The sequence below is a fragment of the Haematobia irritans genome, chromosome 4 (assembly GCF_050003625.1).
Source record: "Haematobia irritans isolate KBUSLIRL chromosome 4, ASM5000362v1, whole genome shotgun sequence".
Lineage (NCBI taxonomy): Eukaryota > Metazoa > Arthropoda > Insecta > Diptera > Muscidae > Haematobia > Haematobia irritans.
This window is the reverse complement of record NC_134400.1, coordinates 9,712,850-9,784,938: the sequence shown is the minus strand read 5'-3', so window position 1 is coordinate 9,784,938 and position 72,089 is coordinate 9,712,850. Positions and strand designations below refer to the sequence as shown.

At 28.1% G+C, this 72,089-nt stretch overlaps 3 protein-coding genes across 3 annotated transcripts; 1 reads left to right on the top strand and 2 right to left on the bottom strand.

The window, feature by feature from the left end:
* Nucleotides 1–12,893: 12,893 nt before the first annotated feature.
* On the top strand, nt 12,894–14,021 carry LOC142233923 (putative phosphatidate phosphatase). The gene has a single exon (XM_075304984.1). It carries the CDS (start codon nt 12,993–12,995, stop codon nt 13,917–13,919), a length of 927 nt encoding a protein of 308 aa, XP_075161099.1. The 5' UTR covers nt 12,894–12,992; the 3' UTR covers nt 13,920–14,021.
* A 9,208-nt stretch (nt 14,022–23,229) lies between these two features.
* On the bottom strand, nt 23,230–56,841 carry LOC142233406 (putative phosphatidate phosphatase). Its single transcript, XM_075304304.1, has 3 exons — nt 55,995–56,841; nt 26,348–27,130; nt 23,230–24,977 (listed from the first exon to the last, which is right to left on the bottom strand). Exon 3 carries the CDS (start codon nt 24,460–24,462, stop codon nt 23,461–23,463), a length of 1,002 nt encoding a protein of 333 aa, XP_075160419.1. The 5' UTR covers nt 24,463–24,977; nt 26,348–27,130; nt 55,995–56,841; the 3' UTR covers nt 23,230–23,460.
* Nucleotides 56,842–67,876: 11,035 nt separating this feature from the next.
* On the bottom strand, nt 67,877–69,067 carry LOC142233615 (putative phosphatidate phosphatase). Its single transcript, XM_075304604.1, has one exon. The coding sequence runs from the start codon at nt 68,828–68,830 to the stop codon at nt 67,877–67,879; it is 954 nt and encodes a 317-aa protein (XP_075160719.1). The 5' UTR covers nt 68,831–69,067.
* Nucleotides 69,068–72,089: the final 3,022 nt, after the last annotated feature.

The window sequence follows — 72,089 nt, the reverse complement described above, 5'->3', positions numbered from 1 at the left end:
AATTTTGACAAAATTTTCTATAGAAATAAAATTTTGACAAATTTTCGATAGAAATAAAATTTTGACAAAATTTTCTATAGAATTAAAATTTTGCCAAAATTTTCTCTAGTAATTAAATATTGACAAAAATTTCTATAGAAAATATATGTTTACAAAATTCTCTATAGAGATAAAATTTTAAAAAAATTTTCTATAGAAGCAGAATTTTGAAAAAAATTATATAGAAATAAATTTTTTATAAAATTTTCTATAGAAATAAAATTTTGACAAAATTTGTTTTACAAATACAATATTGACAAAATTTACTATAGAAATAAAATTTTGCCAAAATTTTCTATAGGAATTAAATATTGACAAAATTTTCTATTGAAATTAAATTTTAACAAAATTTTCTATAGAAATCAAATTTTGAAAAATCTTTCTATAGAAATTAAATTTTAACAAAATTTTCTACAGAAATAAAATTTCAACTAAATTTTCTTTTGAAATAAAATTTTGGCTAGATTTTCTATAGAAATAAAATTATTGCAAAGTTTTCTATAGAAATAAAATTATTCGTTTTTGTTTTTTGTACTTCAATCATATTTGTTGTTTTGATCTTAACTTTAAAACCATTGCGTTGACTAAACTACAAGAGTAGCTTAACCAACAGAGGAAAGGAATGTTTGTCAAATTTATTCGGGCAGTCTATAGGGCTATGACCGAATAAATTTGACAAACATGAAAAGAAAAGCTACTCTTGTAGTCAACGCTACTCTTTTGTCAACGTAATGGTTTTAAAACTGAGATCAAAACAACAAGTATGAAATAAAATTATTGTAAAATTTCTTATAGACAAAATTTTCTATCGAAATAAAATTTTGGATAAATTTTCTGTAGAAATAAAATTTTAACAAAATTTATTATAGAAATAAAAATTTGACAAAATTTTCTAAAGAAATAAAGTATTGGCTAAATTTTCTATAGAAATAAAATTTTGCCAAAATTTTCTATAGAAAAAAATTATAAAAAAAATTTCTTTAGGTTTAAAATTTGAAAAATTTTTTGTTGAAATAAAATTTTGAAAAAAAATGCTATAAAAATAAAATTTTGAAAAAATTTTTTATTGAAATAAAATCTTGAAAAAGATTTCAATACAAACAAAATTTCACAAAATTTTTTATAGAAATAAAATTCTGACAAAATTTTCTATAGAAATTAAATTTTAACAAAATTGTCTATAAAAAAAATGTTGACTAAATTTTCTATACAAATAAAAGTTTAACAAAATCCTCTATAGAAATAAAATCTTGGCAAAATGTTCTATAGAAATAAAATTTTGGCAAAAATTTGTATAGAAATAAAATTTTGGCAAAATTATCTATAGAAATAAAATTTTGGCAAAAATTTGTATAGAATTAAAATTTGGCAAAATTATCTATAGAAATAAAATTTTGGCTAAATTTTCTACAGAAATAAAATTTAGTCAAAATTTTTTATAGAAATAAAACGTTCAATAGAAATAAAATTTTGACTTAATTTTCTATACAAATAAAAGTTTAACAAAATCCTCTATAGAAATAAAATTTTGTCAAAATTTTCTACAAAAATAAAATTTTGGCAAAATTTTCTATAGAAATACAATTATTGCAAAATTTTCTAAAGAAATAAAGGTTTTGCCAAAATTTTCTATAGAAATAAAGTTTTGACTAAATTTTCTATTGAAATAAAATTTTGGTTAATTTTCTATAGAAATAAAATTTTAACAAAATTTTCTATAGAAATAAAATCTTGGCAAAATTTTCTATAGAAATAAAATTTTGCCAAAATTTTCTATAGTAATTGAATATTGACAAAATTTCAATAGAAATAAAATTTGGACAAAATTTTCTATAGATAATATATGATGACAAAATTCTCTATGGAGATAAAATTTTGACAATATTTTCTATAGAAATAAAATAATTACAAAATTTTCTAAAGAAATAAAGTTTTGGCAAAATTTTCTATAGAAATAAAATTTTGCCAAAATTTTCTATAGAAATAAAGTTTTGACTAAATTTTCTATTGAAATAAAAGTTTGGTTAATTTTCTATAGAAATAAAATTTTAACAAAATTTTCTATAGAAATAAAATTTTGCCAAAATTTTCTATGGAAATAAAATTTTGCCAAAATTTTCTATAGCAATTAAATATTGACAAAATTTCTATAGAAATAAAATTTGGACAAAATTTTCTATAGAAATAAAATAATTGCAAAATTTTCCAAAGAAATAAAGTTTTGGCAAAATTTTCTATAGAAATAAAATTTTGCCAAAATTTTCTATAGAAATAAAGTTTTGACTAAATTTTCTATTGAAATAAAATTTTGGTTAATTTTCTATAGAAATAAAATTTTAACAATATTTTCTATAGAAATAAAATTTTGCCAAAATTTTCTATGGAAATAAAATGTTGCCAAAATTTTCTATAGTAATTAAATATTGACAAAATTTTCAATAGAAATTAAATTTTAACAAAATTTTCTATAGAAATAATATGCTGACTAGAGTTTCTATAGAAATAAAATTTTGGCAAAATCCTCCATAGAAATAAAATTTTGGCAAAATCCTCTATAGAAATAAAATTTTGGCAAAATTTTTTATAGAAATAAAAATTTGGCAAAATTATCTATAGAAATAAAATGTTGGCAAAATTATCTATAGAAGTAAAATTTTGCCAAAATTTTCTATGGAAATAAAATTTTGCCAAAATTTTCTATAGTAATTAAATATTGACAAAATTTCTATAGAAATTAAATTTGGACAAAATTTTCTATAGAAATAAAATTTGGACAAAATTTTCTATAGATAATATATGTTGACAAAATTCTCTATGGAGATAAAATTTTGACAATATTTTCTATAGAAATAAAATTATTGCAAAATTTTCTAAAGAAATAAAGTTTTGGCAAAATTTTCTATAGAAATAAAATTTTAACAAAATTTTCTATAGAAATACAATTTTTCCAAAATTTTCTAAATAAAATGTTGCCATTATTTTCTATAGTAATTAAATATTGACAAAATTTTCAATAGAAATTAAATTTTAACAAAATTTTCTATAGAAATAATATGCTGACTAGAGTTTCTATAGAAATAAAATTTTGGCAAAATTTTTTATAGAAATAAAATTTTTGGCAAAATTATCTATAGAAATAAAATGTTGGCAAAATTATCTATAGAAGTAAAATTTTGGCTAAATTTTCTACAGAAATAAGATTTAGGCAAAATTTTCTATAGAAATAAAATTTTCAATAGAAATAAAATTTTGTCAAATTTTTGGCAAAAATAATATTTCTTTAAAAGTGGGCCAACGAAATGTTTTCATCGACAGAATTATAATAAAAATTTTTTTCTTAGGACAAATGCTAACGAAAATGCTCACTCTTTTTATGAAATGGTTTTATTGCCTTAATTTTTATCAAAGTTTCGTAAATATAATGAAATTTAAAGACTTCATAAAAGTGCTAACCGAAATGTTAATTACTTGCTTAACCCCCAGAAGCCCCATCTTCGCCAATGACCCAAGATTTGACTGTCCGTCATCACATTGGTATTTTGTGCTGGAATTGTAGTAATTATGATTCATTTAATGTTGAAAGTCCTTTGAACCTTTTTATGAATCATAGTTATAATCTGTAAAAAAAAAAATAATTTATTAATTATTATTTATTGTTAGAAAAGAGTCAAGAAATTGTTCACATAATCCTTTCCTTATACTTTAATCTCATCATAAAATTATTACTAATTTTGGGTTAATTTTTTGTCCGTCTCTTGTTTTCAGGTATGTCGAAATGAATCACAAAACAAAATCTTTGCATTTATTATGGTAAGAATAAGATTAAGAAATGGAAAAAAAAGACATTAAAAAAACTTCAACATAATTTACACATTATTCAAATGATAATTTTAAAACACTCCCCCCACTCAACAGAGTCAAAGTATTTCAACGTAAAATAAAATACCATGACCACCATTAACAGCAAATAAACGCATAATTAAAATCAATGCGTTTGAAATGCGTTTCATAATTGTTCATAATGTATGGATATAATTCACCCACAATACCTCTATCATTTCTTATAATGATTTTAACATTTTTCTTATTTTAAAATCAATATCTGACATTATTATAAGCAAATTGCCTTAAATACGTCTTAGAGTGATTGAAATAAATTTTCTTATTCACCAAAATGTTGTTTGCACATATGTTTGTTCTTTTAAACTGATTCAATTCATTTATCCAAGATAAATTCCTTCCAAGTGACATGACTGATGACTTTCAAAAGCCGCATGTATCCATTTAGTTTAGTTGGATATTACACTGGAAAACAGAATCTGAATTTTTATTTAAACAAAATTGTGGGGATTAATTTAGTTTTACTTTTATTATACCCTCCACCATAGGATGGGGGTATATTAACTTTGTCATTCCGTTTGTAACACATCGAAATATTGCTCTAAGACCCCATAAAGTATATATATTCTGGGTCGTGGTGAAATTCTGAGTCGATCTAAGCATGTCCGTCCGTCCGTCTGTCCGACTGTCCGTCTGTCCGGCTGTCCGTCCGTCTGTGGAAATCACGCTAACTTCCGAACGAAACAAGCTATCGACTTGAAACTTGGCACAAGTAGTTGTTATTGATGTGGGTCGGATGGTATTGAAAATCGGCCATATCGGACCACGTTTACGTATAGCCCCCATATAAACCGATCCCCAAATTTGGCTTGGGGAGCCTCCCGGAGCAGCAAAATTCATCCGATCCGGTTGAAATTTGGTACCTGATGTTAGTATACGGCCTCTAACAACCATGCAAAAATTGGTCCATATCGGTCCATAATTATATATAGCTCCCATATAAACCGATCCCCAGATTTGACCTCCGGAGCCTCTTGGAGGAGCAAAATTCATCCGATCCGGTTGAAATTTAGTACGAGGTCTTAGTATACGGTCTCTAACACCCATGCAAAAATTGGTCCATGTCGGTTCATAATTATATATAGCCCCCATATAAACCGATCCCCAGATTTGACCTCCGGAGCCTCTTGGAGGGGAAAAATTCATCCGATCCGGTTGAAATGTGGTACCTGATGTTAGTATACGGTCTCTAACAACCATGCAAAAATTGGTCCATATCGGTCCATAATTATATATAGCCCCCATATAAACCGATCCCCAGAGTTGACCTCCGGAGCCTCTTGGAGGGGCATAATTCATCCGATCCTGTTGAAATTTGGTACCTGATGTTAGTATACGGCCTCTAACAACCATGCAAAAATTGGTCCATATCGGTTCATAATTATATATAGCTCCCATATAAACCGATCCCCAGATTTGAACTCCGGAGCCTCTTGGAGGAGCAAAATTCATCCGATCCAATTGAAATTTAGTACGTGGTGTTAGTATATAGTCTCTAATAACCATGGAAAAATTGGTCCATATCGGTTCATAATTATATATAGCTCCCATATAAACCGATCCCCAGATTTGACCTCAGGAGCCTCTTGGAGGAGCGAAATTCATCCGATCCAGTTGAAATTTGGTACATGGTGTTTGGTATATGGTATCTAACAACCATGCAAAAATTGGTCCATATCGGTCCATAATTATATATAGCAAAAGTCATCCGATGCGGTTGAAATTTGGTACATTTTGTCAATATATGGCCTCTAACAGCCATGTAAAAATTGGTCAATATCGGTCTTTAGTTATATATAGCCGATGACTTATTACACAAAAATTGGTCCATATCGCCAAAAATAATCTACCAAAACTTTATTTCCATAGAAAATTTTGTCAAATTTTATTACTATAGAAAGTTGTGTCAAAATTTCATTTCTATAGAAAGTTTTGTCAAACGTTTATTTCTATAGAAAATTTTGTCAAGTTTTTATTTCTATAGAAAATTTTGTCAAAAAAAAATTTTTTTGTCAAACTATATTATATACGTATTTAATCGGCCTTTTTTTGTTTAATATATACCCCGTATGGGCTAACTTACAATTTAGAAGACAGTGTTAAAAAGTTTTACGATAACTTGCCATCGGCAAGTGTTATCGCAACCCAAGTAATTCGATTGTGGATGACAGCCTTTAGTAGAAGTTCCTACGCAATCCATGGTGGAGGGTACATAAGATTCGGCCTGGCCGAACTTACGGCCGTATATACTTGTTTCTATATAAAATTTTGTCAAAATTTTATTTCTATAGAAAATTTATTCAACATTATATTTCTATAGAAAATTTTGTCAATATTTTATTTCTATATAAAATTTTGTCAAAATTTTATTTCTATAGAAATTTTTGTCAAAATTTTATTTCTATAGAAAATTTAGTCAAAATTTTATTTCTACAGAAGTTTTTGTCAAAATTTTATTTCTATAGAAAATTTTGTCAAAATTTTATTTCTATACAAAAGTTAGTGAAAATTTTATTTCTACAGAAAATTTAGTCAACATTTTATTCCTATACAAAATTTTGTCAATATTTTATTTCTATAGAAAATTTCGTCAAAATTTTATTTCTAAAGAAAAATTTATTCAACATTTTATTTCTATAGAAAATTTTGTCAATATTTTATTTTATAGAAAATTTTGTCAAAATTTCATTTCTATAGAAAATTTTGTCAAAATTTTATTTCTAGATAAAATTTTGTTAAAATGTTGCTTCTATAGCAAATTTTCTCAAAATTTAATATCTAAAGAAAATTTTGTCAAAATTTTATTTCTGTAGAAAATTTTATCTAAATTTTATTTCTATAGAAAATGTTGCCAAAACTGTTACTTCTATAGAATACTTCGTCCAAATTTAAATTCTATGAAAATTTTTCTCAAATTTTATTTCTATAGAAATTTTTCTCAAAATGTCTACTTCTATAGAATATTTTGTCCAAATTTTACTTCAATAGAAAATTTTGAAATTTTACTTCTTTATGAAATTTTATCAAAATGTTTACTTCTATTTTGTCCAAGTTTTGCTTCTATAGAATATTTTCGCAAAATTTTATTTCTGTAGAAAATTTTCTCCAAATTTTATTTCTATAGAAAATGTTGTCAAAATTTCATTTCTGTAGAAAAATTTCTCACAATTTTATATCAATAGAAAATTTTGAAAAAATTTTATTTCTGTGGAAAATTCTGTCGAAATTTTATTTGTGTAGAAACTTTTTCTTAAAATTTTATTTCTATAGAAAATTTTTACATCTATAGAAAATTTTCTCAAAATGTCTACTTCTGTAGAATATTTTGTCAAAGTTGTACTTCTGTAGAAAATTTTGTCAAAATTTTACTTTTATATAAAATTTTCTCAAAATTTTATTTCTGTGGAAAATTTTTTCTCATAATTTTATTTCTGTAGAAAATTTTCTCCAACTTTTGTTTCTATAGAAAATTCTAGTACCTCTTAGTTGGAGAAGAATATTTTGCAAAATCTACCGACACTTCAAAATTCTACCAATTTACCAAACTGTAAAAAAATCTACCAATTTTGGTAGAGTTCTACCAAATATGGCAACCGTTGTGGTCACCCGTATGCAGGACTTCATCACAATCGACGATACTGGCCTATTCCCTCAGTATGACAGTCACTTCGGAAACGCTTTTGCATTACTTCCTCTACGTGGCCTGTGACCATCTCCTTTTAGTTCCCATCGAGACTAAACCTTACAATACTCATGACGTCGTGTCCCTATCAATCTTTCTCTTGCGGAGAACGTGTTCTACAAAACGCCACCCAATTCATCTAACTTTGTACCATTTTGTGTATTATATTTGTCGGAGAGCCATTTAAGCACTGCCCGCATCTCAAGAATGTATGCTGGGCATCATCCGTGACCTCTTCTTCTTCGTAAATACAGTTTTTTTGAGTTGTATTTCCTCATACGGTGCGTATACTTTCGAAATTATTCGTGAGAGAGCATTTGAGTCATGCAATACGTCACTTCCCCATATCTTCTCTCTCCATAATTGTATGTCGGTTAAAAGTCGGTGTATCCGTCTGTCCCGTTCTTTCATCGTTCCCTTCATTTATATCTGGTATCTTGTCGGATGTTCGGTAACAAGTCTTTCACGCCTTTTGCCGCTCAAACGTCCGAGTGTCTAATGGGATCGTTCTACTAATACTAACGCGGCTTTCCCTGTTACTGTGAGTTATGCTGGAGCTATTCTCTAAACTGCCGTTCTCTGTTCTGAAAGCAGCCTTTTCGCTGTTGTCTCTATAGGGTAGGGACGCCCACATTTCACATCCACAGAGGACTATACTGTTAGTAATCTCCATGAGTATCGTTCTTCACTCCTTGAAGGGGCCTTGTAAGTTTGCTATCACCCTGTTCAGTCGCGATGTTATCAAAGCAGCTTTTCCATTGCATACTCTCTCTCTCTCTGGTTAGAATACGTTAGTTTTGAGTGCAGTCATAGACCTAAGTAATGTAGTTCGATCAACATAAAAGATATTGATATTTTTCTTAGTGTATTTCTCATTGCTGCTCTTTGCATGTTCAACGATAATGAATTGGAAAATTGCATAGCAGCTCTGTTTACCACCCATGGGTATCACACATTTTCTTTATTAGTCTTTGGCGCACGCCAATCTCTCAAACAGGGCAGAGTTTTCCATTTCATTGAATTAGCATCATCGCTACACAATGAAGTTGTATTGAAAATGTTTACACGAAATGTAATGTAATTTGCTTGTTAAAGAAATATTTTCCATATTCATTGAAGTTGGTTAGCATATTAGCTCGTATGGTCATATTTAAGTGAGCACATGTTGTATACAAACAATGCCTTTAATAAGAAACAATTGTATGCTCTATTCAGTATTTCTTGAGGTCAACAAATAGGTAACCAAATGGAGAAATGTAGTGAGTAAGGTAATAAGAATATATCTATACTCATCATCTTTGAGACGGGGAAGCAAATTCAGTTTATTATTCTGATTGTAATGTATCGAAATACTGTTCTGATGCCTCATAAAAATTAGCTTGATTTGATTCTTCTTTCGGTTAGGCCCTGTCTATAGACATAAAATTTAGACAAAATTTTCTATAGTAATCAAATTTTGATAAAACTTTCAGGCGCAATAAAACTTTGACAAAATTTTCAATAAAAATATAATCTTGACAAAATTTTGTATAGAAATAAAATTTTAACAAAATTTTCTATAGAAAACAAAATTTTGATAAAATTATCTATAGAAATAAAATTTTGACAAAATCTTCTGCAAAAATAAAAATTTAACAAAATTTTCTATAGAAATTAAAATTTAACAAAGTTATCTATAGAAATAAAATTTTGGCAAAATTTTCTATAGAAATAAAATTTTGACAAAATAAGTAAAAGTAAAGTAAAAAGTAAGTAGAAGTAAAATTTTAACAAAATTTTCTATAGAAATTAAAATTTAACAAAGTTATCTATAGAAGTAAAATTTTAACAAAAATTTCTATAGAAATAAAATTTTGATAAAATTTTCTACAGAAATAAAATTTTAACAAAATTTTCCATAGAAATAAAATTTTGACCAAAAAATCTTTAGGAATAAATTTTTGAAAAAAAATCCTACCAAAATAAAATTTTGACAAAATTTTGTATAGAAATACAATTTTCATTTTGTCAAAATTATATTTCTATAGAAAATTATTTTGAAATTTTATTACTACAGAACATTTTTTTTATTACTATATTTTATATTTTTTTCTAAATTTTATTTTTGTAATAAAATTCATTTCTATATAAAATTTTGTCAAAATTTTATTTCTATATAAAATTTTGTCTAAATTTTATTTCTGAGAAAGTTTTGTCATAATGATATTTCTTTGGAAGATTTTGTCAAAATGGTATTTCTATAGAGATTTTTTTACAACCTCCACCATAGGATGGGGGGTATATTAACTTTGTCATTCCATTTGTAACACATCGAAATATTGCTCTAAGACCCCATAAAGTATATATATATATTCTGGGTAGTGGTGAAATTCTAAGTCGATCTGAGCATGTCCGGTCGTCCGTCCATCCGTCTTTTGAAATCACGCTAACTTCCCAACAAAACAAGCTATCGACTTGAAACTTGGCACAAGTAGTTGTTATTGATGTAGGTCGGATGGTATTGCAAATGCGCCATATCGGTCCACTTTTACGTATAGCCCCCATATAAAGGGACCCTCAGATTTGGCTTACGGAGCCCCTAACAGAAGCATATTTAATCCGATCCGGCTGAAATTTGGTACATGATGTTGGTATATGATCTCTAACAACCAAGCAAAAATTGGTCCACATCGGTCATTAATTATATATAGCACCCATATAATCCGACCCTATATTTGGCTTACGGAGCCTCAAAGGGAAGCAAATTTCATTCGATCTTGCTGAAATTTGGTACATGGTATTGGTATATGGTCTCTAACAACCAGGCAAAAATTGGTCCACATCGGTCCATAATTATATATAGCCCCCATATAAACCGATCCCCATATTTGGCTTACGGAGCCTCAAAGAGAAGCAAATATCATTCGATCCGGCTGAAATTTGGTACATGGTGTTGGTATATGGTCTCTAACAACCAAGCAAAAATTGGTCCACATCGGTCCATAATTATATATAGCCCTCATATAAACCGATCCCCAGATTTGGCTTCGCAAGCCAAATCTGGGGATCCAAGAGAAGCAAATTTCTTCCAATCCAGTTGTAATTTGGAACATGGTGTTAGTATATGAAGCAAATTTCTTCCGATCCGGTTGAAATATGGTACGTGGTGTTAGTATATGGCCGCTACCAAAATTGGTCCATATCGGTCTATAGTTATATATAGCCGATCTCCAATCACACAAAAATTGGTCCATATCGGTTCATAATCATGGTTGCCACTCGAGCCAAAAATAATCTACCAAAATTTTATTTCTATACAAAATGTTGTCAAAATTTTATTTCTATAGAAAAATCCTGTGAAAATTTTATTTCTATAGAAAGTTTTGTTAAAATTTTATTTCTATAGAAAATTTTGTTAAAATTTTATTTCTATAGAAAATCTTGTGAAAATTTTATTTCTATAGAAAATTTTGTTAAAATTTTATTTCTAAAGAAAATTTTGTCAAAATTTTATTTTTATAGAAAATTTTGTCAAAATTTTATTTCTATAGAAAATTATGTGAAAATTTTTTTCTATAGTAAATTTTGTTCAAATTTAATTTCTATAGAAAATTTTGTCAAAATTTTATGTCTATAGAACATTTTGTCAAAATTTTATGTCTATAGAACATTTTGTCAAAATTTTATGTCTATAGTAAATTTTGTAAAAATTTTATATCTATAGAAAATTTTGTAAAAATTTTATATCTATAGAAAATTTTATCAAAACTTTACCTCTATAGTAAATTTTGTCAATATTTTGTGTCTATAGAAAATTATGTTAAAATTTTATTTCTATAGAAAATTTTGTCAAGATTTTATTTCTATAGAAAATTGTATGAAAATGTTGTTTCTAAAATTTTATATCTATAGAAAATTTTGTCAAAATTTTACGTCTATAGTAAATTTTGTCAATATTTTATGTCTATAGAAAATTTTGTCAAAATTTTATGTCTATAGAAAATTTTGTCAAAATTTTATTTTTATAGAAAATTTTGTCAAAATTTTATTTTTATAGAAAATTTTGTCAAAATTTTATTTTTATGAAAATTTTGTCAAACTGAATTATATACGTATTTGATCGATCTTTTTTGATTAAATATATACCACGTATGGACTTACATACAATTTAGAAGACGGTGTTAGGAGGTTTTAATATACCTTGCCATCGGCAAGCGTTACCGCAACTTATGTAATTCGATTGTGGATGGCCGTGTTTAGAAGAAGTTTCTTTAGCAGGAGGAGGGTACATAAGCTTCGGCCTGGCCGAACTTACGCCAGTATATACTTGTTTTTATTTCTATAGAGGTTTTTTTTCACAATTTTATTTCTACAGAACATTTTTTTTAATTTTATTACTGTAGAAAATTTTGTCAAAATTATATTTCAATAGACAATTTTGCCAAAATGTTATTCCTATAAAAATTTTTCCAAAGTTTTATTTCTATAAATTTTTTTTTCAAACTTTTATTACTATAGAAAATTTTGACATAATTTTATTTCTATAGAAAATTTTGTCAAAATTATATTTCAATAGACAATTTTGCCAAAATGTTATTCCTATAAAAATTTTTCCAAAGTTTTATTTCTATAAATTTTTTTTCAAACTTTTATTACTATAGAAAATTTTGACATAATTTTATTTCTATAGAAAATTTTTTAAAAATTCTATTTCTATGGAAAATTTTGGCAAAATTTTATTTCTATTGATAATATTGTCATAATTTTATTTCTAGAGATAACTTTGTCATAATTTTATTTCTATAGAAAATTTTGTCAACATTTTATTTCTATAGATAATTTTCTCAAAATTTTATTTTATAGAAAATTTTGTCAAAATTTTGTATCTATAGAAAATTTTGTCAACATTTTATTTCTATAGAAAATGTTCTCAAAGTTTTATTCCTATAGCAAGTTTTGTCAAAAATTTTCCAAATTTTTTTATTGTACAAATTTTTTCTTTCTATAGAAAATTTTGTCAAAATTTTATTTCTATAGAAAATTTTGTCAAAATTTTATATCTATAGAAAATTTCGTCATTGTATATTGATATAGGGTATACAAATCAACCTACTTGTCTCTTATATCTATTAAGGCTGAGATAATTCAGTGTTACCAACGTTTTATAAAATTCGAATAAAAATAATTTTTTATGTGGTCTAGCTTATGACTAAGATTTTCAAAAGCATACTGGAATATCATCGAATGGAAATTTGTTTTATTTCAAGTCATAATAGATTTATAATAACGGTTGAAGTAGTAGCATTCGGAATAGTCTCGTGAACAAAAATCAAAACAAAAAAAAAAAATGTCGGCTTCTCGATTTCGTTATAGTCCTTAAAAATAAACAAAAATGGCACAAATCGCCGTGAGATATTTGCTACGTTTACTCTTGGACTTTGTTCTCATCTTCGTATTGCTAATGCTTACATTGAAGTCACGCCGTTTATTGGGTTTACCAACGAAACGTGGATTCTTTTGTGGCGATGAATCCCTTTCGTATCCCCTACACATGGATACCATTAGCACTCGTACACTTCTAATTTTCAGTTTTAACCTACCAGTGGCAATCATAATCGGGTGTGGTCTTCTGGAGACTTTGATGGTCTATAGACGACAACGCACATGGTCTAAACTAAGGATGATTTTAACTTTCCATGATTCGTTGCTACCATTTCTTTTTGGCTATGGAACTGTATGTTTAATAAAGGAATTGACCAAGGTAACTTTGGGACGCTTGAGGCCATATTTTTTTCAAGTCTGCAATCCCAGGCTCGATGATGGAACCACATGTGACCATTTCAAAAATCATGGAATTTATATAGAAAACTATGATTGCTATAATACCATGGGTGATAGCTTCACCGGGAACTACCAATCGCTTGTCCATGATACAATGCGAACATCTTTTCCCAGTGGTCATGCTACTTTGATGTTCTATGGCATGGGTTTCATGGTTTATTATTTGCATCGTTTCTCTAAAATCTTGCGATCTCATGGCTTGAATCTGGGCCTATTTGTACCACTGGCGCAGTGTATGGGCATTTTGGCAGCTTGGTTTGTTACCATTACCCGTATTCTGGACTACAAACACCATTGGTCCGATGTGGTGGCAGGCAGTCTGTTGGGTTCAAGTGTTGCCATGGCGGTTGCCTATTATGTACATGGGCATCTCAAAGGTAGCAAAACATTTCTGGAGGCTCTTAATTTTTCCAAATTTCCAGACACCAAATCGCCAGTTACCAACGTCAATCTTGGATTTTCCACTGAAACAGTTTAAGAAAATATTTAAACATGCTTTTTCGAGCACAAATGAAATAAACTATGAATTTAAATAAAGACAACCGAAAAATATAGACAATAAAAAAAAATAAAAACAAAACGTCCGTAAGTTCGGCTGGACCGAATCTTTTGTACAAATTGCTACTAATGCCTGTCATCCAAAATCGACCTGGCTTGTGGCAACAGTTAGCGATATAAACCAATTTTCGCATGGTAATTAGAGGGCCAAATTTCAACCGGATCAGATGAAATTTTTTCCACCTTTGAGGTTTCCGAAGTTAAATCATGTCGAGTCGGCTTATATGGGCGCAATACATATATAATTATAGACCGTTATGGATCAATTTTTGCATGGTAGTTAGAAGACACATACAAGCATCACGTATCGAATTTCAACCGGATCCATAGGTCAAATCTGGTGATCATTTATATGGGGGCCATATAAAATTATGAACCTATATGAACAAATGCAGGGTTGTTAGAGGGAATATACCAACGTCACGTAACCAATTTCAATCGGATTGGATGAAATTTGTTCCTTTGAGAGGCGATCGGCTGCTACGGGCCTTTACCTAAAAGTCCGATATGGCCCATGGGTAACAACTAAAGTCGATAGATTGCTTCGTTTAGAAGTTAACATGATTTGCACAGACAGATGTACTGACATCGCTGGATCGATTCAGAATTTCACCACTACCACAGAAAAATTATGAACGGCTCGCATGTTTCAGAACGATCCGTTCATGAAAGTGAATCAACACACATGTGGTGTTAAACGGAGAACAGACGATGTCAATCTGACAACGATTAAATGTCACCATACGTTGTCAAAACAACAACCAGCGTTTGTGATCTGAAAACGTATTAGTTACGAATTTATAAAAAATATCCGCTACCGTGACTCGAACCTGGATTGTCTGCTCCAAACACGTTAACAGCACATTGCACCAAAGACGGAGTTACCATAAGAACGTCTTACAAATATTTTAAGATTTGTCATGGCCAAAGCAAAACAAAACCGGTTCATGAAATCGTGAACGCCCGTGGACGAAACCGTGAACATTCCATTTAGATTTTTCGTGAATGCTTCCGTTTCATTTTGTTACCGTCCGTTCACGATTTTGGAAGGTAATTTTTTCTATTATGGAGTCTAAGACTAATATTTCGATTTGTAATAAATTACGAAATTACGAAGTTAGTAAATACCCCATTTTTTAGTAGAGGTTTTTAAGCCCTCGCTTCATTTCTACCGTAAATGGTCACAAAAATCTCCGGATCCATGTCACGGTTGCCAAAGTTGGTAGAATTCTACAAAAAAATGGTAGACTTTTTACTGTTCGGTATTGGTAGAGTCTTTGAAGTTTTGGTAGATTTTCAATTTTTTATAGATATACAAAAATTTCTATAAAAATAAAATTTTGCAAAATTTTCTATAAATCAAATTTTATATAAAATTTTATATAGCAATAAAATTTTGATAACATTTTCCATAGCAAAAATTTTTGACAAAATTTTCTATAGAAATAGAATTTTGTAAAATTTTCTATAAATAAAATTTTATATAAAATTTTATATAGCAATAAAATTTTGATAACATTTTCCATAGCAAAAATTTTTGATAAAATTTTCTATAGAAATAAAAGTTTGAGAAATGTTCTATAGAAATAAAATTTTGAGAAATTTACTATAGAAATAAAAAATTGAGAAAGTTTGCTACTGAAACAAAATTTTAACAAAATTTCCCTTAGAAATAAAATGTTGACAAAAGACTCTATAGAGCAAAAATTTTGGCAAAATTTTCTCTAGAAATAAAATTTTGACAAAACTTTCTACAGAAATAAAATTTTGACAAAATTTTCGTTAGAAATAAAATTTTAATAAAATTTTCGTTAGAAATAAAATTTTAATAAAATTTTCGTTAGAAATAAATTTGTAACAAAAATTTCGTTAGAAATAAAATTTTAATAAAATTTTCTTTAGAAATAAAATTTTCTACAGAAATTAAATTTTGACAAAATTTTCCATAGAAATCAAATTTTGACAAAATTTTCGTTAGAAATAAATTTTTCACAAAATTGTCTATAGAAATAAAATTTTGACAAAATTTTCGTTAGAAATAAATTTTTCACAAAATTGTCTATAGAAATCAAATTTTTGACAAAATTTTCTTTATAAATAAAATTTTCACAAAATATTCTATGGAAGGTTAGGTTAGGTTAGGTGGCAGCCCGATGTATCAGGCTCACTTAGACTATTCAGTCCATTGTGATACCACATTGGTGAACTTCTCTCTTATCACTGAGTGCTGCCCGATTCCATGTTAACCTCAATGACAAGGGACCTAATTTTTATAGCCGAGTCCGAAAAGTGTTCCACATTGCAGTTAAACCACCTAGAGAAGCTTTAAAACCCTCAGAAATGTCACCAGCATTACTGAGGTGGGATAATCCATCGCTGAAAAACTTTTTGGTGTTCGGTCGAAGCAGGAATCGAACCCACGCCCTTGTGTATGCAAGGCGGGCATGCTAACCATTGCACCACGGTGGCTCCCACATACTCTATGGAAATAAAAGTTTGACAAAATTTTCTATAGAAATAAAATTTTGACAATATTTTCTATAGAAATAAAATTTTGAGAAAATTTTCTATAAAAAAAATGTTGACAAATTTTTCTATGGAAAAAAAAAATTATGAAAAAATTTTCTATAGAAATAAAATTTTAAGAAAATTTTCTATAGAAAAAAATGTTGACAAAATTTTCTTTGGAAATAAAATGTTTACAAATTTTCTATGGAAAAAATTTGAACAAAATTTTCGATAGAAATAAAATGTTGAAAAAATTTTTTATAGAGAAAAAATTATGATAAAATTTTGAAAATTTTTCTGCAGAAATGAAATTTTGACAAAATTTTCTATAGAAATAAAATTTTGGCAAGATTTTCTATAGAAATAAAATTTTGACAAAATTTTCTATAGAAATAAAATTTTGACAAAATTTTCTATAGATATAAAATTGTGGCAAAAGTTTCTATAGAAATAAAATTTTGACAAAATTTTCTATAGAAATAAAATTTTGACAAAATTTTCTATAGAAGTAAAATTTTGACAAAATTTTCTATAGAAATAAAATTTTAACAAAATTTTCTATAGAAATAAAATTTTGACAAAATTTTCTATAGAAATAAAATTTTGACAAAATTTTCGATAGAAATAAAATTTTGACAAAATTTTCTGCAAAAATGAAATTTTGACAAAATTTTCTATATAAATAAAATTATGGCAAGATTTTCTATAGAAATAAAATTTTGACAAAATTTTCTATAGAAATAAAATTTTGACAAAATTTTCTATAGATATACAATTGTGGCAAAAGTTTCTATAGAAATAAAATTTTGACAAAATTTTCTATAGAAATAAAATTTTTACAAAATTTTCTATAGAAATAAAATTTTGACAAAATTTTCTATAGAAATAAAATTTTTACAAAATTTTCTATAGAAATAAACTTTTGACAAAATTTTCGATAGAAATAAAATTTTGACAAAATTTACTATAGAAATAAAATTTTGACAAAATCTTCTATAGAAATAAAATTTTGACAAAATTTTCGATAGAAATAAAATTTTAACAAGATTTTCCACGGAAATAAAATTGTAGCAAAAGTTTCTATAGAAATAAAATTTTGACAAAAATTTCTATAGAAATAACATTTTGACAAAATTTTCTATAGAAATAACATTTTGACAAAATTTTCGATAGAAATCAAAATTTGACAAGATTTTCTATAGGAAAAAAATTATGACAAAATTTTCTATAGAAATCCAATTTTAGTAAAATTTTCTATAGAAATAAAATTGTGACAAAATTTTCTATAGAAATAAGATTTTGACAAATTTTTGTTCTATACAAAAAAATTGTGACAAAATTTTCTATAGAAATAAAATTTTGACAAAATTTTCTACAGAAATACCACTTTGACAAAATTTTCTATAGAAATCCAATTTTAACAAAATTTTTCTATAGAAATAAAATTGTGACAAAATTTTCTATGGGAATAAAATTTTCCCAAAATTTTCTCTAGAAATAAGATTTTGACAAATTTTTGTTCTATACAAATAAAATTTTGACGAACTTTTCTACAGAAATAAAATTGTGGCAAAAGCTTCTATAGAAATAAAATTTTGACAAGATTTCCTATAGAAATAAAATTTTGACAAAAGTTTCAATAGAAATAAAATTTTGCTCAAATTTTCTATAGGAAAAAAATTTTGACAAAACTTTCTATATAAATAAAATTTTGACAAAATTTTCTATGGAAATAAAATATTGGAAAAAGTTTCTATATAAATAAAATTTTGACAAAATTTGCTATAGAAATAAAATTTTAACAAAATTTTCTATAGAAATAAAAATTTGACAAAATTTTCTATAAAAATAAAATTTTTGACAAGATTTTCTATAGAAATAAAATTTTGACAAAATTTTCAATAGAAATAAAATTTTGCTCAAATTTTCTATAGGAAAAAAATTTGACAAAATTTTCTATATAAATAAAATTTTGACAAAATTTTCTATGGAAATAAAATTTTCACAAAATTTTCTATAGAAATAAGATTTTGACACATTTTTGTTCTATAGAAATAAGATCTTGACAAATTTTTGTTCTATAGAAATAAAATTTTGACAAAATTTTTTATAGAAATAAAATTGTGACAAAAGTTTCTATAGAAATAAAATTTAGACAAAATTTTCTATAGAAGTAAAATTTTGACAAAATTTTCTATAGGTATAAAAGTTTGACAAAATTTTCTATAGAAATAAAATTTTTACAAAATTTTCTATAGGAATTAAAATTTGCTCAAATTTTCTATAGAAAAAAAATTATGACAAAACTTTCTATAGAAATACAATTTGGACAAAATTTTCCACAGAAATACAACTTTGACAAAATTTTCTATAGTAATAAAAGTTTGACAAAATTTTCTATAGGAATTAAAATTTGCTCAAATTTTCTATAGAAATAAAATTTTGACAAGATTTTCTATAGAAATAAACTTTTGGCAAAATTTTCTATAGAAATAAAAATTTAACAAAATTTGTATAACTTTTAGATAGACACAAACAATCACAAGTTTCTCTGGGACCAAATTCTACAAATAGAACCGAGATAACCAAACATATTATTGTCCCAATTAATTGTTATTCTTGAAGATCGTTCAACTTTGAAATTATCAACCCACTGATTTATGTAATTCTCAATACGCAAATATAAAATAAGAGTGTGCCAATATGATGAATGACATGGAAATTTAGCCTAGAAAATAAAGAATTAATTCCCAAAGTAATATCAATCCATATTATTCGTATACCAATTCACCCAAAGTAATCGAAATATTTTTCAAAGTCTGTTAAAATAAAAGAATGATGTTAATAATTTTGTTTTATTTTATTACTTCATTGTATAAAGTTTAATTTCATTTAGTAAAATACATTGTCCTCATATACGTAGGTAGACAAAAAAAGTTTTCCAATATCTTAAATTTTATGAGCATTTTTCAACGGTACGGTGTTTTTTAATTTTACTGTCTTCATTTAGATCCTCTTTCACTCTGCAGACTACCCATTTACTTATTATGAAGAATTGACTTAGTAGTTTTGATTAAATAAAATTCTAGCAATTAAAATTTTTCTCATTCTATTCTTCGTTTTGTTTTTAATTGTCATTTAAATTCTTTTTATTACCATGATTTTTTATCATAGTTTTACTCATTAAATTACACAGTCCATTTTATAGCCAGAGAATGTGCTTAGAATGTACATTGTGGCCATTGTAATGTAATAAGTGTGGGAGTGCTTAGTGAAAACAAAGTCGTAAAGCAAAAGAACTCCAGCCATTCTTAAGGAAATTCAAACGTTCTTGATCAAATCGTTTCATGAAATGAATTTCTATAAATTAACGTTTTGCCAAAAAGCCAAAAATACAATTGAATATTAATGTTCTCGACACAATTTTCTATAGAAATAAAATTTTGATAAAATTTTCTGTGGAAATAAAATTTCGATAAAATTACTATAGAAATAAAATTTTGAAAAAAAAATTCTGTAGATATAAAATGTTGACAAAGTTCTCTATAGAAATAAAATTTCGACAAAATTTTCTATGGCACTAAAATTTTGAAACAATTTTCTATAGAAATAAAATTTTGACAAAATTTTCAATAGAAATAAAATTTTGACAAAATTTTCTGTAGAAATAAAACTTTTCTATAGAAATAAAATTTTTACTAAATTTTCTATATGAATAAACTTTTGACAAAATTTTCTATAGAAAAAAAAATTTGACAAAATTTTCTATAGAAATAAAATTTTGATAAAATTTTCTGTGGAAATAAAATTTCGATAAAATGTACTATAGAAATAAAATTTTGAAAACAATTTCTTAGATATAAAATGTTGACAAAGTTTTCTATAGAAATAAAATTTCGACAAAATTTTCTATAGTACTAAAATTTCGACAAAATTTACTATAGTACTAAAATTTTGAAAAAATTTTTCTATAAAAATAAAATTTTTATAGAACTAAAATTTTTTATAGCAATAAAATTTTAACAAGAGTTTCTATAGAAATAAAATTTTGACAAAATTTTCAATAGAAATAAAATTTTGAGAAAATTTTCTATAGAAATAAAATTTTGACAAAATTTTAAGTAGAATTAAAATGTTGGGAAATTTTGTATAGAAATAAAATTTTGAAAAAATTTTCTATAGAAATAAAATTTTGAAAAAATTTTCTATAGAAATAAAATTTTGACAAAATTTTCTAAGAAAAAAATTTTGACAAAATAAGTTTGACAAAATTTTCTATAGAAATAAAATTTTGATAAAATTTTCTGTGGAAATAAAATTTCGATAAAATTTACTATAGAAATAAAATTTTGAAAACAATTTCTTAGATATAAAATGTTGACAAAGTTTTCTATAGAAATAAAATTTCGACAAAATTTTCTATGGTACTAAAATTTTGAAAAATTTTTTCTATAAAAATAAAATTTTTATAGAACTAAAATTTTCTATAGCAATAAAATTTTAACAAGAGTTTCTATAGAAACAAAAATTTGACAAAATTTTCAGTAGAATTAAAATGTTGGGAAATTTTGTATAGAAATAAAATTTTGAAAAAATTTTCTATAGAAATAAAATTTTGAAAAAATTTTCTATAGAAATAAAATTTTGACAAAATTTTCTAAGAAAAAAATTTTGACAATATTTTCTAAAGAAAAAAAAATTGACAAAATTTTCTATAGAAATAAAACTTTTCTATAGAAATAAAATTTTTACAAAATTTTCTATATGAATAAACTTTTGACAAAAGTTTCTATAGAAATAAAATTTTGAGACAATTTTCTATAGTAATAAAATTTTGACAAAATTTCCTATAGAAATAAAATTTTGATAAAACTTACCATGTAGTTAAAATTTTGACAAAATTTCCTCTAGAAATAAAATTTTGATAAAATTTCCTCTAGAAATAAAATGTTGACAAAATTTTCTATAGAAATAGAATTTTGACAAAATTTTCTATAGAAATAAAATTTTGACAAAATTTTCTATAGAAATAAAATTTTGACAAAATTTTTCCATAGAACTCAAATTTTGATAAAATTTTTATAGAAATAAAATTTTGGCAAAATTTTCTGTACAAATAAAATTGTGACAAAATTTTTAATAAAAATAAAATTTTGTCAAAATTTTCTATAGAACCAAAATTTTCTATAGAATTAAAATTTTGACAAAATTTTCTACAGAATTAAAATTTTGACAAAATTTTCTATAGAATTAAAATTTTGACAAAATTTTTTATAGAAATAAAATTGTGACAAATTTTTTAATAAAAATAAAATTTTGTTAAAATTTTCTATAGAACCAAAATTTTCTATAGAAATAAAATTTGGACAAAATTTTCTATAGAAATAAAATTTGGACAAAATTTTCTACAGAAATAAAATTTGGACAAAACTTTCTATAGAACTAAAATTTTGACAAAATTTTCTATAGAAATAAAATTTTGACAAAATTTTTCCATAGAACTAAAATTATGATAAAATTTTCTATAGAAATTAAATTTTGGCAAAATTTTCTATACAAATAAAATTGTGACAAAATTTTTAATAAAAATAAAATTTTGTCAAAATTTTCTATAGAAATAAAATTTTGACAAAATTTTCTATAGAAATAACATTTTGACAAAATTTTCTATAGAAATAAAATTTTGACAAAATTTTCTATAGAACTAAAAAAATTTTCTATAGAAATAAAATTTTGACAAAATTTTTCCATTGAACTAAAATTTTGATAAAATTTTCTATAGAAATAAAATTTTGGCAAAATTTTCTATACAAATAAAATTGTGACAAAATTTTAAATAAAAATAAAATTTTGTTAAAATTTTCTACAGGACCAAAATTTTCTGTAGAACGAAAATTTTCTATAGAATTAAAATTTTGACAAAATTTTCTATAGAAATAAAATTTTTCCATAGAACTAAAATTTTGATAAAATTTTCTATAGAAATAAAAATTTTAAATAAAAATAAAATTTTGTTAAAATTTAGAACCAAAATTTTCTATAGAATTAAAGTTTTGACAAAATTTTCTATAGAAATAAAATTTTGACAAAAATTTTCCATAGAACTAAAATTTTGATAAAATTTTCTATAGAAATAAAATTTTGACAAAATTTTCTATAGAAATAATTTTTAATAAAAATTTTTAATAAAAATAAAATTTTGTTAAAATTTTCTATAGAACCATAATTTTCTATAGAATTAAAATTTTGCCGAAATTTTCTATAGAACTAAAGTTTTGACAAAATTTTCTGTATAACTAAAATTTCGACAAAATTTTCTATAGAAGTAAAATTTTTACATTTTCTATAGAAATAAAATCTAAGGAAATTTTAATTTTTGTTAAGTTGTATATGGGCATGCTCATGCTGTAGATGATATTCATAAAAGTTAATTGGTACTAAACTTAGACCAGTTTCCATTTCTGCTCATATCTAGCGCCACTGCTTTCCAGTTAATTGTCTCTTCACAGGTAAACGAATTTATTTAGTGTGACGTTTATCATATTGGAATATTTTAGCCAAGTCATACTGAAATCTTATCAATATTAACTAAGGTAGCCCCAGGTATGACTCATTATTGCTAAATATCAAACGCAAAATCATTATGAAAAGCAATAAAAATTTCAAGATATAGATCCAAAAACTCACCTTGTACCTTATAACGTAAATAAAATGTAGTAAAATGGAATAATAATTTATACAAGTATATTTATTAACAGATATCTTAAAATTTAATAATACTATGAGACATTTGGTTGTGTGTTTTTTATTTTTATTTATTTATTTTTTTTTCACATCTAATCTTTAGTCTATAAGGTGGACCTTTATGGATACTTAAGTTAACAAAAAATTGTTTAACAATTATTTAATATTTACAAAACATTTATATATTGTTTTTTTTTAAGGACCTATAGTCAAACTTTGGTACAATATTGTTCATTTGTAAAATCTTGAGCTGCCGGACTTTCTATCGTATAGGGCGGTGGAGTATGGGCCAATACTTCATTTAAGGTGGCCGAGGTATCTTGACGTGGCAAACCATTAAGCCTCAATGAACTTAAATCTGTATATGATTTTTTAAAAAGCTTACTTATGTAATTGGCTGTAATTAAGGCCCCCATAATACCTATTAGGGATCCACACAAAACATCCGACCAGTGATGCCAATTATCCATTACTCGCGTTAAGGCTGTAAACCAAGCAATCATTACCAAAGTGAATTGTATGAAATGTCGCGTTAGATCAGATCGCCTCCAATGCATACGCTTTTGTAAATACATCGATACATAGAGCATTGCATAGAAAACTAAACTGGAATGACCACTGGGAAATGAAAGGCGGGCCTGACGAACATCGGCCGCTGTATAACCCGTTCCTAAACAGAAATAATTCTCCACATAACGATGTTGATTGAAAAAGTCTTTACATGTGGAACCATCGGCAAATTGTGGTTGACATACCGCCATAAAATGTGGTCTTAAACGTCCTATGGTATATTTACCCACTTCGGTGGCATCAAATGTCAACAAAAGGCCAAAACAAAAATAAACAAATTGGCGAAATAGATTGGTCCACCATAGGGGAATTTGATAACCCCAAAGGTAGCGTGTAGAGCTTATGGCTCCTTTCTTATAAAGCCGGGCATATTCACCAATGGCCAAAATGATGAAGGGTGGTAAACTCAGGACAATACCTAAGATGACTGGTGTTACAGTATTGTCTTTATAGGGATAACGTATGGTCTCATCATCACAAAAAAATCCACGACGAAAAGGTTCAATAACAAATTCACAAATAACTATGGGTATTAAGAGTACAATGACAATTAAAAGATCCAAAATTATACGATATAGAAGTTTACGATTTTCCACCAGTTGGGTGGTATTAGGTTGTGTGTTTGTGGGGCAGGAGGACATTTTGAGGAATTCAAAATTAATGCAAGATCTCTTTTTAGTTGGTAATAGGTGGTTCTTTAGTTATTTCGTCTCTGTGTGGGGGGATCTCAATCACACTCTCTCTCTCTCTTTCTTTATGCTCTTTTATGCAGTTAGGCTTTGACCATTAGGCTTTCTTTGTCTTTGGTTTTTAGTTATTTCTGCCGGTATCTTTTGATTACTTTTCATGAATTTATTTATCAATTTGTTTAAAATTTCTATATTTTTTAAATTCTCACTTCTCTAAATATTTATTCTCCAGTTTATGCCTTGAATATATCCGTTAATTTGTTAAAAGAAACTCTCTCTCTCACTATTTGCTGTGTTCTCACAGCTTTACTCCAAAGTCTCTCTTTAATAACTTTAGGCTGTTATGTTAATGTGGCTGTAGCATAAAGAGTTTTAAGAGTGATATTTTTTTCTCATTAATATGTAAGATTTGTTCTCCTGTATATTTAGCTTTGATAGCTGCTTTAGTGGTTTACTTCAATTAGAAGCTGGGATGTAAAAAGAAAATTTGAATATTTTAAGGAAATTTTTTCTTAAATTTAGACCTAATTTAATTGGTGTGAACATTCAGAAAAAAATATTTTTTTTATTTATTCACCATGTCTACTATGTCAAGTTTTTTTTAACAAATATTTATATAATATATTTCATTAAAGATTTTTAATTTTGAAAATATTTTTTTTTAAATAAAGTTACTATATTTTAATTATTTTTTATTATTTCTTAAGATTTTTTTGGTCGTTATTTGCTGTTTCAGTAATTTTTTGTCAAATTTCGAAGTTTTCGAATATATATTTAATGTAGTTCATTAACGATTTTTAATTTTGAAATATATATATATATACATATTAGGTTTTTACAATTTAATTAGTTTTTTTTATTATTTCTTATGAATATTTTGGTCGTTATTTGCTTAAATTTGTTTTAATTTATTTTAAAAATAAAAGTATTTAAATATATTACATTTAAAAATATTAAATGTATTTTATTTTGAAAATATTTTTAAATATTAATTATTTTTTATTACAATTTTCTGATGTTTTTTTTTCAGATTGTTTTGAAATATGCACTGAAATATTTCAGTAAATGTATTTTATTTTACAAAAATTTTAAAATATTTAGTTTCTTGTTACGTAAATTGGGTTTTAATATATATTTATTTATTACTATTTTTTTATAATTTTCACAATTTTTTTTCGTTAATTTATTAGTTTATTATAATTATTTCTTATTACAATTTTCTGATGTTTTTTTCAGATTATTTTGAAATATGCACTGAAATATTTCAGTAAATGTATTTTATTTTACAAAAATTTGTAAATATTTAGTTTCTTGTTTCGTAAATTGGGTTTTAATATATATTTATTTATTACTATTTTTTTTATAATTTTCACATTTTTTTTTCGTTAAAACTATTTTCAAGTATTCATTTTAGTTTTCAAAAATGTTTAAATATTTAGATTCTGTTTACGCAAATGGAGTTTTAATATTTATGTATTTAGTATTATTTTTTATAATTTAATATCTATTTATTTATTATTATTTTTTTAAAATTTTCAAAATTTTTTTTCTCGTTAAATTATTTTAAAATATTCATTTTATTTTACAAAAATTTTTAACTATTTAGTTTCTGTTTCCGTAAATGGGGTTTTAATATTTATTTATTATTATTATTTTTTGTAATTTTCACAAGTTATTCGTTATAATTGTTTTAAAATATCCACTGCTAAAATTGCCTTACAATGTCGTTTTTTTTTTTGCTATTTTTGGTATATTTTAATTATTTTCCAATTTTTTCTTTATTTATTTCGTAATTATAGTTTTTTTTTCACTACTATAAATTCATATAAACACCAACATCATATCCATTCACCAATGAGTTTCAATCACAATTGCTATGCTGTCCAAGTGAAGCGTATCGTTTTGTTGTCGTCATTGAATCTATGCCAATCGTAGTTATGCGTAATCGTTGTAGCAGGGTCGTTTGTTGTCGTTGGACTGAAATTCTTTGTATTAATATCATGAAATTATATTTCTCCACATACATATATGAATCCCTCATCAAATGACACCTAAGAGAGCAACCATGGGAATAACCAAAACAAAAACAGAGAATAAGAGACAGTTGACAGAGTTAAATGAATGATCGTAATGTGATGAGTAAGTAGTTACTGATGGCAGTAGAGCTCTCCGTCTTTCGGCAAAAAAAAAAACAACTCACAGGGTGATTTGATATCAACTGACTGCCGGTATTTTTAAGTATTGTTGTAGTTGTTGTTTTTATTAAGTTTTTTTGCTTGTAGCTTTAATTCTGCTGGTATGACTCGTCATATAAGCATAGTTATCTTAACAATGATCATTATCATTATGATTATGGACATTTTTCATCAACATCCCCACGTTATTCTCATTAGGGTAGCTATTGTTGTTCTCATTTAGCATGGCAAGGCTAGAGAATGACCACTCTTCTTGATATTTCGCTTATTTGATGACACTACAGCAATGCTCTTTATTATGAAAGTGAAGGTTATGGGGGTGTTGGGGAGGAGACAAGACGAACAACTGGGATCTCAACAATAGCCGCAAAGAAATCTTAATAAAGGTGAAATAAAATCGCATTGTCTATGCGATTGGTGGTACACTGAAAATAAATAAGGAAAAATAAAATTAATTTTATAGTAAACAAAAGCATAAAACAGAAACAAATAAATAGTTATATGCGAGGGTGGTCCTTAACTTGCTTTAAAGAATAAATATTGGTTTATTATTTGCAATTGATAATTTTGGGCCAACGAATTTGTACTTTTTTTAAACCCTGTGAAAATATTTTTCCACAAACGTGTTCCAAGAACATTATGTTATTTTTTCGCGATGAAAATGGAAAATTTTTATAGCAAACAGTCAGTTCGGAAACTTCTTAGCCTAGCACTAAAAGCGCGGTATAAACAGAAAAAAGTTAAGTGTTTTGGAAACTTCCATATCTGTTATAAACACATGTTAAATTTTAAATTTCAATCTGGCAACTCCTTCATATAGAAACAGATGTTCAAAAAAGACGCAGCCGCAATTTTTTTTTTACAATGGAAAAATTAGAAATGCGTGCTGTCATTAAATATTTACATAAACAAGTAAGGAAAGTCTAAAGTCGGGCGGGGCCGACTATATTATACCCTGCACCACTTTGTAGATCTAAATTTTCGATACCATATCACATCCGTCAAATGTATTGGGAGCTATATATAAAAGTTTGTCCCAAATACATATATTTAAATATCACTCGATCTGGACAGAATTTGATAGACTTCTACAAAATGTATAGACTCAATATTTAAGTCGGCTAATGCACTAGGGTGGAACACAATGTTAGTAAAATAATATGCGAAAACATTCAAATCTGAAGCAGTTTTAAGGAAACTTCCCAAAAGTTTATTTATGATTTATTGCTCGTTATATATGTATTAGAAGCTTAGGAAAATTAGAGTCAGTTTTACAACTTTTCGACTAAGCAGTGGTGATATTACAAGGAAAATGTTGGTATTTTGACCATTTTTGTCGAAATCAGAAAAACATATATATGGGAGCTATATCTACATCTGAACCAATTTCAACCAAATTTGCCACGCATAACTACAATGCTAATTTTACTCCCTGTACAAAATTTCAACTAAATCGGAGTTAAAAATTGGCCTCTGTGGTCATATGAGTGTAAATCGGGCGAAAGCTATATATGGGATCTATATATAAATCTGAACCGATTTCAATCAAATTTAGCACGCATAGCTACAATGCTAAATCTACTGCCTGTGCAAAATTTCAACCAAATTGGACCAAAACTCTGGCTATTAGAACCATATTAGTCCATATCGGGCGAAAGATATATATGGGAGCTATATCTAAATCTGAACCGATTTCAACCAAATTTGGCACGCATAGCAACAATGCTAATTCTACTCCCTGTACAAAATTTCAACTAAATCGGAGTTAAAAATTGGCCTCTGTGGTCATATTAGTCCATATCGGGCGAAAGATATATATGGGAGCTATATCTAAATCTGAATCGATTTCAACCAAATTTGGCGCACATAGCTACAATGCTAAATCTACACCCTGTGCAAAATTTCAACCAAATTGAGCCAAAACTCTGGCTTTTGGGACCATATTAGTCCATATCGGGCGAAAGATATATATGGGAGCTATATCTAAATCTGAACCGATTTCAATAAAATTTTGCACATACTACTAATTGTACTCCTAGTGCAAAATTTCAACCAAATTCGGCCAAAAATCTGGCTTGTGGGGTCATATAAGTCCATATCGGGCGAAAGATATATATGGGAGCTATATCTTACTCTGAACCCATTTCAATCACTTTACTATACGACTAAGTGTTATGTTTGTACAAAATTTCAAGCAAATCGCTATAAAACTCTGGCTGCTGGGTCCATATTAGTGCATATCGGGCGAAAGATATATATAGGAGCTATATCTAAATCTGAACCGATTTCTTCAAAAATCAATAGGGTTCTATTCTGACCCAAATTAGGAACATGTGCCAAATTTGAAGGCGATTGGACTTAAATTGCGACCTGGACTTTGATCACAAAAATGTGTTCACAGACGGGCGGACAGACGGACATGGTTATATCGACTCAGGGACCCACCCTGAGCATTATTGCCAAAGACACCATGTGTCTATCTCGTCACCTTCTGGGTGTTACAAACATATGCACTAACTTATAATACCCTGTTCCACAGTGTGGCGCAGGGTATAACAAGTATATACGGCCGTAAGTTCGGCCAGGCCGAATCTTATGTACCCTAAACCATGGATTGCGTAGAAACTTCTACGAAAGACTGTCATCCACAATCGAATTACTTGGGTTGTGGTATCTTAAAACTTCTTAACATCGTTTTCTAAATTGTGAGTTAGTCCATACGTGGTATATATTGGACCAAAAAGTTATGTATAGTTAAGTCTACAAATAATTACGAATCGATATGGAATTTTTGCACGGTACGTAGAGAGCCAGAATTGAAATATGGGGGTCGCTTATATGGGGGCTATATACAATTATGAATTTGATATGGACCAATTTTTGTGTGATTGGGGATCGATTTATCTGAGGGCCATATATAACTATAGACCGATATGGACCTAGTTAGGCATGCTTGCTAACGACCATATACTAGCACAATGTACCAAATTTCAACTCACTCGGATAAAATTTGCTCCTCCAAGAAGCTCCAAAACCAAATCTCGGGATCGGTTTATATGGGGGCTATATATGATTATGGACTGATATGGACCACTTTTGACATGGTTCTTAAATATCATATACTACCACCACGTACCAAATTTCAAGCAGATCGGATGAATTTTGCTTCTCCAAAAGGCACCGGAGGTCAAATCTGGGGACTGGTTTATATGGGAGCTATATATAATTATGAACTGCTAGGAACCAATTCCTGCATGGTTGTTGGATACCATATACTAACATCACGTACCAAATTTCAACCGAATGGGAAGCATTTTGCTCTTCCAAGGGGCTCTGGAGGTCAAATCTGGGGATCGGTTTATATGGGGCCTATATATAATTATGGACCGATGTGGACCAATTTTTGCATGGTTGTTAGAGACCATATACTAACACCATGCACCAAATTTCAGCCGGATCGGATGAAATTTGCTTCTCTTAGAGGCCTCGCAAGCCAAATCGGGGGATCGGTTTATATGGGGGCTATATATAATTATGGACCGATGTGGACCAATTTTTGCATGGTTGTTAGAGACCATATACCAACACCATGTAGCAAATTTCAGCCGGATCGGATGAAATTTGCTTCTCTTAGAGGCCTCGCAAGCCAAATTTGGGGGTCCGTTTATACGTAAAAGTGGACCGATATGGCCCATTGGCAATACCATCTGACCTACATCAATAACAACTACTTGTGCCAAGTTTCAAGTCGATAGCTTGTTTCGTTCGGAAGTTAGCGTGATTTCAACAGACGGACGGACGGACGGACGGACATGCTCAGATCGACTCAGAATTTCACCACGACCCAGAATATATATACTTTATGGGGTCTTAGAGCAATATTTCGATGTGTTACAAACGGAATGACAAAGTTAATATACCCCCCATCCTATGGTGGAGGGTATAAAAAGGTGGGACAAGAAATTCATAATGATATGGTAAATGTGTTAGGTGACAGTGCTCCTTCATATGTAACAGTAAAAAATTGGGTTGCTGAATTTAAACGTGGTCGTACAAGCATTGAAGATAAACCATGTAGTGGACGTCCAAAAACAGCAACAACAAATGATCGACGAATAAAAGTGCGTGAAATTGCTAATATCTTGGGTATGAACATTTCTCAAGCTTGTTTGAATCGTTTTAATCGAAATAAAATGGATTTCAAGCGTCGTTTCATAACTGTTTATGAGACATGGATCCACCACTATACTCCAGAGACAAAAGAACAATCCAAACAATGGACTGAAGCTGGAGGAAGTGCCCCAAAGAAGGCAAAAACAAATCAATCGGCCGGTAAGGTTATGGCAACGGTTTTTTGGGACTTCAAAGGTATTTTCGTAATGGACTATATGCAAAATGGTAAAACAATAAATTTAGAGTACTATTGCAACCTTTTGGATCAATTAAATGTACAAATTCGAGAAAAACGTCCTGACTTACAACACAAAAGAATAATTTTTCATTAAGACAACGCACCAGCGCACAAGGGTGTTTAAAATCAACGAATTAAAGTACGAGTTGCTTGACCACCCACCTTATTCTCTTGATTTGGCTCCCAGTGACTTTTACTTGTTCCCAAATCTAAACAAGTATATACGCCCGTAAGTTCGGCCAGGCCGAAGCTTATGTACCCTCCATCATGGATTGCGTAGAAACTTCTTCTAAACACTGCCATCCACAATCGAATTACTTAAGTTGCGGTAACGCTTGCCGATGGCAAGGTATCTTAAAACCTCCTAACACCATCTTCTAAATTGTATGTAAGTCCATACTTGGTATATATTAAATCAAAAAAGATCGATCCAATACGTATATAATTCAGTTTGACAAAGTAGACATAAAATTTTCACAACATTTTCTACAGAAATAAAATTTTAACAAAATTTTCTATAGAAATAAAATTTTAACAAAATTTTCTATAGAAAGATCAATTTGACAAAAATTTCTACAGAAATAAAATTTTAACAAAATTTTCTATAGAAATAAACTTTTGACAACATTTTCTATAGAAATAAAATCTTGATAGATTATTTTTGGCTCGAGTGGCAACCATGATTATGAACCGAATAAAATTTGAACAAAATTTTCTATAGAAATAAAATTGTGACAATGATGAAAATTTTATTATGAACCGAATAAAATTTTAACAAAATTTTCTCTAGATATAAAATTTTTACAAAATTTTCTATAGAAATAAAATTTTGGTAGATTATTTTTGGCTCTAGTTGCAACCATGATTATGAACCGATATGGACCAATTTTTGTGTGATTGGACCAATTTTGGTATGGTTGTTAGCGACCATATATTAACACCACGTTCCTACTTTGAACCCGATCAGATGAATTTTGCTCCTCCAAGAGGCTCCGGAGGTCAAATCTGGAGAACGTTTTATATGGGGGCTATATATAACTATGGACCGATATGGACCAATTCTGGCACGGTTGTTAAAGATCATATACTAACACCATGTTCCAAATTACAACCGGATTGGATGAAATTTGCTTCTCTTGGAGACTTCGCAAGCCAAATCTGGGGACCGGTTTATATGGGGGCTATATATAATTATGGACCGATGTGGACCAATTTTTGCATGGTTGTTAGAGACCATATACCAATATCATATACCAAATTTCAGGCGGATCGGATGAAATTTGCTTCTCTTTGAGGCTCCGCAACCCAAATCTGGGGATCGGTTTATATGGGCGCTATATATAATTATGGACTGATGTGGACCAATTTTTTCACGGTTATTAGAGACCATATACCAAGACCATGTACCAAATTTCAGCCGGATCGGATGAAATTTGCTTCTCCTTGAGGCTCCGCAAGCCAAATCTGGGGATCGGTTTATATGGGGACTATATATAATTATGGACCGATGTGGACCAATTTTTGCATGATTGTTAGAGACCATATACCAACACCATGTACCAAATTTCAGCTGGATCGGATGAAATATGCTTCTCTTAAAGGCTCCACAAGCCAAATCTGGGGATCGGTTTATATGGGGGCTATATATAATTAACGACCGATATGGACCAATTTTTGCATGGTTGTTAGATAGCATATACCGACACCATGTACCAAATTTCAGCCGGATCGGATGAAATATGCTTCGGTTAGAGGCTCCTCAAGCCAAATCTGAGGGTCCCTTTATATGGGGGCTATACGTAAAAGTGGACCGATATGGCCCATTTTCAACACCATGCGACCTACATCGATAACAACTACTTGTGCCAAGTTTCAAGTCGATAGCTTGATTCGTTCGGAAGTTAGCGTGATTTCAACAGACGAACGGACGGACGAACGGACGGACGGACGGACGGACATGCTTAGATCGACTCAGAATTTCACCACGACCCAGAATATATATACTTTATGGGGTCTTAGAGCAGTATTTCGATGTGTTACAAACGGAATGACAAAGTTAATATACCCCCATCCTATGATGGAGGGTATAAAAAATTCCTTGCTGGCAAGCGTTTTACCTCAAATGAAGATGCAATTACAGTTCTAATTCATTATTTTGAAGACCTTGAGAAAAACTATTTTAATCAAGGGATAGAATTGCTAGAAAAGCTTTGGACTAAGTGTAAATTTCAAGAGATTATATTGAAAAATAAAAATATTTTTGAAAAACTAACAATTCTCTTTCATTGATAGGCTAAGAAGTTTCCGAACCGCCCTCGTAATGTTACTTCTTACTTTTTAGGTTGGTTGCCTAAGTGTACAGAATATATTTCACCAATTACTTTCTGCATCATATATCAAACACCCAATTTCTCTCAATACATTTTCCAAACAAAAAGATTTAGAATTTGCACAACAAGATAGATTATGCGGCTGAAATTTAAGACAATTTTCTCCGTTAAATTTGTCTTCAAGATCACCTTATCCAGATAAGATAATTCACAGCAAAAGATTAGAATAACAACAAACGTCGTTTGTATTTTGCATAGTCATTATGTTATCAAAAGCAATAAAAAACGTTGAAATTTTTGTGATGAAAATTACTCATAATAATCATCATAAAATTACTAGCAATTTTGTAGGTTTTTTTGTGTTTTTTGCTACTTTGTTTAATCCTGCAAATAACACGTCCAAGATAAACAACAACTGAATATTTACATTCAGTTATTGTTTAACTACGCAAAAAAAAACTGTTTAAAATATAGTTAACACTCTTAAAGAGCGTAAAAGGAAGGTCGCATGGTCATAAAAACAAAGAAGTCGTTGTTGTTGTTGTTGTTGATCAAACATAACAGCTGAGCCGTCAATGCAACTGTCATGTAAACATGAATTAAAAACCTCTGAGAGACTTGAAGTTTTTGTGGGTGGTTAATAGGGCTGCCAAATATATATATATTTTTTGGGGGATTGCAATTTTTTGGCACAAAAAAAAATGTGAACTTTTATAAAGAACTTTTGTGTACCGCCTGCACCGTTCGGTATTGATATTGTACCATACGGGGTTGGCTAACTATCAATAACGTACGCTATTGATTTGAGCCCGTATGGTAATAATTTTTCTATGGGTGAATGTACCACAAATTAGAATAATCTCTCTATAAATGATTGCAATCAGAATCTTTTCGAACTTTCTATTTTTTTTTGAAAATTTGGAAAAGCCCACATTTCGATATTCTGTCTTTTTTATACCCTCCTCCATAGGATGGGGGGGTATATTAACTTTGTCACTCCGTTTGTAACACATCGAAATATTGCTCTAAGACCTCCTAAAGTATATATATTATGGGTCGTGGTGAAATTCTGAGTCAATCTAAGCATGTCCGTCCGTCTGTTGAAATCACGCTAACTTCCGAACGAAACAAGCTATCGACTTGAAACTTGGCTCAAGTAGTTGTTATTGATGTAGGTCAGATCGTATTGCAAATGGGCCATATCGGTTCACTTGTACGTATAGCCCCCATATAAACGGATCCCCAGATTTGGCTTGCGGAGCCTCTAAGAAAGTAAATTATATCCGATCCGGCTGAAATTTGGTACATGGTGTTGGTATTTGGTCTTTAACAACCATGCAAAAATTGGTCCAAATCGGGCTATAATTATATATAGCCCCCATATAAACCAATCCCCAGCTTTGGCTTGCGGAGCCTCAAAGGGAAACAAATTTCACCCGATCCAGCTGAAATTTGGTACATGGTGTTGGTATATGGTCTCTAATAACCATGCAAAAATTGGTCCAAATCGGGCCATAATTATATATAGCCCCCATATAAACCAATCCCCCGATTTGGCTTGCGGAGCCTCTAAGAGAAGCAAATTTCATCCGCTCCGGCTGAAATTTGGAACATGGTGTTGGTATATAGTCTCTAACAACCATGCAAAAATCGGTCCACATCGGTTCATAATTATATATAGACCCCATATAAACCGATCCCCAGGTTCATAATTATATATAGCCCCCATATAAACCGATCCCCAGATTTGGCTTGCGGGGCCTCTAAGAGAAGCAAATTTCATCCGATCCGGTTGAATTTTGGAACATGGTGTTGGTATATGGTTCTAACAACCATGCAAAAATTGGTCCATATCGGTCCACTTTTACGTATAGCCCCCATATAAACGGACCCCCAGATTTGGCTTGCGATTGCTCTAAGAGATGCAAATTTCATCCGATACGGCTGAAATTTGGTACATGGTGTTGGTGTATGGTCTCTAACAACCATGCAAAAATTGGTCTATATCGGTCCATAATTTTATATAGCCCCCATATAAACCGATCCCCAGATTTGGCTTGCGGAGCCTCAAAGAGAAGCAAATTTCATCCGATCCGGCTGAAATTTGGTACATGGTGTTGGTATACGGCCTTTAATAACCATGCAAAAATTGGTCCAAATCAGGCCATAATTATATATAGCCCCCATATAAACCGATCCCCAGCTTTGGCTTGCGGAGCCTCAAAGGGAAAAAAAATTTCACCCGATCCAGCTGAAATTTGGTACATGGTGTTGGTATATGGTCTCTAATAACCATGCAAAAATTGGTCCAAATAGGGCCTTAATTACATATAGCCCCCATATAAACCAATCCCCCGATTTGGCTTGCGGAGCCTCTAAGAGAAGCAAATTTCATCCGATCGGGCTGAAATTTGGAACATGGTGTTGGTATATGGTCTCTAACAACCATGCAAAAATTGGTCCACATCGGTTCATAATTATATATGGCCCCATTAAACCTATCCCCAGATTTGGCTTGCGGGGCCTCTTGAAGGAGCAAAATTTATCCAATCCGGTTGAAATTTGGTACATTGCGCTAGTATATGGCCGATAACAACCATGCCAAAATTGATTCGTATCGATCTATAGTTATATATAGCACCCAGGTAAACCGATCCCCAATCACAGAAAAATCACCATAGAAAATTTTGTCAACATTTCATTTCTTTAGGAAATTTTGTCAAAATATAATTTCTATAGAAAATTTTGTCAAAATTTTATTTCTATAGAAAATTTATGAAGCACTTCATAGTTGGAGAGGAATATCTTGCAAAATCTTCCAAAACATCAGGAATTCTACCAAACAGTAAAAAATCTACCATTTTTGGTAGACTCGTGTTCATAGTATAGCCCCCATATGTTATAAGGCGACCCCCATATCTCAATTCTGGCTCTATAATTACCGCACAAAAGTTCATATCGGTTTGTAATTATCTCTTCCCTATATACACCGGTCAAGAACTGAATATATACGTATTTAATTGATCTTTCTTTTGTCTAATATATAACCCGCATTAGCTAACTTACAATTTAGAAGATGATGTAAGAAGTTTTAAGATGCCTTGTCATCGGCCGCAACCCAAGTATTTCAATTGTGGATGATCTTTTTAGTAGAAATTTACGCAATCCATGGTGGAGGGTACATAGGATTCGGTCTGGCCGAACTTACGGCTGTATATACTTGTTAAAAATTGGATTCGAAAAGTACAAAAAAAAATCAATTTTCGACTTTTCTTTCTTGAGTTGCGGTTAAATGCAATAATGGTCTGGTATAAATACAAGTTACGAAATTATACCCTCTCATAGAATAAAAAATTAAATAAAACTCGATTAGTCAATTGTTCCTACACTCAAAAGTATTTTGTTCTTCCTTTAAGAATTTTGACGAAAGTTTCGACGGTTTTAACATAAAGACATTTCTCAGGAAGATATTTTGGTTTAAATCTAGGCTCTATAATATTAAAATTAGCATACAGATCTCAATTAATGGATTTCCATTCCCTTTTTGGGATATATTATCAATAAAATATTATTCTTAACTGTAAACACCTGTTTAAGCAATGTCACTTTAGTTTTATATTCTTGTATATGCAAATATTCTACTCGTATAGCGTTGACAACTCTTTGAACCCTTATAAATATGAGTACAACAATTTGAAAATTGAGAGGAGTAAACAATGCAAATATCTCAAACTGTTTATCATTATCCACAAGAGAAGAGCCCAAGCTCGGTTAGAGATTCCATTAAGAGAAATCAATCTAATATTTGTATTGACTTTAAAATATGTATATGTAGATAATTATGAGTAAAGCAAATTAGAGAAGCATAAAATCATTGAACTCTAAACAAAAAGTTAACAAAAATCAATAATTATTTCTACATGGATCATAGACGAGAAATAGTTTCATATTCATATCTGATATTTTAGATGAAGCACAAAGTTTACTATGACTTAGAACAGCTGTTCATCAATCTATCTATCATTGGATCTTAATTAGTTTCTGAGAAGGCCTCCGGGTAAATGTACCCTTCTATAATTATTTTTTAAAATAATGCGAAAGCTAGCCAGGTAGAAAATAATGTGATTCAGCATTTGAATTAAAATGAATTCAAGGCATACCTTTTTCCTGGTGGGGTCTTAGATCTTTGCCGATTTATGGCATACATGTAAGCAATTGATATAAGAGATGTGCGAGTGATATAATTTGTTCAGCCACGAAAACCATTCCAATTGAAGAAGAAGTGCAATAGCATGCACAAAAATGGCAAGAAATAACATTTTTGTAAGTTCGGCCAGGCCGAAGCTTATGTACCCTCCACCATGGATTGCATACACGCAAAGAAAAAAAAACGTTTGGAAAACGTGTACCGAAAACGTTTTTCTTTTGTTAGAGTTTTTTGAATTGCTTCGAAAATTTTAAACTTTTATCACCAAAAAAATTCGTTTTTTACAAAATTTTTATTTTTTCAATAAAAAAAGTTATTTTTGAAACAACAACACAGTCCATTTCGTTTATATCAAACACTGTTCTTTTCCGACTTTAGGTCTTTAATAAGACACAGTTTACAGTTCAAAATTTAATATACTACAATGTAATGTTGAACATTTTTTCGGAATCTTCCGAACATATCTGGAATATATGTAAAAAAAAAACAAAAAAAAAAACTTTGGTCGAAGCGGGGATCGAACCCACGACCCTTGGCATGCAAGTCGGACGTAGCAACCACTGCTTCACGGTGCCAAACTAAATGTTTGTTTCTGTTAAATAAACTTTGTTTATTCGGTTCGTGGGCGCCGCAAGCTATGCTATATAAATACAACTTATATGGATATTTATCTATTGATGACCATAACAGGTACATAGCTCAGTGGTTAGTGTGTTGGCTTACAAAGTGCATGGTCCGCGGCAGGGCTGTGGAGTCGGAGTCGGAGTCGGAGTCTTGGAGTCGGAGTCTGAAGATTTTGCTGGAGTCGGAGTCGGAGTCGGAGTCGTAAAAATTTTGCTCGACTCCGACTCCGGCTAAACCAAATTTTTTAAAACACTTCACATATTTGTAACTAAGCAAGTTTGTACGCAAATTAGTTTCCATTGCGTTATTCATTCGATCAATGTACAGCATGATTGTAAATGAAAATCAACTTCCAATTACGGCTATCTTTTTATGTTTCCTAGAATGTTTGACTAGCAGATGGGCTGGATCGATCCATTTTAATGCCCATATCAATTTATTTGAAATGTTTCGAACAATCGATATTATTTTTATTTTATTTTAAGGCAATATACATATGTGGAATATTGGCAGAAAATTTTTTCAAAGTTGTTTTTATAGAAAATTTTGTCAAAATGTTATTTCTATAAAAAGTTTTGTCAAAATTTTATTTCTATAGCAAATTTTGTCAAAATTTTAATTCTATAAAAATTTTATTCAAAATATATAGAAATATTTTTATACCCTGCTCCACACTGTGGAACAGGGTATTATAAGTTAGTGCATATGTTTGCAACACCCAGAAGGAGACGAGATAGATACATGGTGTCTTTGGCAAAAATGCTCAGGGTGGGCTCTTGAGTCGATATAGAGATGTCCGTCTGTCCGTCTGTCCGTGAACACATTTTTGTAATCAAAGTCTAGGTCGCAGTTTTAGTCCAATCGACTTCAAATTTGGTACAAGTATGTGTTTTGGCTCAGAATAGATCCCCATTGATTTTGGAAGAAATCGGTTCAGATTTAGATATAGCTCCCATATATATATTTCGACCGATATGGACTTATATGGCCCCAGAAGCCAGAGTTTTATCCTTATTTGCTTAAAATTTTGCACAAGAAGAACAATTAGTACTATAGTCAAGTGTGCCAAATTTTATTGAAATCGGTTCAGATTTAGATATAGCTCCCATATATATCTTTCGCCCGATATGGACTAATACGGTCCCAGAAGCCAGAGTTTTACCCCACTTTGGTTGAAATTTTGAACAGGGAGTAGAATTAGCATTATAGCTATGCGTGCCAAATTTGGTTGAAATCGGTTCAGATTTAGATATAGCTCCCATATATAGCTTTCGCCCGATTTACACTCATATGACCACAGAGGCCAATTTTTTTCTCCGATTTAGTTGAAATTTTGCACAGGGAGTAGAATTAGCATTGTAGCTATGCGTGCCAAAATTGGTTGACATCGGTTCAGATTTAGATATAGCTTCCATATATATGTTTTTCTGATTTCGACAAAAATGGTCAAAATACCAACATTTTCCTTGTTAAATCGCCACTGCTTAGTCGAAAAGTTGTAAAAATGACTCTAATTTTCCTAAACTTATAATACATTTATATCGAGCGATAAATCATAAATAAACTATTGCGAAGTTTCCTTAAAATTTTAGACTTTACTTACTTGTTAAATGTATGTATTTGGGACAAACCTTTATATATAGCCCCCAACACATTTGACGGATGTGATATGGTATCGAAAATTTAGATCTACAAAGTGGTGAAGGGTATAATATAGTCGGCCCCGCCCGACTTTAGACTTTCCTTACTTGTTTTCTATAGAAAATTTCGTCAAAATTTTATTTCTATAGGAAATTTTGTCAAAATTTTATTTCTATAGAAAATTTAGTCAAAATTTTGTTTCTGTAGAATATTTTGCAGAATTTTATTTACTACACAAAAATTTTTCTAAAATTGTATTTTTATTGATAATTTTTTCAAAATTTTATTTCTATAAGAAAAAATTGTCAAATTTTATTTCTATAGCAAATTTTCTCAATTTTTTTTCTTACTGATGCTCACTGATACTCACTGCTATAAAAATGTATTCAAAATTTTATTAATATAGAAATATTTTTTTCTATATAAAATTTAGTCAAAATTTTACTTCTATAGAAAATTTAGTCAAAATGTTGTTTATATAGAATATGCAAAATTTTGTTTGCTACACAATTTTTTTTAAATTGTATTTCTATTGATAATTTTTTCAAACTTTTTTTTCTATAAAAAATTTTGCCAAATTCTATTTCTACAAAAATTTTATTCAAAATTGTATTTCTATATATTTGGTCAAAATTTGATTTCTATAGAAAATGTTGCCAAAATTTTATTTCTATAGAAAATTTAGTCAAAATTTTGTTACTGTAGAAAATTTTCCAAAATTTTATTTCTATATAAAATTTTGCAAAATTTTATTTACTAGACAAGAATTTTTCCAAAATTGTATTCAGTGAGCATGCAATTTTGGAAAATTTGCTGCTAAGTCGAAAGCTTGTAGAAATGACTCAAATTTTCAAATCATAAATGCATTTTTGCGAAATTGTCTATACAATTATAAATATTTCCCAAATATTGCCCGAGTTTTGTAGAAGTCTGATTTGAGATTTTATCAAAATGTAGATCTAAATACAAAGTTGTGCAGAGTATATTATAATCGGCCCGCCCGACTTTAGACTTTCCTTGCATTTTTATTTTTCGTTAAAATTGTGTTACGTCCCATAACGTTAGATTTAAATTTTAAGTACATAGATTTTGTAGAAGTATATACAATTTTGTCTTCAGATTCAAATTCATGCATATGGAAATATAAACCTTTATATAGCTCGCAACAAATTTAAAGGATTTGAAATAGTATCAATAATTTTGGTCCACAAATACATATACACAGATAAAAATAAGTTTGAGAACCAATAACTTTTGTTGGAAAACCAATAACAAAATTTGTTAATTTTCCTGCAACAAACTAATTTGTACTTTTAATAACCATTATTACAAAAAAGTTGTTAGCAATCGTTACCATCAGAAGGCAACAAATAATTTGTGTTCTCAATAACATAATTTGTAAGTAATTTGTTGAGCTTCCAACAGTACAAAATATTTGTTGTTGAACGTTACGTTTAATCCTCAACAAATATTTTTGAATTTGAACGAAAAAATTTGTATGTGGTTTGTTGGAGTCTATCAATGACCTGTAACAAATTTATTGGTGTATTGACAAAAATTAAATTGAAATTGACAGAATTATTGCACCAAAATTGCTGGAACAATTTTGGAGATATTTTGTTAAGTACATACAGAGAAAGAATATGACCAAAATGCTATTTTTGTGTCGAGAATCCTATACTCAGTTTTGTAAATGTATGACGATTTTAAATTTGAGTCTTTGAGGGTCTAGCAAGCATTTTGACAACTTTTTGCCCAGTGATATATATTCTAGTTAATTAGAATTGTAATAACTCTAATCCCGATATTAATATGGTTTTATTAATTATCTCATACAACAAACACATTTAAGAAACTACCAAATTGAAAAATATAAATTTTCACAGACATTTATAAATGTTTTTCTGTATTCTCTGTTTAATGAGCTCTTTGCTTGCTATCATACACGTGCATGTGCTCATACTCATTTTGTTCTAACGGTATTCTTCGCATACTTCTTTTAGCTTTCGTACATGTTCTCAGCGATGTGCGCGTAACCAGTCTTGTATTTTTGTTTTTGTTTTCATATCGCTAGCAGTCAACTATTTTCCCAACAAAACAATTTGTTGAAAATTCTGAATATTTCTATTATTTCCTCTGTCAAGCATCTACAAACACATTTCAACAACAAATGCCTCATATTCAATAGACAAATTTGTTGAGCATCAGCAGATTTTACATACAAATAAAGTTGTTAATATTTATTTGCAGTTATTTTTTTGTGTGTACTGTTGGTATATTCTCATATTATGATGGGTATTTATATCATTATTTTATTTTTTAAACATTGTCATAAATTTGAAATATAGAATTCAATTGGCATCTAATGTGAAATTAAGATCTTTTTTGGCACACATAAATAAACACGATTCTTTATATCGTCCACTTACGATACCCCCACAATAGAACTACAAATTAGTGGTATTAAAATGAGATTTAGTTATATTACCCGGAGTCGACTCCGGAGTCGGAGTCGGAGTCGAGCTGATGAAAAATGCTGGAGTCGGAGTCGGAGTCGAGCAAAATTGGCTCGACTCCACAGCCCTGGTCCGCGGTTCGATTCTCCGTCCAGGCGAAAGGTAAAAAAATTTTAAAAATTTATAAAATCGTATAATTTCTTCTACATTGTTGGTATTACAGAAAAAGGTGCTAAGAACTAAAAACTTCGTGGAAGTGAGAAAGATGTGAGGGAAAATGCAATTAGCCAGAAAAAAATTTTTTTGAGTTAGTCTTTATGAAATTGTTTTTGCATCCTGGAAAAGAATAAACGTTTATCACAAAAAGTATATACTTTTCTTCCAAATGTACTTCCTTTCAACGAAAAGCAAATGAGAAACGAACTTTGCTTGTCTAAAATTTCGTTTGGGAGGAAAGAATTATTTTTTTGCGTGTAGAAACTTCTACTGAAGACTGTCATCCACAATCGAATTACTTGGGTTGCGGTAACTTTTGCCGCTGACAAGGTATCTTAAAACTTCCTAATACCGTTATATATACCACGTAGTCCATACGTGGTATATATTAAACTTCAAATGGCCGATTAAATACGTATTTATATACTTAAGTTTGACAAAATGTTCTATAGAAATAAAATTTGACAAAATTTTCTATAGAAATAAAATTTGACAAAATTTTCTATAGGAATAAAAATTTCGACAAAATGTTCTATTTCTATAGATAAAATTTACCAAAATTTTCTATAGAAATAAAATTTGACAAAATTTTCTATAGGAATAAAATTTCGACAAAATTTTCTATAGAAATAAAATTTTGCTAGATTATTTTTGCTCGCGTGGCAAGCATGATTATGAACCGATATGGACCAATTTTTGTGTGATTGGGGATTGGCTATATATAACTATAGACCGTAATGGACCAATTTTGGTATGGTTATTAGCGGCCACCACGTTGCAAATTTCAACCGGATCGGATGAATTTTGCTCGTCCAAGTGGCTCCGGAGTTCAAATCAAATGTACCAAATTTCAGCCTTATCGGATGAAATTTGCTTCTCTTTGAGGCTCCGCAAGCCAAATCTGGGGATCGGTTTATATGGGGGCTATATAAAATTATGGACCGATATGAACCAATTTTTGCATGGTTATTAGAGACCATATAATAACACCATGTACCATATTTTAGCCTGATCGGATGAAATTTGCTTCTCTTAGAGCAATCGCAAGCCAAATCTGGGGATCGGTTTATATGGGGGCTATACGTAAAAGTGGACCGATATGGACCAATTTTTGCATGGTTATTAGAGACCATATACTAACACCATGTACCAAATTTCAGCTGGATCGGATGAAATTTGCTTCTCTTAGAGCAATCGCAAGCCAAATTTGGGGGTCCGTTTATATGGGGGCTATAGGTAAAAGTGGACCGATATGGACCAATTTTTGCATGGTTATTAGAGACCATATACTAACACCATGTACCAAATTTCAGCTGGATCGGATGAAATTTGCTTCTCTTAGAGCAATCGCAAGCCAAATTTGGGGGTCCGTTTATATGGGGGCTATACGTAAAAGTGGACCATATGGCCCATTGCAATACCATCCGATCTACATCAATAACAACTACTTGTGCCAAGTTTCAAGTCGATAGCTTGTTTCGTTCGGAAGTTAGCGTGATGTTAACAGACGGCCGGACGGACGGACATGCTCAGATCGACTCAGAATTTCACCACGACCCAGAATATAAATACTTTATGGGGTCTTAGAGCAATATTTCGATGTGTTACAAACGGAATGACAAAGTTAATATACCCCCCATCCTATGGTGGAGGGTATAAAAACTTAGCTTTTTTGTTTGTTGCATTACATATCAGTTACCCTGTATATATCATTCTTCGTTGGAGATTTTCAACTTCTTGTGGCATGAATGTTATGAAAGTATTTTTTTTTTGTTTTGTTCTTAAATTGTAAATTGCCACAACATTAAGCACAGATTTAAACAAAATTAATTATTTTCTAATGGTCTCTTCATCACCCTTAAAATCAAATCAAATAATAGTTTTTCTTTTTCTAATTATTTATTTTGTATAAGTGTTAATTCACACGCTATATTATCACATAATCCATCGATTGATGAATAACAGCCGCACTCAAAATGTTAAATGTATTGACATTACCCGTTTAATATTATAGACATTGCATTTATCTAACAATGTACATTATTTTTATACACTTGACATTTCTATAAATTTCCGCAATTGACACATTCATAACCTATGATGCAATAAATAATGCACAAAGAGAATGGGAGATATAAATAGGCAAATAAAATGAGAGCCTACACTGATGACATTAAATGTCAATAGAGAGCATGAGAGAATATTGATCAATAAATTACAGTTATGCCCTTAGTTGTCATATGGCAATCAGTTCATCACACCTCTTCTTCTTAAATGGCTATGTACTTAGCCACATTTTCTTTCTTATCTCCGCTATTACTTTTATTAAATATTTAAAAAAAAAGTTTGCCAGTACTTTAAATAAAAGTAGTTTGTTTTTTTTTTCTCCGTGCGCGTGTTTATTTTTATGTTTTATTGCCGGTATTTTGTCATATATAAAATTAAGCTTTTGTGTTATCAATTTCGTGAGTGCGCGAGTGAGTGAAAAATGTAAAAAAGCAATCATAAATTCTTGCAAAACTCTGCGTTTATTCGTTCGTCTAATGTCTCCCATATAAATAAATATACATACACACATTTCCATAACTATTTGTTTAACATTATTACTATGTTATTTATTTTATTGTGATTTTTATATAATGCCACTCTATCATATGCCCAACACCCAACAATGCCATCGTCTACCAAAGCATCAATACAATGCAAACAAAGGTAAGCTATAAACTTAAACGGTAAAGCAAAATGAGATTTGAAATAGAAACAGGTTACCATACAACATACATTTGTTGTTGTATGTATCAGAGGAGAGAAGTATAAACTAATTTTGTTATACAAAGCAAAGTTTAAACAATAAATTCGATTTTGAGTTTTAAAAAAATAAGTAAAATAGATTAAAACGAATATTCAACTATGAATATTCAATTATACAGGATAGCCGATAGAAAGTGGATTCACGTAAACCTACAATATTTAAACGAGACCTCTTGTTAATATAAGTCTCTTTAAAGGTATTTAGTTGATTCTCTACATACGTTGTTTGTTGTTGTTGTTCTCTGAATCATCGCCATCTAAAACAACACAGACAGAAAAACAGGTACGGCGGCACGTCACGTACGTATGTTGTGCCAATGTTGTTATTGTTATTCTGATTTGCTATTTACTCTGTTGTTATTTTTTTTATAAGGAATTAAAAGGGAAAAGGTATGCACAGAGTATGTACACAAATATGGTATTTATTAAAAGTAAACAAATTATTTGACAAATGCGTGATTTTATTAGCGCCGAGTCATCATCACAATTCGGTTTATCTACGCGACTTTTGTAACCTTAGAAATTTGAAGAAAATTGTACCAAAAATCTACCAAATTTAAATAACATTATTTTGAAGTTTTTGATAAAATTTGTGTGGTTAATATGATTATTTTTTCTTCGAAAAACATCTTTTATAATTTTATTTGTATTTTAGTTTTTGCAATGTTTCTATAGAAATAAAATTTTAATAAAATAAAATTTTAATAAAATTTTAAGAACAAAACAAAAAAATATTTCCATAAAATTCATGCCACAATAAGTCGAAAATCTCCAAAGAAGAATGATATATACAGGGTAACTGGTATATAATGCAACAAAGAAAAATGCTAATTTTATTCTACATAACGTTTTTTCAAAATTTTATTTCTACAGAACATTTTTCAAAATTTTATTCCTATAGAAAATTTTGTCAAAATTTTATTTTTGTAGAATATTTTGTCAAACTTTTAATTTATAGTAAAGTTTCTCAAAACTTTATGCTGCAGACAATTTTATTAAAATTTTATTTCTATAGAAATAAAATAAAATTTTAATAAAATTTTAAGAACAAAACAAAAAAATATTTCCATAAAATTCATGCCACAAGAAGTCGAAAATTTCCAACGAAGAATGATATATACAGGGTAACTGGTATGTAATGCAACAATGAAAAATGCTAATGTTATTCTACATAACGTTTTTTTTTTTTTCAAAATATTATTTCTACAGAACATTTTTCAAAATTTTATTTCTATAGAAAATTTTGTCAAAAGTTTATTTTTGTAGAATATTTTGTCAAACTTTTAATTTATAGTAAAGTTTCTCAAAACTTTATGCTGTAGACAATTTTATTAAAATTTTATTTCTATAGAAGTAAAATGTTATCAAAATTTTACTTCTATAGAAAATTTTGTTAGAATTATATTTCTGTAGAAAATTTTGTTAAAATTTTATTTCTATAGAAAAGTTTATCCAAATGTTATTTCTATATAAAATTTTTTCAAAGTTTTACTTTTATATAAAATTTTGTCAAAATTTTATTCCTGTAGAAAATTGTGTTAAACTTTTAATTGTATAGAAAATTTTTTTAAAATCGTTTTCTGAGGAAAATTTTATTTCTATAGAAAACTTTATCACATTTTTAATTCTACAGAAAATTTTATCACAATTTTAATTCTATAGAAAATTTTATCAAAATGTTATTTCTATAGAAAATTTTACCAAACTCTTAATTGTATAGAAAATTTTATTTCTGTCAAAATTATGATTCTAAAGAAAATTTTGTTAAAATTTTAATTCTATAAAAATTGTTGTTAAAATTTTATTTCTATAGAAAATTTTGATAAAATTTTAATTCCAAAGAATATTTTGATAAATTTTATTTCTTTAAAACAATTATCAACATTTTATATCTATACAAAATCTATTGCTACATTTATTGCACTAGTAAATTGAAGTACCTCTTAGTAGGAGAGGAATATTTTGCAAAGTCTACCAAACCATAAAGAATTCTACCAATCTATAAAAAAGTAAAAAATCTTACCATTTTTCGTGGGATTCTACTAATTTTATTTCTAAAGAAAATTTTGTTAAAATTTTATTTCTATAGAAAATTTTGTTAAAATTTTATTTCTATAGAAAATTTTGTCAAAGTTTTATTTTGAGAGAAATTTTGTTAAAATTTTATTTCTATAGAAAATCAATACAAAATTGTATTCCCATAGCAAATTTTATAAAAATTTTATTTGTATAGAAAATTTTAATGTTATTTTTCAAAAGTAATAATATTTTTGTTCTATAAAAATTTTTATCAAATCGTGGCTGAATAAGTTGTTCTATAGGAAAACATTAAATCAGCGTGGCTGATTAATGTTTTCTATAGTATATGAATAAAAAAATCCCTATAAAAAATCTTTAATCCCTTTTCTTATATAAAGTACATTTCCTTATTGTCGACGTAACCCGTTTCATATTGTCATGTATACATCTTTAGCGTAAACTAAAATGCCAGTATTATGTGGTTTTTTAATACCAACGCTCCAGTTTATGAATAAAAAAACTACCCTAAATTGACTATTACGTTGTCGTAGTGCTTGGATATATGTGGCACCAAATCTAAATTTAGCTCATAACTTTCAAACTAATTAAAATATGTCTGGATGACCAGCAGTGGGAAAGTCAGTTTTTGTTGGAAGATGTGATGTTTCCCCTTTCAAGTTTTGGAATGGAATTATACGCTCACTCCCAACTAACTATAGCACTATAGGCACTCAATGCACCAACGACAAAAAGGCAACAATTTGAATTGTTCGTTTTTTAAGAACAATCACATGAATTTTTAGTCATTTTCAGTTTTAATTAAATTTTTTTCTGGTCCAAAAAAAAAAGGCAAGCAAACTACGTACATACACACATATGCATAGTTTCACTCGTTAATAAAAATTGTTATAATCTAATTGACGGTTAATCAACGACGATCATCCCCCACCATTCAAAAGACATCCAATCCATCCATACAACCAGACCACTATACAGCATTCTCTGTGAACTTAGCTAGTAACTCACTCACTTACTCACTGAATGACTTTTTCCACTTGCTAGATTTTCTATGGGTCAGTTATTCATTGGGGATAGAGTCGCGTTCTGCGATCAAAGTTGAACTTTAATGTTTATGTTTACAACTCATGCATGCATAAATATGGAAATAAGTGATGGCGCTCAGCCATGGAACCTGCAACATGCTGTCTCTATTCTTGTTCATAATTCACAAAGCTGCTTGGCTGTGAGCCATGCCCAATGATTGGAGGATAAACAGTGGGGGCAAGTTAGGAAAATATGAGAATTTTTTTATACTAGGCGAATTCGGAGTTGCTGAACATTCTAGTAGAATGGGCTTTGTTTAATGAAATTTACATTTATGTTCTGTTACCAAACAAAAAATCTTATGTTGTCAAAATTTTATTTCTGTTGTACATTTTGTCAAAATTTTATTTCTATAGTAAATTTTGTCAAAATTTTATTTCCATAGAATATTTTGTCAAAATTTTATTTCTATAGAAATTTTTATCAAATTTTTTTTCTATGGAAAATGTTGTCAACATTTTATTTATATAGAAAATTATGTCAACATTTTATTTCTATAGAAAATTTTGTCAAAATATTATTTCTATATAATTTTTTTCTCAAAATTTTATTCCTATAGAAAATTTTGTCAAAATTTTATTCCTATAGAAAATTTTGTCAAAATTTTATTCCCACAGAAAATTTTGTCAAAATTTTATTTCTATAGCAAATTTTGTCAAAATTTTATTTCTATATACTTTTTTTTAAATATTATTCCAATAGAAAATTTTGTCAAAATTTTATTTCTATAGAAAATTTTGTCCAAATTTTATTCCTATAGAAAATTTTGTCCAAATTTTATTCCTATAGAAAATTTTGTCACATTTTTATTTCTATAGAAAATTTTGTCAACATTTTATTTCTATAGAAAATTTTGTCAAAATATTATTTCTATATAAGTTTTTTCTCAAAATTTTATTCCTATAGAACATTTTGTCAAAATTTTATTCCTATAGAAAATTTTGTCAAAATTTTATTTCTTATAAATTTTCTAAAAAATATTCCAATAGAAAATTTTGTCAAAATTTTATTTCTATAGAAAATTTTGTCCAAATTTTATTTCTATATAAATTTTTTTTCAAAATATTATTTCTATATAATTTTTTTCTCAAAATTTTATTCCTACAGAAAATTTTGTCAAAATTTTATTTCTATAGAAAATTCTGTCAAAATTTTATTTCTGTAGAAAATTTTGTCAAAATTTTATTTCTATAGAAAATTTTGTCAAAATTTTATTTCTATATAAAATTTTGTCCAAATTTTATTTCTATAGAAAATTTAGTAAAAATTTTATTTCTATAGAAAATTTTGTCCAAATTTTATTTCTATAGAAAATTTAGTAAAAATTTTATTTCTATAGAAAATTTTGTCCAAATTTTATTTATATATAAATTTTTTTTTTCAAAATATTATTTCTATATAATTTTTTTCTCAAAATTTTATTCCTACAGAAAATTTTGTCAAAATTTTATTTCTATAGAAAATTCTGTCAAAATTTTATTTCTGTAGAAAATTTTGCCCAAATTTTATTTCTATAGAATATTTTGTCAAAATTTTATTTATATAGAAAATTTTGTCAAAATTTTATTTCTATAGAAAATTTTGTCAAAATATTATTTCTATATAAAATTTTGTCCAAATTTTATTTCTATAGAAAATTTAGTAAAAATTTTATTTCTATAGAAAATTTTGTCCACATTTTATTTCTGTATAAATTTTTTTTCAAAATATTATTTCTATATAATTTTTTTTTCAAAATTTTATTCCTACAGAAAATTTTGTCAAAATTTTATTTCTATAGAAAATTCTGTCAAAATTTTATTTCTGTAGAAAATTTTGCCCAAATTTTATTTCTATAGAATATTTTGTCAAAATTTTATTTATATAGAAAATTTTGTCAAAATTTTATTTCTATAGAAAATTTTGTCAAAATTTTATTTCTATAGAAAATTTTGTCCAAATTTTATTTCTATAGAAAATTTAGTAAAAATTTTATTTCTATAGAAAATTTTGTCCACATTTTATTTCTATATAAATTTTTTTTCAAAATATTATTTCTATATAATTTTTTTCTCAATATTTTATTCCTACAGAAAATTTTGTCAAAATTTTATTTCTATAGAAAATTCTGTCAAAATTTTTTTTCTATAGAAAATTTTGTCAAAATATTATTTCTATATAATTTTTTTCTCAAAATTTTATTCCTATAGAAAGTTTTGTCAAAATTTTATTTCTATAGAAAATTTTGTCCAAATTTTATTTCTATATAATTTTTTTTTTAATTTTATTCCTATAGAAAATTTTGTCCAAATTTTATTTCTATATAAATTTTTTTACAATTTTATTCCAATAGAAAATTTTGTCAAAATTTTATTTCTATAGAAAATTTTGTCCAAATTTTATTTCTATATAATTTTTTTTTAATTTTATTCCTATAGAAAATTTTGTCAAAATTTTATTTATATAGAAAATATTGTCAAAATTTTATTTCCATATAAATTTTTTTAAAAATATTATTCCAATAGAAAATTTTGTCAAAATTTTATTTCTATAGAAAATTTTGTTCAAATTTTATTTCTATATATGTTTTTTTTTTAATTTTATTCCTATACAAATTTTGTCAACATTTTATTTCTACAGAAAATTTTGTCAACATTTTTGTATGTATATAAAATTTTTACAAAATTTTATTTCCATAGAAAATTGTTTTCAAAATTTTATTTCTATATAAAATTTTGTCAAAGTTTTATTTCTATAGAAAATTTAGTAAACATTTTATTTCTATAGAAAACTTTGTCAAAGTTTTATTTCCATAGAAATTTGTTTTCAAAATTTTATTTCTATAGAAAATTTTGTCAAATGTTCATTTCTATAGAAAATTTTATTCCTGTATAACATTTTTCCAAATTTTATTTCTATAGAATTTTTTTTTTTTAATTTTATTTGTATGGAAAATTTTGTGAAAATTTTATTTCTATATAACATTGTTTTACAATTTTATTTCTATAGAAAATCTACCAAACAGTAAAAAATCTACCATTTTTGGTAAAATTCTACCAATTAACGGTATGGTCACACGGGACAAATATTTGACAGAAATCAAAATAGAATTCGTCGCTACAGCCAAACCACCAAACATTTTTAGCTCATATTGGATAATTAACATCATGGTAGAATTATTTTCCAAAACCGATATCCAGATAATTTGAAAATGGTTCTGGAAAAATGTTTGACACTCATTTTGGTCAAATATTTGACTAATGAGACCATAACCTAAGTGTAACACTAGGACAACACTTTTTATTAGAAACCAAATCCCTCGAGGCTAGTATTCCACTAGCTTTGTGTACTAATTTGGTCTCTTTCTATTAGCAACTCCGAATTCCTAACGGAATCCCTAATTTGTCACTCTCTCTCTCTCTCTTTGTTAGTAAGCTCAATGATAAGTGGATTATCATTGAACTTAATCTCTTTCTAGTTCGAATAGTCTAAGTGAGCCTTAAATAAAGCGAGCTAGCAAGTGCACCACAGTGACTCAAAGTAAGAAATGTAAATGCATATTATAGTACTTTTTACGTATTTTTTTCAGCCCGGTTATTGACTATTTTTTTTTTTTTTGAAAAAAAAAAAAATATTTATACTTATTCAAAACTTAGACTCTCCATCCCTCCCATCCCAGCAGGGCTGCCAATAAAATTTCAAGAAAAATCGTCACTTTTTTCGATAAAAATCGTCATAATCGGCACTTGCATTTTAAAAATCGTCAAAAAATCGGCAATATAAATTATATTAAAGTTAAACGTATTTTTTGGGTAAACTAAAAACAAAGTAAATAAAGAAATCAGTTTTGTATACAAATAACATTACCATAAAAATCATTTTTTGTTAAACAAAAATATTTCGTAATTTTTGTATAAAAAATCTATTTTTCTAATATATTGTTATTAATTGAGTAACATTTTTAATTATATATTTTGAAACTAAAGAAAAAGTCCCATGTTTTCCAAAATAGGTGATTTTTATAGTGGTTATTTTTTATACCGTACTAGAATTTTATCATAATAATAATAAGTAAAAGTTTCTATTGCACATTCTGTGTAAATCATTATCAATTTTGGTATTAAAACAATTTGAGTTATTTTATTTTAGGTTGTTTTTTAAACAGAATATTCCATCCAATGAATTATTCTCCAGCTATCATCTAATTTTAATTTTTTGCTTAAAAATGGCTACGTTTGCTGTGGAGTTTGGAAGAATCATGATTATTTGTACGAATTTTGACAAAACTCAAAAAGCCAAAGTACTCCACGTTCTGTTTCCGAATTTTTTCCCAACATTTTTCAAATTTATTTTAATATTTTCAAAAATTTCTTCAAAATGTAAAAACTTAAACTCCATAAACTATGTGTCTAATATCGTTAAAATCGGAAAAAAATCGGAGTTGTCCATTTTGTGAGGAAAAAATCGTCAAAATGCCGATAAATCGGCAAAATTGGCAGCCCTGCATCCCAGTTAAAGATTTATACCCTCGCAAGCTGTTTCTCGCTTAATACGAGGGAAATTAAGCGAGAAACCCGTTATTATCCCTCAGAAAAAAATTAATGTTCTCTTCTTCTCTCTTGATGTAATTTTCTCATCATCTATGCACCCACTGTGTTATGCATTTATCAGAACCATTGTCATTATTGTCACAATGGTCAGATGACAGTGGTGGCGACCCCTACTCCAACATCTCAACATTAAATGTCAATAGGCTAAAGTGAATTTGTTCCCGTGACACTCTACTACCCCTCCCCACAAATTTTAATCAAAAAAAAAAAAAAAAAAAATTAAAAATCTCAACAACCACATCCACATTGGCTTACGTTGGATGTTGTCTTGGGTGTAGAATATTCGATTTTTATAACTGCAGCTTAAAGTGCATTTGCAGTTAATTGACAGTTAGCATTAATCTTAATAAACCAAATCTAAGTATATTAACCTAAACATTTGCTTGTCATCCTCATCGTCATCATCATTATCATTGGGGTGTTTAGTGTTGTTAGTCTTCTTCTAGGGAGTAGTTTTTTCATCATTGGCGAGCTATTTCATGGTTTCTTTCTGGGCCGCCATATAATGTCAACTTATAGGCCGAATGCCAAAATAACACCACGTTTATGAAAAATTCCAATGAATGCCTTAATTTGCTTTTAGTTACAAAGGAAACGGGCGACCTTTTTATGTTACAGAGCCACCGGAAGACCTTTTATGTTGGTAAACAGCTGATCTATGTTTATGGGTGAAAGGTAAGATAATGATGGTTTTAAGTCATAATTTAAAACAATCATTATAAAATAAAAAAAAAACCTTAAATGTTTGAGACATACTTAAAAAAAACTAACATTTCATTAGGCTGTGGAAAATTTCGCAAAAAATAATAAAATTTAACTACAAACAAATATTTTCTGCAATAAAAATAAGTAAAATTTAGCGTTAGTTTAACTCCGGCATTTGTTTCGGTGTGTACAGATTCCTGGGAAAATAGGATTAATAAGAATCTTATACCCATGAGTCCAAAGTTTAAGGGAAAATAGAAACGACCTGCAATTTTACATCGCTCCAAGATTAAAAATTTTGTATACCCTCCGCCATAGGATGGGGGAATATTAACTTTGTCATTCCGTTTGTAACACATCGAAATATTGCTCTAAGACCCCATAAAGTATATATATTCTGGGTCGTGGTGAAATTCTGAGTCGATCTGAGCATGTCCGTCCGTCTGTTGACATCACGCTAACTTCCGAACGAAACAAGCTATCGACTTGAAACTTGGCACAAGTAGTTGTAATTGATGTAGGTCGGATGGTATTGCAAATGGGCCATATCGGTCCACTTTTACGTATAGCCCCCATATCAACGGACCCCCAAATTTGGCTTGCAGACCCTCTAAGAGACGCAAATTTCATCCGATCCGGCTGAAATTTGGTACATGGTGTTAGTATGTGGTCTCTAACAACCATGAAAAAATTGGTCCACATTGGTCCATAATTATATATAGCCCCTATATAAACCGATCCCCCGATTTGGCTTTCGGAGCCTCTAAGAGAAGCAAATTTCATCCGATCCGGCTGAAATTTGGTACATGGTGTTAGTATATGGTCTTTAACAACCATGCAAAAATTGGTCCACATGGGTCCATAATTATACATACCTCCCATATAATCCGATCCCCATATTTGGCTTGCGGAGACTCTAAGAGAAGCAAATTTCCCCCGATCCGGTTCAAATTTGGAACGTGGTGTTTGTATATGGTATCTAATGACCATGCAAAAAGTGGTCGAAATCGGTCCATAATTATATATAGCCCCCATATAAACCGATCCCCAGATTTGACCTCCGGAGCCCCTTGGAAGAGCAAAATTCATCCGATTCGGTTGAAATTTGATACGTGATGTTAGTATATGGTATCGAACAACCATGCAGTAATTGGTTCATATCAGTCTATAATTATATATAACACCCATATAAACCGATCCCCAGATTTGACCTCCGGTGCCATTTGGAAAAGCAAAATTCATCCGATCTGGTTGAAATTTGGTACGTGGTGGTAGTATATGATATTTAACAACCATGCCAAAAGTGGTCCATATCAGTCCATAATCATACACTAATAGAAAAAGTTTCGTTATATTAACGAAATGTGTCATTAAAAGTGAGCCAATGAAACAAATTCGTTAATACAACGAAATGTTTCGTTGTTATGACGAATTTTCTCTTAATCAACGTAACATTTCGTACTATTAACGAATACTTTCATTGTGTTAATGAAAATGTTTCGTCATATCAATGAAAAATTTTCGTTGGCTCAATTTTAATGAAATTTTCTTTGTGTGTATATAGCCCCCATATAAACCGATCCCGAGATTTGGTTTTGGAGCCTCTTGGAGGAGCAAATTTCTACCGAGTCAGTTGAAATTTGGTACATTGTGCTAGTATATAGCCGTTAACAACCATGCCTAACAAGGTCCATATCGGTCTATAGTTATATATAGCCCTCAGATAAATCGATCACCAATCACACAAAAATTGGTCCATATCAAGTTCATAATTGTATATAGCACCCATATAAGCGATCCCTATATTTCAATTCTGGCTCCCTACGTACCGTGCAAAAGTCCATATCGATTCGTAATTATTTGTAGACTTACCTACACATACCTTTTTTGTCTAATATATACCACGTATGGACTAACTCACAATTTAGAAAACGATTTAAGATGTAATTCGATTGTGGATGACAGTCTTTCGTAGAAATTTCTACGCTATCCATGGTGGAGGGTATATAAGATTCGGCCTGGCCAAACTTACGGCCATATATACTTGTTTTCGTATAATAAATTCGGCTTAAATTATTTTTTTTGATTTTTTGAGAATACCTAATAACCAAAAAGGATTTTAGTTTGCCAAAAAATTCGTTTAAAAAGAAATTATAATTTCTTAGCTTTTTCTTACCTTTATGCTATGCCACAGCGAGTGTAGTTTTCAATGTCTCATGGAAGTATTTTAGAAATTATGATTAATACGATGGTTATGCCTATATTGCTTAGTAACAAACATTTCACTTTTAAGTTGATTTTTTTCTTTAGCACGAATCTCCCTCCTTTAGTTTTTGCAGGCAATTCGCATGGATATGAATACAAAACACAACAAAAAATGTTTTTCCACTTAATTAATACTGAAATAATTATCCACGATTATTTATAAATGTTCAAAGTGTATGTGTTCGTTTTTAGTTTAAAAAAAAAATATTTTAACTTAAAGATCTTTGTGTAAGGCTTTGATGGTCTTCCTTAGTTGTAGTGGCTAAAGAGAAATTGAATACACAGCCCACAATTAAAGCGTAAACAATTACGTTTTTATTTCGCAAAGAAGAAATTTTGAGAGAATTTAATTTTTCTTTTCGTTTTTTTTTATTTTTTACCATTTGACGTTTTAAATGAACACAATAGCTTCAATTTGTTCATCACTGTATAATTGTTTTGGGAAATTTATTTAAGATTTGCGTGGTACTTGAAATGCGAAGACCCACTTCGCAAATGCAATTGATGCATTCACTGAATTTGAAATGGAAATGAAAAGGCATTTCTCCAACATGCGTTTTTTTTTTTTTTTGAACGTTTAATAAAAAATATTTGTTGTATTTTTTTTTTGTAATTTACTAAAGTTGTTTTCACTGTTTGAGATTTTTTTAATATTTTTCTACCTCTTCTTTAAATTGTTCCGTCTTTCTTTTATTAAAGTCGTGATTCTATACAAAAAGTCTGTTTTACACCCGCTACTCTATGGCCAGCTGTTTGCTGTTAGTCGACTAATAAATTGCCATTTCTGTCGCCGCTGCCGTCGTCATCTCGTCAAGCTTGTCTTGATGTATGATTAATGTATGAAATTACACTTTAATGCCTCACTAACCCGTCTGGGGTCGATTATATGCCCCATTCTCTCAACTGAGTTTGGTCGTTTCTACTCAATCATATATACACACCACCAATAGATGTTGTAGGTTTTGTTGTTGCTACTTGTATTGGTCGTCACCACTAATCGTCGTCGTTGTATTCATAAAGATAATCACCATAATATGGTGTGGTTAAATTAAGCCATTGTATGTCGCTGTTGTTGTTATTGTGAATGCTAGGCTTGATTATTGATGACGTCTTACTGCAATTGTAAAAAAAAGAGAGTCTCTTGAGAGAATTAAAATCGTAATTAGGCGCCATACAGTGGTATAGGTGTAAATAAGTAAAATAATATAGCCGAATATTCGCCAAAAATTTTTTATCGTACTTAGTTTCGGTTGTTATTCTGTTTTTGATGCTATTAATATAGTTCGGAAATTCATTAGCAGGATTTATTTTTTTTCTTGTTTTTCTTTGCCCAAATAAAATTTTCTTATATATTTTCTTACTATATTTTCAATAGGATTGTCATCTAGCGTACTTTTCAATAGGGGATTATCCTCTCTCTGGTGGCATTTCTGTGTTTTTCAAAGCTTTACTAAGTGGTTTCAAAAGAAGATCATTTGTTATTGTTAATTTTTTGATTAAAACTATCATTTCTGTGTTTGAAGACATTTCAATTAAAAAATTAATTGGATCAATTAATTTCGTGATTGAATCAGAATTTTTTTTTGCGTGTAGAATGAGTAGCCAAAATGTGCCTAAACTAACAGGCTGTCTTTATATCTAACTAAAGCTAACCTTCCTTTAGTTGAAATTTCTTTGTTTTACAGAAATTTGTTCTTCATATTAAGCTATTTTTTTTCTTTTTCTCTTAAGCCAATCTCTTCATCACATAGTACTCTTCTACGGATTCTCTTAATTAAACACTATACTCAACCGAAACCCTTTGCATATTTTTTAGACTTATAGGCATTCGTTAATTAAATTAGAAACCTCTGTCAATGAGTGGACAATTGGAAGATAGGTCTTACGTCACATATGTCTCTAAATATTAAACACTGTTTCCAAGGAATATATCTCTGCATCCAATGAATTGATTTCCAAAGCACTGCCTACCCATTTCCATGTAAAGGGTGATATTTTACATATTATTCTCTTGGAGACACTGATTTAAACAGTTGAAAATTGTGATAACATTTTCTCTAGCACTAAAATATTCACAAAATTTTCTCTAGAAGTAAAAAGTTTGCAAAATTAGAAATAAACTGTTGACAAAATTTTTTATAGAAATAAAATTGCGACAAAATTTTCTATAGAAATAAAATTTTGATAAAATTTTCTAAGAAATAAAATTTTGATAAAATTTTCTATAGAAATGAAATTGTGACAAAAGCTTCAATAGAAATAAAAATTTGACAATACTTTTTTACAAAATTTTCTATAGAAATAAAGTTTTGACAAATTTTTCTATAAAAATCAAATTTTCTGTAGAAAACAAATTTGACTAAATTGTCAATAGAAATAAAATTTTGACAACATTTTCTATAGAAATAAAATTTTGAAAAACAGAAATTCTATAGAAATAAAATTTAAAAAAAAAAAACTTTCTTTTTCTATTCTGAAAAAAAATTTCTATAGATATCAAATTTTGAAAAAAAATTCTATGAAAACAACATTTTGACTAAACTTCTTATAGAAATAAAATTTTGACTAAATTGTCTATAGAAATAAAATTTTGACAACATTTTCTATAGAAATAAAATTTTGAAAAAAAATTTCTATATAAATAAAATTTTAACAAAATTTCTTATAGAAATAAAATTTTAACAAAATTTCTTATAGAAATAAAATTTTGACAAAATTTCTTATAGAAATAAAATTTTGACAAAATTTCTTATAGAAATAAAATTTTGAAAAAAAATTTCTATGGAAATAAAATTTTGACAAAATTTTCTATCGAAATAAAATATTGAAAAAATTTTTTATAAAACTATAATTTTGACAAAATTTTCTATAGAAATAAAATTTTGAAAAAATTCTTTTTATAGGAATTTTGAAAATAAAAAATTTCAATAGAAATTAAATTTTGAAAAAATTTCTTAGGAGACAAAATTTTAACAAAATTTTCTAACATATAGAAATAAAATTTTGACAAAATTTCTTATAGAAATAACATTTTGACAAAAATTTTTTATAGAAATAAAATTTTGACAAAATTTCTTATAGAAATAAAATTTTGACAAAATTTCTTATAGAAATAAAATTTTGACAAAATTTTGACAAATTTTCTGTAGAAAACAAATTTGACTAAATTGTCTATAGAAACAAAATGTTGACAACATTTTCTATAGAAATAAAATTTTGAAAAACAGAAATTCTATAGAAATAAAATTTTGAAAAAAAAACTATTTCTTTTTCTATTCAGAAAAAATTTTTCTATAGATATTTAAATTTTGAAAAAAAAATTCTATGAAAACAACATTTTGACAAAACTTCTTATAGAAATAAAATTTTGACTAAATTGTCTATAGAAACAAAATTTTGACAACATTTTCTATAGAAATAAAATTTTGAAAAAAATTTTCTATATAAATAAAATTTTGAAAAAAAAAAAAATCTATAGAAGTAAAATTTTAACAAAATTTCTTATAGAAATAAAATTTTGACAAAATTTCTTATAGAAATAAAATTTTGAAAAAAATTTTCATAGAAATAAAATTTTGACAAAATTTCTTATAGAAATAAAATTTTGACAAAATTTCTTATAGAAATAAAATTTTGACAAAATTTTGACAAATTTTCTGTAGAAAACACATTTGACTAAATTGTCTATAGAAATAAAATTTTGACAACATTTTCTATAGAAATAAAATTTTGACAACATTTTCTATAGAAATAAAATTTTGAAAAACAGAAATTCTACAGAAATAAAATTTAAAAAAAAACTATTTCTTTTTCTATTCAGAAAAAATTTTTCTATAGATATTAAATTTTGAAAAAAATTCTATGAAAACAACATTTTGACAAAACTTCTTATAGAAAAAAAATTTTGACAACATTTTCTATAGAAATAAAATTTTGACAACATTTTCTATAGAAATAAAATTTTGAAAAAAATTTTCTATATACATCAAATTTTGAAAAAAAATCTATAGAAGTAAAATTTTAACAAAATTTCTTATAGAAATAAAATTTTGACAAAATTTTTTATAGAAATAAAATTTTGAAAAAAATTTCTATAGAAATAAAATTTTGACAAAATTTTCTATAGAAATAAAATATTGAAAAAATTCTTTTTATACGAATTTTGAAAATAAAAAAATTCAATAGAAATTAAATTTTGAAAAAATTCTTAGGAGACAAAATTTTAACAAAATTTTCTAACATATAGAAATAAAATTTTGACAAAATTTCTTATAGAAATAACATTTTGACAAAATTTCTTATAGAAATAAAATTTTGACAAAATTTCTTATAGAAATACAATTTTGACAAAATTTCTTATAGAAATAAAATTTTGACAAATTTTCTTATAGAAATAAAATTTTGACAAAATTTCTTATAGAAATAAAATTTTGACAAAATTTTCTATAGAAATAAAATTTTGACAAAATTTCTTATAGAAATAAAATTTTGACAAAATTTCTTATAGAAATAAAATTTTGACAAAATTTCTTATAGAAATAAAATTTTGACAAAATTTTCTATAGAAATAAAATTTTGAAAAAATTCTTTTTATAGGAATTTCGAAAATAAAAAATTTCAGTAAAAATTAAATTTTGAAAAAATTTCTTAGGAGACAAAATTTTAACAAAATTTTCTAACATATAGAAATAAAATTTTTGACAAAATTTCTTATAGAAATAAAATTTTGACAAAATTTTTTATAGAAATAAAATTTTGAAAAAAATTTCTATACAAATAAAATTTTGACAAAATTTTCTATAGAAATAAAATTTTGAAAAAAATCTTACTGTAGGAATTTTGAAAATAAAAAATTTCACTAGAAATTAAATTTTGAAAAAATTTCTATGGAATCAAAATTTTAACAAAATTTTCTATAGAAATAAAATTTTGACGAAAAAAAATAAATAAAAAATATACTTTTTACAAAATTTTCTATAGAAATAAAATTTTAGCAAAATTTTCTATAGGAAACGAATTTTTCTGCATAAGCAAAATTTAAACAAAATAAAATTTTGACTATATGTGGTAGAAGTCAATATTAAAATAAAGTAATAAATCCTAATAAATAGTTTTTGTGATAATAACTACAAAAAATTGATCAAACACGGAAAAATAAGATATTTTTGTTTGCTAGTTTTTTGGTAAAATTTTCTTAAAATTTTGGAGATTTTTTTTGGCTCGAGTCACATCTGGGGAGAGGTTTGTATGGAGGCTAAGGAACTATGAAGCATATATCACTTGGGTACAGAAATTAATTAATTAATTAATAAAAATATATTTTTCAAAGAATTTGGTGTGACATATTCTGTAGTTACATAGTCATAAGGTCTATACTCATAATTCAGTGCTCATGGATATGGTGTAAATAACTGCCAAAAGCTTATTCTTAGCTGTATTCTACGGACCAATATGGTAACCTAAGCTTTTACCCAAACAAACAAGTGTTCGACTATCGATATTCACAAAAAAGCTATAGCATTGCCAAAATTCTAACGCACTAGAATTCCAGTGGATTTCATATCGATTCCAAGCTTAATTTAAGATCACTTTAAAAACAAATGAAAGCGATAAAGTTTTCTTTCACACAATGAAAGCTTTATTCAATGTGAAATAGCTTTACTCTTACCCATCCATTATGGTGACAACGGAGTGTATTTTGTTTTAATATTGAACAAAAAAAGAAAACAAATAAAATCGCAACAAAGTTGTACTTATGCTATTGGATCATTGGTTAATTAGTCCATTAAAATCTTTTACATTTGTCTTGAAAGTTATTAATGAGCACTTAGCTGGATTATTTGAGATTAAATCTTGTAAAGCAACACTTGATTTTCGATTAATTGTTTGTTGGTTTGGTTATTTTCTGCTGCTTTGTGGGAAGACCCACTTCAACGGTTTTATGACCGACCCTGAATGGAGATACCACCGCACCTAAAAGCCAGGCAAATGCTAGACAAAATTGAAATAAAACAAACAAAAAAAAAAAAACATCGAAAACCCAAATCCATAAGTTTGGACAAACATCAACAGTCTCGAAAATATTCATAAAGTGAAAAATAACAACAATCGAAACGTTGGGACAAGTGTTTTAAATATATTTGGAAATTTGTGAGACTTATGGCGGAGGGTGGAGTTACGAACAGCAGCCGGCATTTGTCAATTGTCAGATTATGAAATTTAAGCTATGTGCTGAAAATTTCAAGTGGAAATTCATATAAGCCTATAATTGCATAATTATGCAATTCGATATTGAGCATTGAAAATAATGACATAAATACAATATGAAATTTTTAAATAGACATATTTTTACAGGCCATTTAAATGGTTTTGATTTAAAATTTTTTCTAAAGAAATTCAATTTTGGCAAAATTTTCTTTAGAAATAAAATTTGGACAAAATTTTCTCTAGAACTAAAATTTTGGCAAAATTTTCTATACAAATTAAATTTTGACAAAATTTTCTATAGAAATAAAATTTTGGCAAAAATGTTTATAGAAATAAAATTTTCACAAAATTTTGTATAGAAATAAAATTTTTGGCAAAATTTTCTATAGAAATAAAACTTTGGCAAAAGTTGCTATAGAAATAAAATTTTGATAAAATTTTCAATAGAAATAAAATTTTGACAAAATTTTCTATACAAGTAAACATTGCGGCAAAATTAACTATAGAAATAAAATTTTAGCAAAATTTTCGATAGAAATAAAATCTTAGCAAAATTTTTCTATAGAAACAACATTTGCCAACATTTTCTATAGAAATAAAATTTTTGCCACCTTTTCTATAGAAATTAAATTATGGCAAAATATTCTATAGAAAAAAATTGGTAAGCTTTTTTATAGAAATAAAATTTTGATAAAATTTTCTGTAAAAACAAGTATATAGGGCTGTAAGTTCGGCCAGGCCGAATCTTATGTACTCTCCACCATGGATTGCGTAGAAACTTCTACGAAATACTGTCATCTACAATCGAATTACTTGGGTTGTGGTATCTTAAAACTTCTTAACATCGTTTTCTAAATTGTGAGTTAGTCCATAAGTGGTATACACAGTCTTACACAAGTTTACATACGGTTTAAGAAATTGTATTTCCTTTAATTAATAAAATATAATAAAATATGCATACATATGCTTTAGATTTTGTAAATTAATTTGAAAAACAAAGTATTTGTCAATTTTCAAGAATATTTTTTTAGTCTGGATTATAAACAACAACAAGAAACATGTTTAGTTATAAGGTAAAAACATCAAGGGTATGTAAACTTATGTGAGACTGTGTATATTAAACAAAAAAGGTATGTATAGGTAAGTCTACAAATAATTACGAATCGATATGGACTTTTGCACGGTACGTAGAGAGCCAGAATTGAAATATGGGGTCGCTTATATGGGGGATATATACAATTATGAACTTGATATGGACCAATCTTTTTGTGATTGCGGATCCATTTATCTGAGGGCTATATATAGACCGATATGGACCTAGTTAGGCACGGTTGTTAACGGCCATATACTAGAACAATGTACCAAATATCAACTGACTCGGATGAAATTTGCTCCTCCAAGAGGCTCCAAACCTAAATCTCGGGATCGGTTTATATGGGGGCTATATATGATTATGGACTGATATGGAGCACTTTTGGCATGGTTGTTAAATATCATATACTACCACCACGTACCAAATTTCAACAAGATCGGATGAATTTTGCTTCCCCAAAAGGCACCGGATCGGATGAAATTTTCTTCTCTTAGAGACTCCGCAAGTCAAATCGGGGGATCGGTTTATATGGGGCCTATATATAATTATTGACCGATTTCGACCAATTTTTGCATGGGTGTTTGAGGCCATATATTAGCACCACGTATCAAATTTCAACTGAATCAGATGAATTTTGGTCTTCCAAGAGGCTCCGGAGGTCAAATCTGGCGATCATTTTATATGGGGTAAGTAGGAACCAAACCAATTTTTGCATGGTTGTTAGAGACCATATAATAACACCATGTACCAAATTTCAGCCGGATCGGATGAAATTTGCTTCTCTTAGAGCAATCTCAAACCAAATTTTGGGGTCTGTTTATATAGGGGCTATATTTAATTATGGACCGATGTGGAGCAATTTTTGCATGGCTGTTACAGACCATATAATAACACCATGTACCAAATTTCAACCGGATCGGATGAAATTTGCATCTCTTAGAGCAATCGCAAGCAAAATTTTGGGGCCCGTTTATATGGGGGCTACACGTAAAAGTGGACCGATATGGCGCATTTGCAATACCATCCGATCTACATCCATAACAACTACTTTTGCAAAGTTTCAAGTCGATAGCTTGTTTCGTTCGGAAGTTAACGTGATTTCAACAAACGGACGGACGGACGGACGGACATACTCAGATCGACTCAGAATTTCACAACGACCCAGAATATGTATACTTTATGGGGTCTTAGAGCAATATTTCGATGTGTTACAAACGGAATGACAAAGTTAAAATACCCCCATCCTATGGTGGAGGGTATTAAAAATTTTTGATAAAACTTTGAATAGCAATAAGATTTTGAGAAAATTTTCATAGAAAAACAAGTAAGGAAAGTCTAAAGTCGGGCGGGGCCGACTATAATATACCCTGCACCACTTTGTAGATCTAAATTTTCGATACCATATCACATCCGTCAAATGTGTTGGGGGCTATATATAAAGGTTTGTCCCAAATACATTCATTTAAATATCACTCGATCTGGACAGAATTTGATAGACTTCTACAAAATCTATAGACTCAAAATTGAAGTCGGCTAATGCACTAGGGTGGAACACAATGTTAGTAAAAAAATATGGGAAACGTTTAAATCTGAAGCAATTTTAAGGAAACTTCGCAAAAGTTTATTTATGATTTATCGCTCGATATATATGCATTAGAAGTTTAGGAAAATTAGTGTCATTTTTACAACTTTTCGACTAAGCAGTGGCGATTTTACAAGGAAAATGTTGGTATTTTGACCATTTTTGTCGAAATCAGAAAAACATATATATGGGAGCTATATCTAAATCTGAACCGATTTCAAATTTGGCACGCATAGCTACAATGCTAATTCTACTCCCTGTGTAAAATTTCAACTAAATCGGAGTTAAAAATTGGCCTCTACGGTCATATGAGTGTAAATCGGGCGAAAGCTATGTATGGGAGATATATCTAAATCTGAACCGATTTCAACCAAATTTGGCACGCATAGCTACAATGCTAATTATACTCCCTGTGCAAAATTTCAACGAAATCGGAGCAAAAAATTGGCCTCTGTGGTCATTTGAGTGTAAATCGGGCGAAAGCTATATATGGGAGCTACATCTAAATTTGAACCGATTTCAACCAAATTTGACACGCATAGCTACAATGCTAATTCTACTCCCTGTGCAAAATTTCAACTAAATCGGAGCAAAAAATTGGCCTCTGTGGGCAAATGAGTGTAAATCGGGCGAAAGCTATATATGGGAGCTATATCTAAATCTGAACCGATTTGACTGATATTTTGCAAGTTTTTCGAGACTCATAAAATATTCGGATGTACGGAATTTGAGGAAGATCGGTTGATATACACGCCAATTATGACCAGATCGGTGAAAAATATATATGGCAGCTATATCTAAATCTGAACCGATTTTTTCCAAAATCAATAGGGATCGTCTTTGAGCCGAAACAGGACCCTATACCAAATTTTAGGACAATCGGACTAAAACTGCGAGCTGTACTTTGCACACAAAAATACATCAACAGACAGACAGACAGACGGACAGACAGACAGACGGATATCGCTAAATCGACTCAGAATTTAATTCTAAGACGATCGGTATACTAAACGATGGGTCTCAGACTTTTCCTTCTTGGCGTTACATACAAATGCACAAACTTATTATACCCTGTACCACAGTAGTGGTGAAGGGTATAAAAATTGGCAACATTTTCTATAGAAATAAAATTTTGGCAAAATTTTCTATAGAAATAAGCATTTTGCAAAATTTTTTATATAAATAATATTTTGTATGGAAATCAAATGTTGACAAAATTTTCTATTGAAATAAAATTTTTGGCAACATTTTTTCTATAGAAATAAATTTTCTATAGAAATAAAATGTTTGCAACATTTTCTATAGAAATTAAATTATGGCATAATTTTCTATAAAAAATGGTGCAATTTTTTATAGAAATAAAATTTTGATAAAACTTTGAATAGAAATAAAAATTTGAGAAAATTTTCATAGAAAAAATATTGGCAAAATTTTCTATAGATAAAAAATGGCAAAATTTTCTATAGAAATAAAATTTTTACAAAATTGTCTATAGAAATAAAATTTTTGGCAAAATTTTTTATAGAAATAAAAGTTTGGCAAAATTTTCTATAGAAATAAAACTGCTGGTAAAATTTTCTATAGAAATAAAGTTTTGATAAAATTTTCTATAGAAATAAAATTTTGATAAAATCTTCTATAGAAATAAAATTTAGGCAAAATGTTCTATAGAATTAAAATTTTGACAAAATTTTTTATAGAAATAACAATCCGACAAAATTTTCCATAAAAATAAGATTTTGATAAAACTTTGCATAGAAATAAGATTTTGAGAAAATTTTCGTAAAAGAAATTGGCAAAATTTTCTATAGAATTACAATGTTGATAAAAGTTTCTATAGAAATACAATTTTGAGAAAATTTTCATAGAAAAAAAAATTGGCAAAATTTTTTATAGAAATAAAATTTCGGCAAACTTTTCGATAGAAATTTGCATTTGGCAAAATTTTTTATAAAAACAATATTTTGTATGGAAATAAAATGTTGACAAAATTTTCTATTGAAATAAAATTTTTACAAAATTTTCTATAGAAATAAAATTTTTGGCAAAATTTTTTATAGAAATAAAATTTTTACATAATTTTCTATAGAAATAAAATTTTTACAAAATTTTCTGTAGAAATAAAATTTTTGGCAAAATTTTTTATAGAAATAAAACTTTGGCAAAATTTTCTATAGAAATAAAATTTTGACAAAATTTTCTATAGAAATAAAATTTTGACAAAATTTTCTATAGAAATAAAATTTTGACAAAATTTTCTATAGAAATAAAATTTTGACAAAATTTTCTATAGAAATAAAATTTTGACAAAATTTTCTATAGAAATAAAATTTCGACAAAATTTTCTATAGAAATAAAATTTTGATAAAATTTTCCATAGAAATAAAATTTTGATAAAATTATATATAGAACCAAAATTTAGGCAAAATGTTCTATAGAATTAAAATTTTGACAAAAATTTTTATAGAACTAACAATTTTATAAAATTTTCATTAAAAATAAGATTTTGATAAAACTTTGCATAGAAATAAGATTTTGAGAAACTTTTCATTAAATTAATTGGCAAAATTTTCTATAGAAATAAAATTTTTGACAAAATTTTCTATAGAAATAAAATGTTGGCAAAAATTTCTATAGAAGTAAAATTTTACCAAAAATTTGATCAAAAATTTCAAAATAAAATTTTTTGATTTATTTTTGATTTGTTCTTAAAATTTCGATAGCACCAGTGGTAACCGTGTTTAGTAACCGTTCTTTTCGTTCCATGCTTCTTACCATCTAATGCATCCCAAATAAATGTAATTTTTTTGTTCTCTGTTGTTTTGAAAACTAAAATTCTTATCTTTTATTTACATAACTTAAAAAGATCGTCTATACTTAAATATAAAAATCACTTAGATGTATCCTTGGACTAGACAAAATACCGTGGTTTAGGCATTACTGTGTAATAGCCATACATATTTGAGGTATCATCACGAATTCTTCTCACTTTGATGGGTACCTTTTTGAAGAGCGGCGACACATACATGGTCATAAAGAAGGCCATAAGGGCACCCATGAAAATACCCATGGCCACATCAGTCCAATGATGCCGATACGAGCCCACACGTTCCAAAGCCACCAAAATGGCAATGACAATAGCGCAGAATTGCATAAGGCAACGCCATAGTTTCATCCATCCCGTCTTGAGACGAACCTGCATATAAATGGCCAGGAAAAACATGGCATATGCCGTTGTAGCCGAATGGGTGCTGGGAAATGATTGACGCATTGTATTCATGAGATGGGGAGTTATGGTCAGCGAGGAGCAGGTGTAATATTCAATAAAACGGCCAAAATGCGAGGGATCCGAGCAGGCTGTCACATTGGCTGGCATCAGGGGTTGACACACATCCATAAAATAGGGAGCAAGGCGGCCCGTGAAATGTTTTGTACAGCTGCTGGCAATTAAAACCAAGGCAAGACCAAACAGGTAGACGCCCATGATGTTGTAGCACTCGCTGACAAAAGTGGGTATGCGAACTCCCACAAACACATAACGCTGTGGTGGTTTTGGCACGTGTCCTATCTTAGCCGTTGAGGTAGAAGATTTCGGAGCCGGAAATGTAACGCGTAACATTTCTATGATGATGACCATAGCTGCAGGTATGGCAATCACCAGTATGGTCACATGAATGCGTTTCAATAAAGTCTCCTGTTTAAAGGGATAAGCTATGGATTCATCGCCACAAAAGAAACCGCGATATCTGGTCCTTAGCAACTGTGGCAGGATAATCAGGGCCACAGTGAAAACACTAGAGAGCAATAAAATATCCACGATGAGACGCATTAAGAGGCGGGTATTGGGATTATTACAGCAACTCATTTTTGGTAATTTAGGCCTTTGGTTTTTCAAAAGAGATTTTACATAGATTCTATAGGGAAAATTTCCAAATTACTTTAAACACTCGCGTTTTAATTTTTTATTTCAAAAAATTTGTTGATATGTTTCGTTATTTTTTTTTACCGGTTGTCCATCCGTCTTAAGCGTTCGATCAAAACTAGTTTAAGATTTTGTCAGCTTTTTCAAAATTTCAATATTTAAGGTTCATTTTGTTTGTTTCAATTTTCGTTTCATCTCTTAGTAGACTAAAGATCCCTCCCTAGCCCCTCTGGAATTTTGACAAATTTGTATGTTTTTAATTTGTTTTTATTTGGCTTATGGAGAATTCGTATATGTTGATAGCTTTCTGAGGCAGCGGGGGCTATTTAAAATGCTAAAATATTCATTCTTATGTCTTTTAACCGGATGATGATGATGTTAGTTAATCTTCCAGTTTTTTCGTCTTTGAACAAAAACCCTAAAAAACGTTAAGTTGTTAACTATTAATCGTTGGTTATGCTCATTGATTTGCTATTATCTAAAGAAAATATGCCAGTAATTTTTTAAACCGTAATAAGTTGATGCCCCCTGTTTTTAGCCTATTTCTGTCATAGTGAATCATCATTATATAGAACGGAGATGGTTAAAGAAAAGGTGGTCTTGGCGAATTGGGATCACGCTTGCCAAAACAACAAAACAAGCAAAATTTTACCAAAAACTACCAAATAGAAAAATTTTATAAAATTTTTATATCTATAGATAATTTGTGTAAATTTTTATTCCCATAGAAAATTTGGTCATAAATTTTATTTCTATAGAAAATTTAGTCAAAATTTTATTTCTATTGAAAATTTTGTCAAAATTTTATTTCTATAGAAACTTTTGCCAAAATTTTATTTCTATAGAAACTTTTACCAAAATTGTATTTCTATAGAAAATTTTCTGAAATTTTATTTCTATAGAAAATTTTCTCAAAACTTTATTTTCGTAGAAAATTTTATCAAAATTTTATTTTTTTAGAAAATTTAGTCAACATCTTGGGAGCCACCGTGGTGCAATGGTTAGCATGCCCGCCTTGCATACACAAGGTCGTGGGTTCGATTCCTGCTTCGACCGAACACCAAAAAGTTTTTCAGCGGTGGATTATCCCACCTCAGTAATGGTGGTGACATTTCTGAGGGTTTCAAAGCTTCTCTAAGTGGTTTCACTGCAATGTGGAACACCGTTCGGACTCGGCTATAAAAAGAAGGTCCCTTGTCATTGAGCTTAACATGGAATCGGGCAGCACTCAGTGATAAGAGAGAAGTTCACCAATGTGGTATCACAATGGACTGAATAGTCTAAGTGAGCCTGATACATCGGGCTGCCACCTAACCTAGTCAACATCTTATATCTATAGAAAATTTTGTTAAAATTTTATTTCTAAAGGAAATGTCCATTTTTTTTATAAAAAATATAGAAAATTTTTTCAAAATTTTATTATTTTACCAAAGTTTTTTTTTCTATATAAAATTTTGTCAAAATTTTATTTCGACAGAAAATTTTGTCAAAATCTTATTTCTATAGAAAATTTTTGCAAAATTTTATTTCTATAGAAAATTTTGTCAAAGTTTTATTTCTGTAGACAATTTTGTCCAAATTTTATTTCTATAGAAATTTTTGTCCAAATTTTATTTCTAGAGAAGATTTTATCAAAAATTTATTTCTATAGACAATCCTGTCTAAATTTTATTTCTATAGAAAATTTTTCAAAATTTTATTTCTATAGAAAATTTGGTCAAATATCCATTTTTGTAGAACATTTTGGCAAAATTTTATTTCTATAGAAAATTTTGTCAACATTTTATTTCTATAGAAAATTTGCTCAAATTTCCATTTCAATACAACATTTTGTCAAATTTTTATTTCTACAGAAAATTTTGGCAAAATTTTATCCCCAAAGAAAATTTTGTCAAAATGTTATTTCTATAGAAAATTTTATCGCTATTTTTTTTAATTTTTGTTTTTTAATTTTATTTCTATAGAAATTTTTTCGAATTTATATAAAATTGTCTAAGTTTTATTATTTTGCCAAAGTTTTATTTCTATATAAAATTTTGTCAAAATTTTATTTCGATAGAAACTTTTGTTAAATTTTTCTTTCCATAGAAAATTTTGTCAAAATCTTACTTCTATAGAAAATTTTTGCAAAATTTTATTTCTATAGAAAATTTTGTCAAAAATTTATTTCTGTAGAAAATTTTGTCCAAATTTTATTTCTATAGAAAATTTTGTCAAAATTTTATTTCTATAGAAAAAATTTTGTGAAAATTTTATTTCTATAGAAAAATTTTGTGAAAATTGTATATAGAAAATTTTGTCAAAATTTTATTTCTGTAGAAAATTTTGTCCAAAATTTATTTCTGTAGAAAATTTAGTCCAAATTTTATTTCTATAGAAAATTTTTCAAAATTTTATTTCTATAGAAAATTTTGCCAAAATTTTATTTTTATAGAAAATTTTGTCAAAATTTTATTTTTATAGAAAATTTTGTCAAAATTTTATTTTTATAGAAAATTTTTTCAAAATTTTATTTTTGTAGAAAATTTTCACAAAATTTTATTTCTATAGACAATTTTCACAAAATTTTATTTCTATATAACATTTTCTCAAAATTTTATTTCTATAGAAAATTTTCTCAAAATTTTATTTTTGTAGAAAATTTTGTCAAAATTTTATTTTTTTAGAAAATTTTGTCAACATCTCATTTCTATAGAAAATTTTGTTAAAATTTTATTTCGATAGAAACTTTTGTCAAATTTTCCTTTCCATAGAAAATTTTGTCAAAATCTTATTTCTATAGAAAATTTTTGCAATATCTTATTTTTATAGAAAATTTTGTCAAAGTTTTATTTCTATAGAAAAATTTTGTGAAAATTTTATATCTATAGAAAATTTTGTCAAAATTTTATTTCTGTAGAAAATTTTGTCCAAAATTTATTTCTATAGAAAATTTTGTTCAAGTTTTATTTCTATAGAAGATTTTATCAAAATTTTATGACTATAGAAAATTTTGTCAAAATTTTTTTTTTATAGAAAATTTTGTCAAAATTTTATTTTTATAGAACATTTTGTCAAAATTTTATTTTTATAGAAATTTTTGTCAAAATTTTATTTTTATAGAAATTTTTGTCAAAATTTTATTTTTATAGAAAATTTTGTCAAAATTTTATTTTTATAGAAAATTTTGTCAAAATTTTATTTTTATAGAAAATTTTGTCAA

Excerpts from the sequence above, each read along its gene's own strand:
- LOC142233923 (XM_075304984.1), top strand. The coding sequence starts at position 12,993 with ATGGCACAAATCGCCGTGAGATATTTGCTACGTTTACTCTTGGACTTT.
- LOC142233406 (XM_075304304.1), bottom strand. The coding sequence starts at position 24,462 with ATGTCCTCCTGCCCCACAAACACACAACCTAATACCACCCAACTGGTG.
- LOC142233615 (XM_075304604.1), bottom strand. The coding sequence starts at position 68,830 with ATGAGTTGCTGTAATAATCCCAATACCCGCCTCTTAATGCGTCTCATC.